Source organism: Hippoglossus stenolepis, chromosome 11 (genome assembly GCF_022539355.2).
Source record: "Hippoglossus stenolepis isolate QCI-W04-F060 chromosome 11, HSTE1.2, whole genome shotgun sequence".
Lineage (NCBI taxonomy): Eukaryota > Metazoa > Chordata > Actinopteri > Pleuronectiformes > Pleuronectidae > Hippoglossus > Hippoglossus stenolepis.
The window spans coordinates 18,639,177-18,710,602 of record NC_061493.1 but is presented as its reverse complement, the minus strand read 5'-3'; the positions used below and the strand labels follow the sequence as shown (position 1 = coordinate 18,710,602).

The 71,426-nt window shown below is 41.6% G+C and overlaps 3 protein-coding genes across 5 annotated transcripts; 2 read left to right on the top strand and 1 right to left on the bottom strand.

Annotated features, from left to right (window-relative positions):
• Positions 1–677: 677 nt before the first annotated feature.
• Positions 678–7,963, bottom strand: LOC118118357. Its single transcript, XM_035171526.2, has 3 exons — positions 6,024–7,963; positions 4,214–4,846; positions 678–1,323 (listed from the first exon to the last, which is right to left on the bottom strand). The coding sequence occupies exons 1-2, from the start codon at positions 7,029–7,031 to the stop codon at positions 4,325–4,327; spliced, it is 1,530 nt and encodes a 509-aa protein (XP_035027417.2). The 5' UTR covers positions 7,032–7,963; the 3' UTR covers positions 678–1,323; positions 4,214–4,324.
• A 19,801-nt stretch (positions 7,964–27,764) lies between these two features.
• Positions 27,765–54,874, top strand: myo9b (myosin IXb). Of its 2 annotated transcripts, XM_035169934.2 has the most exons (41): positions 27,765–28,113; positions 29,137–29,973; positions 36,087–36,181; positions 36,391–36,453; positions 37,022–37,121; positions 38,250–38,353; positions 39,589–39,712; positions 39,922–40,011; positions 40,152–40,268; positions 40,351–40,485; positions 40,866–40,987; positions 41,566–41,707; positions 41,997–42,186; positions 42,444–42,507; positions 42,933–43,025; positions 43,145–43,184; positions 43,267–43,389; positions 43,559–43,639; positions 43,735–43,845; positions 43,960–44,082; positions 44,374–44,523; positions 44,758–44,891; positions 45,251–45,616; positions 45,745–45,826; positions 46,042–46,239; positions 47,192–47,298; positions 47,428–47,507; positions 47,814–47,998; positions 48,146–48,253; positions 48,474–48,644; positions 48,726–48,767; positions 48,872–48,983; positions 49,082–49,155; positions 49,245–49,437; positions 49,876–50,004; positions 50,173–50,278; positions 50,363–50,494; positions 50,624–50,747; positions 51,497–51,597; positions 51,688–51,812; positions 52,885–54,874. In XM_035169934.2, exons 2-41 carry the CDS (start codon positions 29,197–29,199, stop codon positions 53,133–53,135), a joined length of 5,664 nt encoding a protein of 1,887 aa, XP_035025825.2. In that variant the 5' UTR covers positions 27,765–28,113; positions 29,137–29,196; the 3' UTR covers positions 53,136–54,874. The 2 variants fall into 2 exon arrangements, with proteins under 2 accessions (XP_035025825.2, XP_035025826.2); XM_035169935.2 differs by lacking the exon at positions 46,042–46,239 and having other exon boundaries at positions 27,766–28,113.
• Positions 54,875–55,468: 594 nt separating this feature from the next.
• mfsd14a2 (major facilitator superfamily domain containing 14A2) lies at positions 55,469–70,542 on the top strand. Of its 2 annotated transcripts, none has more exons than XM_035169938.2 (12): positions 55,469–55,746; positions 58,883–58,972; positions 61,446–61,508; positions 62,265–62,392; positions 62,635–62,749; positions 62,933–63,151; positions 63,293–63,406; positions 64,455–64,526; positions 65,054–65,166; positions 66,477–66,574; positions 66,920–67,077; positions 67,186–70,542. In XM_035169938.2, exons 1-12 carry the CDS (start codon positions 55,663–55,665, stop codon positions 67,396–67,398), a joined length of 1,467 nt encoding a protein of 488 aa, XP_035025829.1. In that variant the 5' UTR covers positions 55,469–55,662; the 3' UTR covers positions 67,399–70,542. The 2 variants fall into 2 exon arrangements, with proteins under 2 accessions (XP_035025829.1, XP_035025828.1); XM_035169937.2 differs by having other exon boundaries at positions 58,877–58,972.
• Positions 70,543–71,426: the final 884 nt, after the last annotated feature.

The window sequence follows — 71,426 nt, the reverse complement described above, 5'->3', positions numbered from 1 at the left end:
AATGAGTGACTAAGTGGCTTTGGACAGTTCGCATGTGTCATCCTTCATCTGAACATCTCCATCAGTGAGGCAGACACGAAGAAAGACACAGTTGCCAGATGGGGAAATGGTGAAGTATCGTACCAGAAGTTTTAAATTATCGTAGTTTGAGGGAAATTATCGTACGAGATCAGAGAAGGGATGAGACGATTGGCTGGAAAGACGTCACATGAGAAAAGATGCGTAAACACAGACGTGATCCATATTTTACTATCAAGCTGATAATACGAAGTGTTACAAAATGATCAGATTATCGTACATCATGGAAATTTTGGCATTATTGATCGCACCGAGGGCAAAATTATCGCACGGATACTATAATTATCATAGATCTACTGGCGAGGGATGCATTTTTGTCTTGTTTAATGGTGGATGAATTGTAGTGGTTCTCAGAGGGAGGCGGTGCACTCTGATGGCAGCAGGGCCCTTTGAGAGCAGAGTGGTGAAAGTCTCAGACAAGATTTAAACAAACACTGACACAGACGCTGGCTCGCCCGGCCCGGGCTGCGAGCAGCGAGCGGCCCCTGACAGAATAAGGCCACAAGAGATCACACACTGCCATCTCCAGACCGGCCCGAGAAGTATTCCTGCTTCCACTTTAACTTCTGTTCCACACAAAAGGATGCACGAATCATTTGTCAGAGTCAGGGGGTGATAAAATGCTGGCGTCATTTCCTTTATTTCTCATTAAAATGTGGGACATTCAGCAGCCAATACAACATCTCTGGAGTTAGATAATTGAGATGTCAGATTGATTTTGTATGAGAAAAGTGCAGAGGAATCTATTATATTGCAGTTTATTTCCAGCTTTCTTGTCTTGTCACTGTTTTTCCTCTTATGTCCTGTGACAACCATGGGAAAAACCGTCTAGATTATTTTAATTGTAAAATATCTGTACAACAGTTTAGATGGTATACATCTTAACACAGCATACATTAGTATCACTAGCATCCAGACTGGTGTAAGCTGCCTGACCACAGATGTTTCTTTCTTCAATTTAACAAAAATAGTAAAAAATAAATTAACACTGGCATGAAAAGATACCTTTATGTTTCTATGGGCGGTTGCAGCAGTTCACAGTTTATCTTTATTACTCTCCACTACGTCTCCAGTTCAAAGTAAAAGCATGAATCGTCAGAGAGGTCCGAGCGCCACTCGTCCGTGCTGCTGCACTCACACACTCACAGGTCGACTCCTGGGAGAGTTTTCCCTTTGGAAATATCTCCACCTTCAGGCCGTGCTCTGTTTCCATCGGCTGACAGCTCGTCTCAGTGGCATCAGCTCCTGCCGAAAACATCATAACAAAAGAAAAACAGAGAGGGGGGGTGAAAAAATAAGAATTTAAATTCAGAACTCGGCTGAACCTCCACGAGCTCAGAGTCAGGGCTGCTCCCCCGATCAAATACTGTGCACACAACTTCTGCTTTTTCTTTTACACTTTCTACTGTACTGAAAGTAAGACATTGTGTGTGTGTGTTATAATTTTGTCTGAATTAACGTGGTATCAGGGAGGAAACTTAGCCGAGGGCAGGATAAAGCACATAAACACCACACGAAGAAGGACAACTGAAGATGAGAGGACAATTAAACAATCGAAAACCAATTCTTAAAAACCCAAGTTGGCCCAAATATAAGATGATATTTAGAGTACCAGTATAACTATGGTGTTCTGCAGAGTGTTGCATTATGGGTTATAGTTGAAGGCTTACTGTTGCATGCCAAGTGTTTTCATGTCCGTCTGTAGTGAGTCTGTCAGAGGTAGTAAACTTTATTTTACTGTCACATCATGATTTCAGTTGATATCGCAATTTAGTCCTGCATATTCACAAATTGCCACAGAGTACTCACACCACATCTGTGGCTCTCGGGCCCCTGCAGGTCTAAGAATTCAGGGCCCAGGTTCCAGCATGGTGGCTGATGTAAATATATCTGTCCTAGTGTTTTTCTCCCTCCCCTGTGTCACTATTGAGTTTGCCTCCTGCCATCCATCACCTGTCCATCAGCTCATCGACACAGCAGTGCTTAAACCCCAGATCTTCATCACCCCTGCATGTATTTTAAATCCCTGAAAAATAATTAATAGAATCAATATATATATATATAATATCTTTGTTTTGTGCAATCACGTGAATCAATAAGTAAATTCAACAGAGCATTTTTGTCAGTGCACTGTGTAGCTGTGCGTCTGCCTCTCCATCTGCAGTGCTCACTGCTCATCTCACCACCTCCCTCCAACTCCTTCTCCTCCATCTCTCCTCTCTGTCCTCCACCTTTCCCCTGCTGGAACCCTCACTTCCTGATTCATTGTCTGCTGTACCCACAATCATCATTCAAACGTCTTTATACTGATGTTCTGCATTTGGGCTCATTTATTCAACCTAACACCGACTTTATAAACTCTACTAACTCAACATTTTAAATTCCCTCTGTACATTTGTTCTTGTGCCAGTTTACTTTTCATGTAATCGTATATATAGCAACATAAAGTACGTTATATTAACTGTAAAGGGGTCATCAGTGTTTATTGATGGACTCATTATTAAGACTAAGATCTACCTTAGGGGGAGCTAATGGAATCCAAATAGTAAAAAAAAACATTTAAAAGGCTGTGTGTGTGTGTGTGTTTGTGTGTGTTTGTGTGTGTGTGTGTGTGTGTGTGTGTGTGTGTGTGTGTGTGTGTAGTACCCTTGGGTAATGGTTAAGCTACCTCCTGTGAAACTAATAAATAATAAACCAAACACAACAGTTACTCGACTCACAACAAAAAACAAGGGAGTGTTTGTGTGTCTGTGTTGCTTAGCACAAAATCTGTTGTGCCAGCCTTTCTAACACTGAACCTGCTCTGACTAATGCGGATGATTCAGGCCTTGTCGGCAGCATTGACGCTCTAAAAGACTCTGAAAGTGAAAAGAAACGACGTCGTCTCAGAGACATGCTCCATTGCACTTGCAGCCAATCAAACGCTTATCTCACTAAATGAATGAAAGCTGGAGATCAGGCACTTTTCTTCTGGCTGCCAGCCTCGACCCGGAGCTGCAGCGCCGCCGGTGCGTCTCTGCTGCAGCACGACGTGGCGGAGAGCTGCTCTGCTGTGCGGAGGTGCTCCTGTTTATATGGACGTCACAAATATACCAGGAGTTTGCCTCACTCCGTTCTGGCACGTGGCCAGGGGGATTTTATGATTAAAACCAGATTGTGCTTGCCCAACTCTGAGAGGCCAGAAAAATAGATTGCAGTAACGCATACTCTGCACAAGAGGGAAGTACAGAAACATGCAGCCTCTGCAGCATCTGCAAAGGTGGACTTTTTTTTTAAGGGGGAATACTACGTATCATGCATGTGCTGTTTAAATGTTCCTATTGTGCTGCAGGGAGTTTTTCACAGATGTCATCTTGTTATTAGTTCTGCTCCTAGTTCCGTCAGTAATGATACTTACTGAGTGTGGCATCAGAAGAGAGGTTGGATTTCTCATCATCGTCCCTCCAACAGTAAATTATTCCAATTGTGAGTCAGAGCTGTGATCATCCTGTAAACATAATGACTCCTCTTTTGTTTCACATAATTGGAGTCAAGTGGCTCGAGGGTCTCGCTGTGCCAAAAAACACTGAGCTTCTGCCAAAACGCTGAAGGTCCAAGATATGGTAAGATGACTAAGATACACTGTAAAAAAAAAGTCTGAATTATCTTCTTCTGAGTTTTAGGAGCTCGAATAAGACATGTCTCATAGATGTGTCTTAAAATATGCAATAAAGTATGTTTAGTCGTGGAATATTATCACCTCAAAATGTGTATTTCCCTTCAGCTGATCTGACCTTCCCGGCTGATTTTGAATGACGTCTAAAACAAACGGAACTACAAAAAAGGGCTTCCTTCTTCTTTCACTTGCCGAGACAGGCTCATTTTGCAGTGTAGTGAAGAAGTGGGAAATCATGTGACATCAACAAAAGCAGACGCATTACGCCCCCTTCTCCGCCGCCCACACACACGCATACATCAAACAGTCAATAAACCCTTTTTTGTAACAGGGAGGAACGCTGCAATTCATTTACTGACTTTGAAAACTACGCTGCCAGTAAACACGGCGAACGTCATCAGCTGCGAGCACCGACGGAAACATCAACACTGTAAAAGTAGTGAGAGAGAAAATAAACATCCTCTTGTTATCTGAGCTCACCATGAGTTGTTCCCCTGCCTGGTCCCTTCTGACCGCCACTCGCTGCAGCAGGGTCTCATGTTTCAGGCCCCCTTGGCACCGGGGCAGACCACCACCAACCCCCAACCCCCTTCACACCATGCTGGTGCTCTGGCGGCCTCTCCCGAGGTAGGCAGGGGTCCTCGCAGGTTTGGGAGGCGGGTACGGGCCCTTGCCGCACCGCCCGTTTTGAGGGTAAGGTGGAGGCTTCTGAGTTTTTGAACTGGAGGTGCTGTTCCCAATGATGACCTTGGGGTCCAGAGTCTGTGGGTGGGGCTGTGGGGGAGTATGGGGGTGCAGGTGAGGCGGGTGGCCGTTCACACGTGGCCTTTCGTGGTTGGCATCCTTACTGTGGCTGGGTCTGGTGAAGCGGCTGGTTTTAACCACAGCTGCCATGTGGACGGGGGAGGGAGAGTTAGTCCTTAAGATGATGCGCTCCTCGACGACGTTTGGCAACGCCAGGACCGCAGCGGGCCTGTGATTGGGCAGCAGGGCCGGCCTGGTGTCACCGGAATGAGCCGAGCTGTCAGAGTTATTGGACAGCCCCTGAATGCTGCAGGGCACCTCCTCGCTGAGGTCAATACTGGCGGTGAGACGATCAATCTGCTGGACCACCTGAATGATAATAAAGAAGGTCAATACGTGTCCAAACTGCAGTGATGGAAAATAACTAAGGACATTCTGTGCTGTATGAGTCTGTACTTGTGTGCAGTTCTCAAGTTAGTTACCTGAACTTTATGTGAATTTAGTGCCACTTTATTATCCACTATATTTCAGAAGGAAATTCTTATTTGACTGTTACTTTTCAGAAAAGGAGTTAACATGGAATAAAATGATAAAAAGCAGAATATTGTTGAGATTGAACCTGTGGTTCCAGCAGATTTGTGAAGCAGGACTTTCTTATCTCTTCCCTCCCTCATCCCATGACCTCTCATTTGTCAGGTGACACTTCGGGATGAAGCTGTTGGACTAAACTATCCACACAGTCACAGGGGCTGATTTCAAGATACAAGTCCTCTTCCTCTTGATACTTGAGGTACATTAAGCTCATAAATCCTCTCTTACTTTACTTAAGTATGATTTTACTGCAGTATTTTACCCGTAAATTGAGTTTTCTTTTTCCAACACCACTGCCAAACAGTATTTACAACCACAAGCTCAGACTGTGCTAAAACTGAAGTCACAATCAGCAACTCAACCAAACCTTTTCAGAATGAAGCTGTTTTCAGATTTGCTTTGTTTTGAAACTGTCTAAATGCACAATCACAGAGATGATTTTATTTTAAATGTATATTCCCCTCGCACAGATGCATTCAGCTGTGAATCGATGCTATTCCACAGCTGCATGCAAAATGGACACTGTAAGAGCAAGGCATAATTCAGTAATAGTCTCAAGCCAGGCTTTTTTAATGTGCTGGTCGGGAGACTGCCAACTTCAGGCAGTGTTGTGCAAAAGGTCAGAGCAAATCGTTCTCAATCGCTGCTTCGGTAAGAGACCATGAGTGAGTCACAAACAATGCAGTCAGCAAGTACACGCACACACACACACACACACACACACACACCCTGATTATGCTCTCATGCTCACACAGACACACAACCTGTGTCTAACTGATCTGCACTGTGACTCTTTTGTTAGCATCGCGGCTTAATCGCTTTAAACGTGACGATGTCCAGTGGAGCCTCTGTGAAAGGTTGGGACATCTGCACCTGACACCGGCCATCGAGGTTAAACACCTGATTTACATCTATTCAACGAACAGGATAATAGGATAACAACGGAGCCTCCTACCTCTCTCATCTCCACGTGAACTTGCTTCAAACCCCCCAACACATCCTCCAGATCTGTCACCACTTGTCGGATCTGATCCCTCACCAAGTCCTCCCTCCTCTTTGGCTTCACCACCTCAGAAGCCTGGTGCTGGTGGTCGACGGTGGGTGTCGGTTTTGAGGTTTCCGCACCGCTGATGCCAGAGGGAGGGATGCAGGGCCCCTTCCGTTTGCTTTGGTTCAAGTGTTTTTGCGGGACTTCAGTGGGGAAGAAACCTTTGTGGGAGCCACTGCGTCCGTTGTAACCTTCCTCTGATCCACCCCTCTGTTTGCCCCAGTCCTGATGGCTATCTCTTTCCTGCCCTCCCTCAAAAACCACTGGCCTCGGTCCACAGTGGCCATTTGGCACGGGCAAATGACCCGGAGGGGAACAGTGCGGCTCCGCGTGCTGGCTCTCCTGGGTGCATTCACATCCTTCCTCTTCCTCATCCACGCACACATACCTGACAGTCCTCCTGTGCCTGTATCCTTGACCTTTGACCTGAAGATGAGGAAGAGGATGTGGCGTCCCGGCCTTGAAGGCGTGCGCCCTGGTGTCAGCCTGCACCACACAGCCACACTGTTCTCTGACAGACGGGTAGTGTCTCACCCCAGACTCCAGCGCGTAGCTCCACTGGGCAGGGTTCAACTCCCAGGGGCACACTTGGCTCAAGTCGTCTGAATGAGTGCAAGGGCCGGGCCCCGCAAACACAGGCCTCCTCTGTGGGCTGCGATGACCGCTTCTCTCTACCCTGTCCACCAAGAAACCTCTGCCTCCTACGTTTTTAACCCGAGGAGCCTGGACGTCTTTCCTGCAGTCCAGAGATGGGTGGTCCGGCTGTCTGGCTGATGCTGGTTGGTATCCCGGCCCACCGTGATGTCCATACGGCTGCTCATGGTGGACACAGTGCTGGCAGGGGCAGGGTGCCGGGGTGCCCTTGTGCTGAAGAAATCGATGGTGTCCCGCTGTTTGTGCGTTTTCTGTGTACATGTCCAAAGAAGTCCAGAGGATTGCGTGGAAAAGGCGTCAGAAAACAACTGGTTTCCTCCGCTCCCTGCTCTCTCCAGCCCAGTCATTCACTCCCTCTGTTTTCCTCATCTGCGCCTTCCCACAAGAAAACTTTTTCTTCAGCTCTTTTTTCCTTTTTTCTTTCTCTCTACCCAAGACTTCTCCCTCCCCTTCCTTCCTGTCTGTTGTTTCCCTTCTCCTTCTCCTTCTCCTTCTCCTTCTCCTTCTCCTTCTCCTTCTTCTGCTGCTTCACCTCTCCTGCAGTTGTTAATCTCTGCTACAGTTCTTCTCCTTCCCTGGACACCCGCTCTCCTACTTCTCCCAACTTTTTCTTACTCCTTCTTCTTCCTTACCCTGTAGCCCTCTCTCCTACACTGGGCCCCTCTCCCTCCCTCCCTCTGTCTGTCTCTCTACCTCTCCCGCCTCGTTGTTCTATCTCATTTGCTGCTGCAGGCTTCTAGTCTCTCTCTCTCTCTCTCTCTCTCTCTCTCTCTTCTCTCTCTCTCTGGCTGTGTATTTCCCGTTTCCTCCCCTCCCCTCTCCTGCTCTCCTCTTTTCCTCCACCTCTTACTCCGTCTCCTGCCTCTGGTTTATTCTCTCACATACTCGGCAGTACCTGGATCTGTGAGCTCCTTCTGCCTCCACCACCTGAGATCCGGGCTCCTCCGGTAAGGGACTCCATGTGGGGCTTCAGTCTCTCAGATGGTGTGTGAAGTGGCTCCTCCGCTCATTAGTCCAACTAAAGCCTTTTGCACTCTGCAATTAAACACTGTCTGGGATTCCGTGGCCAGAGACCGAGAGAGGAGGGGAGGAGAGGGGAGGAGAGACGCACCGGGGGAGGTGGGGTTTCAAGCAGCCCTCTGAGTCAAGGAGACAGAGCCACTGCTTCTGTACGAGAGGAACACTTCCATGCTTCTGAGTCGCCTTCATTTTTCTACCTCTCTCTCCACCGATTCATCCCATCCCTGCCACTCCTGCCATTGTCTCGGATAAAGTGATGTCACATCAACAGTTGAGCAAAACTTGGTCAGCATAGTAGCTCTGATTATAGGGAAGTAAGCCTCCTGCCATATAATAGCTGTTTGTGTGCTGTCAGAAATGTCAAGCTATGCGTTAAAGCCATGTTGGACTGAGCATCCATTTCATTACAAATCTATCTCTGCTATACATAACTATAATCTCTACATAAATGGGACAAAAAACCCTCCCTCGCACAACAGTAAAGCAGGAAAAGCCCCCCCCCGTCTAAAATAGCATGAGGCATTTACGTTGCGGCACAGCGACGGAGGACATCCAGGCGTTTATTTTCAAAGAAAGCTTTGAAAACAATGTGTTGTAAAAAAAATTAAAAATAAACTACTGGGAATCACAAACATAGGAAGATAAAGAGGGTTTATGCATCCCAGCAGGAGGATGAGCAGCAGTCCAGTCACAGCTGCTGGGAAAGACTGCTGCTGTAGATGAAACGAAGCTGCAGCGACAACACCTAACACATATATAACAAACATTCTCACAGGAGAGGGATGTGAATCTATATAAAACAGGACTGATTATAAGGAGTTAGTTAGTAAGCAAAGTTCTCAGGCATCAAATCTCCAGTGACTCTTTGGCCTCTTTGAAGAAGTGAAAAATGAGCTGTGAAACTAACAAGTTGACCACATGCAAACACATGCAGCGGTTACATGGCAACATGATCGTTCATTTGCAGTTCTGCTTCTGCTCATCTGGCAAAAATCCAACCGATTTCGTCTCAACCAGCTCCTGCAGGAAATATCTGATCCACACCCTCAACCAATCCTGAGTCAGTCTCAGCTGTCAATCATGATGTTTCACCCTGTTTGAATAGCATCTCAAAAGTCATTACAACCAAACTTACTGGAAAAATGAACACATGCACATACATCAGTGTGATAAGAACTACCTGAAATGAAAGAAACAATCTAAGAGAAAAATGTATTTGACGTGTACCTTGACTTTTCAGATTGGTCCATGTCCCAGCTGCTAATATGGAGGAGGCAGGATTTATGACCTACACAGTCACCAGGTGGCGATCTAGTCGCTTTAGCTTCACTTTTGGTGAGTTTTCATGGCATCCATCTTTACTTTCTGTTTATGGATGGAACCTAAACTGTAAATTTCTGTGCCCTGGAATCAAAACAAGGAGCTGAAAGGTCGTAAAACATTCCACCGAAGTGCCGAGTCAGGTGATTTTTCTTTGTGGGCTCAAGAACAATCCCACAAGTCATTTGATCCAATGTTAATATAAAAATATTGATCATAGCAGCTTTAAAAATCAAGAGAGAGTCTGTTTTTCAGTTAATCGGTAAATTAAATACTTGAGAAATCTAATTACATCAAGGCATTGATGCAAAATTGTTAAAAAAATCCAGTTCTGCTCACACTGACATAATGAACCAAGAGAAAGAGGCAGATACCAAATAGAAAAACCTTCCTATCATCTCTCAGCACTTTGATAGTGTCCAACCCTAGAGTACAATAGTTTAATCGATCTTAGTACTCTGCTGTTATACATATTTCATAGTCTCTTAATAAACACAGAGGTGGAGCCACCCACAATAAAATATCATCACAGGCTCTTTTGAAATTGCATCATCGTTAACTCATGAAAACTTGCACTTGTCCTTGACTTTAGCAAAATATCAGCAAAGCAGTATTTCCACCTGAGTGCGACATTTCAGGATCTTTTCCACTCCTGAATTTAAGCACTGCACTCCGACGCTTTGTAACTCATCCATATGCACATGATCCAGACAGAAAGTCGATAAGAGGAGACACGGGAACACCTCAACCTGTCATCTTAATCTCAGTATTTCTTTAATAGCGCTTCCTCAGGCTCATTCTTTTGCTACACGCTCCAGTAGAAATATCAAAAGTTGTAGATGTCATACACCCATACATTCAGATGGGTGTAGCATGTGCGTGCGTGCGTGTGTGTGTGTGTGTGTGTTGCCTCAGAAAGTTCCCAGCTTGTGCAGCTCTTACATCACATTTCTTTGTGTCGGCCTGCCCACTTCCCGCTTCGCTGCATGACTGCGGGGCAACCACAAAGTAGAGAATGGGAGCCACACTTCAGCACTCGCAGCTCCGTGCTCTCACATCCTCGCCAGGGTCAAGATGACCTAATTAGAACATATGGATACTTCTAAATGAGACTATAACAGGAGCTCAGTATGGTGTCGGGGAGGTGTCATATGATTTGTGGCCTATTTACCCTCTGATGCAGCATCCCATGATATGTAAATTGTTCCTTATGTTACTGGATTCATGCAAGTTACATTGTAGGTGATATGATGGATGTTTTGTCTGTGACTTCCTCAGACTCTACAGGCACATTTTAGCCTCATTACCCCGGCTTCCAGTGGGTTATGTTGATTTTAAATTCATTTCAATGAGAGGTTTGCAATTTTAACTACTATCCCTCAGTGGGTCTGCAATCATGTTTAAATACCTTCAAGACGTAGCTTTTGCAGCTGTGGTCGACTTTAAATCATGTTTAAAAACCTCACTTGTATAGTTAGTCCTTTTATATCAATCTATAGTTACATTGCATTAGTCCTTATACGAATTGAGCCTGTGTTTCAGTTCTAGCTGAAGGTTTCTATATATTAAAAGAACTGAGAGTCCCAATGGGCTCATACACACATACATTAGCGTGCACGCAGCTGGCAGAGCCTTTGTTGCATGTCAGCCCCGCTGCTCTCTCTTTCCCTGCTGTGAACTTTGAAGTGAAGGTAAAATGCCAGAAATAAATAGCACATATTATTATTTACCTTGTGCTGTAAAAGGAAATGTTGTCAGATCTGATTGTGTTTATATATGACTCAGAGAGGAAAACCGGTAAAAATCACCTCGGTTTCCTGTGCTAAAAGAAGATATACAGTATGAGAGTGAGATCACAGGCTATTGTCACTATATTTGATTAGATGCAAGTTTTTGTATCAATAGCATGACCATTTGTTTTATTGACAGCATTAAGAAGAACTAAGACTTGAAACATCACTGTGTGTTTTTAAATCATCTCTCAAAACGTATTGTTACCCAATGGCTTTAGCTCACTTCTCTTTCTTACTTTATGCTTTTTGTTTTTGTTTGTCCTCATAATGAAACGTGTTGTAACGGCTGTTTTGAAAGGTAATTCATGAATTAAGTTGTACTATAGTAGTATTAGTATAAGCATTAGTATTATCTTCACCATCAGATGGAATTTGTTCAGCCAATATGATCAGGAAAACAATTAGAAATGTGTAAATTTCCACAAAAATGATATTTTCCTTTATTTTGCTTACAACACAAACATGTTCGTCAAAACCTTTTTCTTCCTTTAATTATCAAATATTTCCAAAACAAAAGCAGCTATAAACATGAACCTTATCTAAATACTAGAAAATTCTGAATTTAAATCTGAACTTTCTGATAAGTTAAACAGATTCATTTTCAGCTTTTGATATTTGACAGTTTTGGACACTCTGTTCTATGGATCCATTTTGATTGGTAGCAAAAGAGTGATCAGGTTCAATACCAGCTCCTGTTTATCACTATTCAATAAAAACCTAACAAGCTTCTTAATATCCCTCCACAACAGATTCAGCGGTGCACACTTTGCAGACACTTCACAGAAAGTTTTAAACATTTTCAGGGTCTCGTCTTGAATCGGAAACGTGAATCATTCATGCAGCGGCTCACGTCAATGCTTTAATGTACGCTGAATGTATAAAGAACAAGGAGCACCTGTGTGACACTGCAGCACTCCTCTGCCTCTCTCTCTGTACTTTCTCCTTAACCGCTGCTGCAACACTCTAATAGAGAAAATCTATGTCGTGAGTGTACGCCTGAAATTTTGCATATTCATTGCACACTGAGAGGTTTAATGAGGATGAATAGTTCCTGCGTCTGTAGATGAGGTCAATCTAATTTCACTCGCAAATTATCTCCTATTGTGTGTATTGCACTGCGATTTCCTCAGGAGCTCCCATCACCATGAAACAGACACAGCACAATGTCCGTCCTGCTGCCTTGAAATGAGATTATAGGGTTTGTGCTGAGAAATGACCAAAACAAAGTGGTTCCTGACAAAATGGAGAATAATATCAAATACTGGCACGATTCATGCTTAGTCACGGAGACTCCCCCTGCAGCCAAGAATGAAGTGTGACTAAGGTGTCTGACTGAGAGTATGGAGCAGATTGGATGTTAAACTGTTAGAAACACCTTTAACTCCCTGCTGGACAAGGAGTACGTCATCAGGGTGGACACATGGTCCATTCAGACTAAAGAGGGGACTGTGTTTGAGGGATTTGTGTGGTAAAATAAACTGGAGAAACCAGAGGGGCGTATTTGTTTTTCCACTTGTTTCAGAGATGCCATTTAAAGGAGACACATGAATGCAGGGAATCAAAATACTGAAATACACCATGCACCCGTGTCCTGTCCAATAACCAGAGCCTCTCTCAGAGAATATGGAGAAGGAGCAGAGTTTGACCAATTCTTGTGGGATTTCTTGTTGTTATTGTTAAAGTTAAGTTTTCCTTCTCTCTCTGTTGGATGTTCACATGTGATTCAGGTGTTTAAATGTCCAAAAACCATTGAGGCAGAACTGAGGTGACTGAGACAAGTAAGAGTGGCCAGAAAAAAACTGCAGTCAGAAGAGATTCTCCACCGTGAGATTTCCAGACTAGTGACAGCGCTGAGCCCATTTTACAGAAAACCCTGTGAGATCTAACACCCGGTGAGGTCACATCATATATCAGTGCACGTCCTGATTCTAGGGAACACAATGGTTGCGTTGTTCCAAAGAGGATTATAAAACAATTCCTATTTCCCAAGCCAGGAAACCCAATTGCATCATGCCACGAAAACTAAAAAAAACCTGCTGTGTCATGCAAATCCCAGGATACATTTTTTCGGTGAGTTTTTGTGAGAAAAGGTTTAAGTTGTGTTGTTGGAAAAGGGAAGTTGAGACTTGGATGTTCTAAGAGACACGAGGTTGGATATTAATCAAATCACTGCTGTCAACTCTTTGTGCAAGATTGGGTAATTATTGTCACAAGAGAAGATTTACTTCATACTTTTCATCTTCTCTGTTAGAATGAACGGTCCTTGAGACGATTCCACATAGTGAGTTATTAGAGGCAACTTGTCTCACAATGCATTGCACATACTGTGAACCTGCACAAAGCTTAAAAGACCTCAGGGTGCGGTAGCTAATTTGTCTTTATACGCTGAGCATCAAGGGCACCAAGCGGGAGCCTGCTGTTCAAAAAAAGAAAAAAGCCTGAAATCCAAATGACAATGGCAAAAAGCACTAATGGACAGGATAATGACGGAGTGGAGTGAGTGTTGCCTTGAGAAGCACAGCAGAGGTGGCTGGCAGGAAGCTGTTGCCATGGCTGAGAGTAAGAAAGTGGGGGAGAAAATGTGTTAATGTTCCCCCTGTTGGGGTGAGATGCACCGTAGGGATATGGTTAAAAAACACAGCAAAAAGCCGGTGTAAATAGGGTTTGATTTGTGAATGGCGACGAGGGAGAAGGGAGAGATTGACGGATACCGTCTAACATGGGATTTGCAGCTCTGCACAAAAGGACATACAGCAGTGGATGTTTGTGGCTAAAACTACCTTCAATGTGTGTTAAGTAATTCTGAGACCGGATCCACGTGAAATAGATAGTGTTGTTTACACCGAGACCCAAAGCTGTGCCAATGTCAGATTGACAGATTGTATTGTTTCAAGGATGAACAGTGACAGTGATGAATCTGGGAGATTCTCCACTGCACAGATGCTGATGGGAATGTCAATAGTTTTGCAGGTATTTGGCATCAGCTGTATATAAAGATGGACGACTTGATGGCTCCCAGAAAGTGAAGCCAAAGTGTCTCTATCAAACCCTCGAGGCTGGCTGCAGTATACGCCATAAGCCCTGCCTCCTCCATGTTAGCAGATGGGACAAGGAACAAGCTAAAAAGTCAAAGTAGACATTAAAAATGTTTTTCTCAAAGATTGTAGTTCTTATCGCAGATCTTCAAGTCCTATTTTTTCTGGTAAGTTTGGTTGTAATCAGTTATTTGATGTTATAAAAGTATGGTGAAACGTCATGATTGACAGCTGACACTGACACGTAACTGGTCAAGTGCATGTATCGTTATTGACTGTGGCTCCAAAATGATTTCTTCAGCGTTGGAAGTGGAGACGCATCATCCCTCTTTATAGAAAATCTCTGGTATTTGGTCAGGAACCAACGTATTGGACTAATTAACAGGAATAGTTAGTTACTGAAGGAAAATTGACGAGATCAACAAAGTTATTAAATAGTGAGGGGGGATGAGAATGTCTGTAGCAATGTTCACAGCGGTCGATCCAACAGATCAACATAAAGCAAATCACCTAACATGGATAAAAGTCATGTGATGATCCAGAAATATCCAGAGGTCAGGAAGACAGATAAAAGATTCAAAGGAAGTGTTTACAAGTTCAGACTCAACCACTAAAACCCCACCTGAGGCTTAAAATAAATAAAAATGAAAATACCCTATTGAAAGGTTTGGCTCCTAGCTTGTGTTTTATGTGGGAATAAACAGCGCAGCACCATGAACACGTCAGTCTGGTCCAGGCGTCGTCTCACAGCCCAGGACTCTGTGTCTAAGACAGTCAGTCTTCTATTCAGTCAGAACTGACCTGCAGCAGCAACAGACCCTGACCCAGATAAACCCACATTGTTCATTCAACAGCACCACACCAAGACCTTTGGTCCTTATTAGTATACAGACAATGGATAAATACTCCACTGCCAATGAAAAACTAAAAGAAAAATCAACTTTAAGTATTAAAACTATATTGTTGCTGTACAGGAAAATGAGCAAAGTATCATATTGTATTGTATTACAGAATATTTATTGTTCATAATTACTAATGCATTGATTTGCAAGTTGTAATTTATCATTAGACATTTAAATCTATAACAATGAGTCCTATTTTGAAAAGGTTTTGTATGTAAAACCTTCATCTGAAAAAATATAGTGGAGAATTAAGTGAAACATTTGCCTCTGAAATGTAGGAAAGTGTATATGAGAATAGAAATACTGAAGTACTGAATACAATTTGCTTAAAATTGCACTTCAGTAGTAGTATTCCACTCTAATAAACATACTTAGTGAAACTCTGAGAAGCTTTTCAAGGACTAAGCGTGGGTTCCATAAGACTTTATGTTCAATATCAAGATTATGTCACAGGTAATTTGAACATTTCTGCACAAAACGTTTTAGTTCATCTCTTATTTTAATGAAATGAGTGACAGGAGCAGATTGTTGCCCTTTGATATTTAGATATTTGCCTTTGAGGCACCAGAGTAAAGGTCGGCATCTAACAGAGAAACTTTCAAGGATTCAACCGTTTATCTTCAACAACTACAGAGTCGTAAAAGACCCTCGACAATATTACAGAAGAAAACTTCCATTTAAAGTAAGTGAAAGTAGTTTGTGATTTGCTCCTTGAGTGATTCCTGACGCGAACTGTGAAGAAGGAGAATAACAAACCTTTGACTCTTGATGTTCATGAATCCACAGGTGAATCTTAGTGTCTTTATCAAACTGTCCATAAAAAAGCTTGAGATATTACATGAAATCAAAATTACTCAAAATCACACTTAGCCTCATGGTGATGCTATGAAAAGTTACTATGATTGTTATCCTCTGGGAACCAACCCATCTTATAGATATTGAGATATTTCACAAAAAAAACTTTCTACTGCTGGTGGAGTCACCGGGGTTCATCCTCTGGGAACCATGAATATCTTTTCCTGCATGATGTTAACCAACCCATCTTTTTTTTTTAGATATTTCACAAGATAAACCTTGAGCTTGAAGAAAAGAAAAACCAAATGACTCATGATGATTAGTTGTTAACCAACAAAAATGTTAACCAACCCATGAAGTAGATGTTGAGATATTTAACAAGATCAAACTTGAAGACATTAAAATAAAATCTTCTACTGGTGGAGCTTGAAGAAAAGACTTACCATTAGAATTCATTAGGACTCATCCTCTGGGACCCATGAATATCTTTTCTTGAAAAGGTTAATTAGCCCATCCAGTATAATTTACAGGATAAAACTTTAAAAAACTTTAATCTTTAGAAAAATTAAAAGAATTACCAAAGGATTCATTAGGACAAGGAGTCATTAAGATGTATCCTCTAGGAAGCCAGATACGTACAAACACGGCCAACATGTTACCAACCCTGCTAACATCAGGAAATAAAAAGTTATCTAACTCAGAATCCCATTGATTTTCTTTGATCTTTCCTTTTCTTCTCGTGTATCACTGGAATATTTTCCTCTCAGCATCTTAAACTCATCTTTCTTTCTTCTGATCTGGTCACAACAGTCTTTTAAAACCCCTGAGAACAGGGCAGACACATTCTCTTCACTTTTAGACCATCACAGGCCAAAATCAGGGAACCACAGTGTATCTGTACGTTCACATGACAGTGTCGAGGATCCAGTTAATTAAAACTGATCACGTCACATCAGGGGAATCAGAGGCTCTGTAGAGACCCACCACATTAAGATTTGATAAACTCGTTCTCAGATGCCAGGGAGACATAATTACTGCACAAATCCTGCTGTAATTCACATTAAACAGAGGATTAAGGTCAGATCCCTTTTTTTAATTTGCAGCAACTTTCCAAACACATTACCCTGCCCTTCAAGATCAGGCTCGTTCCGTTTGTTCGGAGTAATTTCTCGTGTTTGCACCCCCACCCTGAAAGAACAACAGCTGAGTCATTTATTCATCACCATTCAAAGCTCTGCATGTCTTTCACGCAGCAAAGTCAGAGTTGATGGTGAAAGAGGGAAACTGTTGAAAGTGCTGCCGAGCCTCCAGCCTTCATATTCTGAGATGAATAGCAATGAACTCAACTTAAACTTGACAGCCGCTCACTATCTGTGGTGCTTGAATTCAGATAATGTGCGAAATACTCCAGGGAAACCAGTTAATGTCATAATCTTCATTTGCTCCTTAGTGTTTCACATCGGCTGCAAATGATGACTTTAAATCGGCCTCAGACAAAAACCTTTACTCTGGAAAAGATGAGCGTTTGTTTTGTGGATATTTCAAGTGGCGTTCAGTGTCTTTTATTGTAAGTAGAAATGTACAGCAGATGGCAAAGAAAATCATCTTCTGATTCACTGCAGAGCCACTTGAAACTGAGACCGCTACTCAAAAGTTCAGTGTGTAGAGTTTAGTGACATCTAGTGGTGGAGTTGCACGTTGCAGCTGAATGCCCCCTCACCTCACCCTTTCCTTCCAAACATGACAGAACCTGTGGCAGCGGTCAGTTGTCATCAAAACTCAAAAGGTGTTTGTCTAGTTTGGGCTACTGTAAAAAAAACATGGTGGCCTCTGTGGACCCACTCCTGATGTAGATATAACGTATTTAAATTTAAAGGACCCATTTTAGGGTGAAGAAAACAACAATTCGTACAATTTAGATGAAACACACCAGTGAAAACATCACTCGGATTATTTTATATTCAAATTCTGCCAATAGACACTACCTACACACTGGACCTTGAAGTCATGAAACATGCCAGCACAGATCGCGTGTCATTAAAAAGGCCGGTCACCTCACTTGGAGAAAGTTTGCGGACGTGTCCTCAAGCAGCCTCCGAGCCGGAGCTGTTACTGACGGTCGGTGAAGGCGTCAACAGGGTTTTTATGCTCGGTAAACAGCCATTAAAGAAAGATGGCAGTCCTGCAAGACCTCGGTTGAACCAAATCCAGGAACAGCCCGGCCTGGGAGTGTGGTTTTAACACACTGTGCTGACACCACGCTCAATCTTGGCTCCGGCTATGCGACGTCTCTTATTTTCCTAAGTGGCAGTATCTTATTTAGTGCCGCAGCTCTCATGGAGCATTGTCCTGTGAACGCTGGGGCTTTTTTTGGTCCTTTAAATCACTGTCAGATCTGTGGCGAAGATCACGCGAGAAACCTCTCAAGCTCAGGCCTCTGTGCACTCACTTGAGTCTCAGTTCACGACGGGACTGAGACTCAAGTGAGTCAGTTCAGGAAGAAAATATAAACTTCACAATACGAAAGAATAAGACACATTCATCATCTTGCTTTGTGTGAATGTTTCATAAATCAAATGCTTAATCAAACTAATTATCATTATTTGCGGCGCCATCGGGACACAGTTATGATCCACAGTATTTATGAGGATGTATTTATTCATAGCTGTCAATAAAACACGACCACATTAAACTCTAACAAAAAAGGGAGGTACCAGCTATCAACAAGGATGGTTGTTGTGTTTTCTTATTTGTTGTTCCGTTTTGTCATTTGTTGTTGTGTTTTGTGTGTTGATTTAAGTGATTTACTGTTGTGTTTTACGATTTGTTGCTGTGTTTTATGATTTGTTGTTGTGTTTTCGTATTGGCTTTTGTGTTTTCCCATTTATCGTTGTCATTTGCACTTCCGGGCTACCGCATTAAACACACAATTTTAACACCAGAATTTGTTTTACAAAAACTCAGCAGAGACTTGCATTCAAGCCTGAGACGTTCACCGTTTGAAAGCAGTGCAGAGTGTTTCCTCCTCTGAAGAGATCGTCCCTGGGTGATTATTTATCTACTTTTAAACTGAAACACGTCCTTTGAAGCTTCACTTCAGATTTACTGACTATAATTAACTCCCTTGCATTTCCTGTGTGACACCGCTTGTACCGCAGAGACGAGTGGCGCAGACAACCTCACAGCTTGGTCTGCACCAGTGTCACCGACTCACACTAACCACTGGGAGGGTCAAAGGTCGGACAGTCGTGTTCACAGATGTTGTTTTCCTGTCCTGCTGCAACTGGATCTCTACTGATCCTGATCTGATCCTGCAGCTGCTCACAAAGTCAATGCTCTTTGTTTGGTGTTTCCTCCGGCGTTTAAAACATGACATTGATTGAACTGATCTTTGCACCTCAGAAATAGATTCGAATTCTCATCCTGATCAATAGGTGGCAGTCTCGATCTTTGAGAGTTTTGCAAGGTCATACTTACAGGAAGAGATTAGAGCTGCAAACAGTGAGTCAGGTACAAATACATTTTACCAGCTAATTACCACACAGTACATCTCAAAACACGTGTCAATATGTCACATGGTATATAAAATATCCTTTATGATTAGAAAACAATGCAGTCCAACATAAAATAATGACGTTACCAAACTTCTTGATGGATGTTAGCGTGAAACAACCTTTTCTGACACAAAAGCGCTGTCCTTCATTTTCAATCTTGGCTGGCGAAAGTCTTATTCAGGCATTTATCACCTCCACGTTTGATTAATGCAACAGCACCCTCTACGGCACATCCTCCAAGATCCTGCAGCACATCCAAAAAGCCCTCCCGCCTGAGTGCTCTCTCTCTCTCTCTCTCTCTCTCTCTCTCTCTCTCTCTCTCTGCTGCTCTGTTATATAACTTCCTCCCTCCAAAATACCCATCGGCGTCTTTGCACGCAGCAAAGGTTGCATATCAAACCACTTCTCTCTGCATAAAGAGCGGTTCTTCACATGGCTCCGGCCCATCTCTGTGGCCTTTTTAACTATCACACACCTCCCTGCAGAGCTGTGCCAATGTCCTGCACCCCGGCGCAAGGACGGAAAAAGTCCTTCAATTATCCACCTTTAGTCAAACTGTTAACTGTCTCCTTTATCAGTGAAATAGTCTGAGATGTCGAGCCATTTCTGTGGATGTCAAATCACATAAAAGTGACAGATTGGATGGAGCTGGTTCATTGTGGGACTGCATGTCTGCTAGATAGATAGATAGATAGATAGATAGATAGATAGATAGATAGATAGATAGATAGATAGATAGATAGATAGATAGATAGATAGATAGATAGATAGATAGATAGATAGATAGACATTTTTCTCCCAAGAGCAATAATGTCCCTAGAATGGCTGAAAGCAGAAATTAACACAGATATAAAAGAAACATTACAGCTACGACTGCCCTGCAACAGAACCACAACAATCAATCTGCATAGCACTACACGACACAGCTTTAGAAATCAGCATCAAATAATTGAATGATCAGAGACTTGTTGGACATCTGCAGCCAAAGAGCAGTTTACCTCCAAACTCCTCCATCCACATAATGGACAATCAGGCCTGTCGGAGCCAGCTAGCCCATTAGCCTGGGCTAATGCATCCAGGACTCCCCGCCATGCCCATCACTCTCGACCGGATCCGGTTTCACACAGGAGCCGCCTCATCTCTTTGTGCCGGGGGAAACTCTTCCTCCAAAACAACAACCCCTGGGAAAAAACAGTTGTTGAGAAAAATTGGCGTTTTCTCTAATATATTTGCGTTTAGTAGTTGAGGTCATTTAAAGATCTGTGAGTATCTGGAAAAATAATTAACATTTCCAGGTTTTCACAAGACAGACATATTGTCAGAAGAACAAGCTACAACAACCTGTAAAATGTAGAACTTGTATAATGTGCGTGTACAGTAACACGTATCGGATTCCGGTTTCAAAGTGTAAAGTGGATATTGGCTCAATCAGAGGGTGAAATTGTTTTTGACCAGGCCTGTGATCTTGGGTTTCACAGCTCTGCCTTGCTAAATGGACCGGGTGCATTAGGGGCCAGAGACGAGCGGGCTGCAGAGTGCTCTTAAAAGGCGAGGAGGAAAAAAAACAACTCCAGAGACAGCCTCCCTGCTCCTTTCTCTCTTTTTCAGCTGCGGAGGGACAGTGACACGCACCAACCATGTATGGAAGTGCTGCGTGTCAGGTTTCAGCCGTCAAATCAAAACAAGCCTCCTGATGGAGAGAGGGGCCGAATGGATACGGAGGGTATGGTGACTGACATGAGGGTCGACCGATGTGATGGAGGGTGGAAGTTTTCCATTCGCTCTTCTTTGTTACAAGTGGATAGAGTTTACAAGTTTTTCTTCTAATGGGCTTAGAATACCAGGGGAGCGGTGCTTGGACACAGGAAACAAAAGGAGAGAGCAAGAGTCAATTTCTGTGATCGTTTTTTTCAGATTTAATCACCTGAATTATTTGGTGAAATATCTCATGAAGGAAAAAGGATTGTGAGATGTTTTAATCTGTTTTTGCATTTTGTAATATCGTTGCACCAGCTATAGCTAAGTTTGCGATAAGTTAACTTTCCTTCTCTCATTTGGTTAAAATAATTTTCGGTGATATTAAAAATCTACTTTTGAGGTTTCTTTGGCAAACTTCATAGCAAATAGTTGCTTATTTAAACATCCACAGATATGAAGCAACATTATCAATCATCTGGAGTTTTGATGACTGAAGGTGCAATGTTCCTTCCTTTCAGCTCTGTTTTTGGTCTCCACCAACGGTTGAGGGGACGATCCTGCTCTTTAGCTCGTCTGTGTTCACAAACAAGTTGCTAACTTTGTCTTTCTGCTGTTTGGTGCATACCAAGTGTTGCACAGTGGGTTTTTAGAGCTTTTTAAATGAAAGCAGCTGCCGGCTGCGGCAGAAAACTATGCAAAGAGCGGTGGGAGTGAACCAAAACAATAACGTTGTCGACCAAAACAAAGACTATTATGACATTTAAACGTCAAGTTGAGTTGAGAGAAACGCCAGAGACGGGTGATAATTTCAGTTTTATCGTTTCACTTTTCATATAGCCTGTATAAAGTATTAATTAAATGTATTATATACTTTTTCAGAAGTTCAAGAATGAACACCCACGGTCAGAATTTGAGTATTATTCCACCTTCTTGTCTTATTTGTCTGTTACAACTCATAACTTCTTTCACACAAGTCAAAAGGTATTAAAGTTGGGTACCACAGTATCAGTGCAGTGTATAGTTGTGCTTGACGGTGTATTTACAATCCCCGCATCAGCACTTTGGAAACTTTGATCAAAGCTCTCACTTTGAAATAAAAATGAAACAAAAAGCTACAAGAGATAAGAAAACAAACGTTGAAGATGAGGTTACGTTTGATATTTTACCAACATATCTCCAGAATAATTGAGGGGATTGATCAGGTATTCAGGTTGCTTGGGTTTTGTCTCTTATGCTCAAATGTCTCTATTTAAACATTGTCCTCATTTCTCTGATTCACATCCCAGCGCTCTCCCTTAATCTCTTTCCATTTATGTTAGAAACTAGCTTTTCTCATGAATGTTTTAAATGCTGTTATTTTGCCGATGTGCTCTGTCATGCTCTGACATCTACTGCACTTCTGTCAGTCCCCAGGTTTCCGTCAGGTTTCTGCAGTTGTTCCCACTCGTTAAAATAGTTTTTTCCTCAATCTCGTCGAGGGTCATAGGGACGGAGCACGTCACAACTTGTTAAACCCTATGAGGCAAATTATGTGATAATAAATTGGACTGAATGATTGAAAACCTTTATCACTTTGTATTTCCTCACACCCTGAAACAAAGACACATCCTGTTCATTTCAACACAACCTTTTCATTCCTTTGCATTTCACTGTGTGTCTCCCCCACACCCCCCCTCCATAAGAACGATGACTCATCACGCCGAAGCAAACATGCCAACAGTGAACGCCACCAGCAGAGTGTGTAAATTCCACACCTGTCCGATTATCCTCCTCCCTTCTCCTCCCTCCCTTCCTCCCTCCCTTCCTCCCTCTCTCCCTCCCTCTTTTGTGCCTCCTCTCTTCTCCACACATGCTCACCCCCCCTCGTTCACTCACACCTCACACCGAGCAGCTTGAGGAGTGGAAGGCAGCGCTGGGAACATGCAACAGAGAACAGGGGGGAGCAGCAGGGACCGACGAGGGCTTGACAACACCGAGGGCCTCTTCTCTTCTGTCTCATTAACCACAGCTTGGGTTTACTCACAGGTAAGTGGAGATTCTCGTCCTTTTCTCAGGTGCTTTTACAACCAAATGAACGAAGGTGGATTTTTCCGCTCTTGGAGGAATTTGGGATGAGATGCAACAAACGTGAAAATCCTTTGCATGTGTCGGAATCATACTTTTATGTATTTAAGTGCATCTTTTCTTGTTAGGGGAATGTTTTTACTGAACATGACACCACTTGATTGCTTGTATCGACTATTTCCCACTGTACCCCTCTCTCCCTTCTGTTCCCTTCATTTTCTCAATCCTACTCTTCCAAACACTTTTCCCTCGTAAGAACTTCCCCATTTTCCCCCCGAGAAAGAGTCAGAACAGAACCTGACAAAAGTTGAATAAAGACAAGCACGAATGTGATAGCGGATCACTTTGTTGTCCTGCTCATTTCGTCCAAAGATGGATCATCATCACACTTCTTCTCTGCAGGAGAGGAGGAGTTAGCCGGATGACAAAGGCTGCAGCTGCCTTTTCTTCTCAAGAAACGGGGTGAAAAATGACATAATGGCAGCTGAGCTCAGGTAACTTCACTCGGACATTGATACCCTTGAAACTAATCCAACCCCTGGGTCGTGTTTACAGGGTTTGTGCCGCTGCGAGTGTGAAATCGAAGCTATTTTGAGGGCAGAGTCTGAGAGGATGATTTATTTGGGTAACAAGACTGAATGAGGTAAGAAGAAATTACCAAATGATCTCATTAATGCCTCCACTTAGTCCTGTGTTTGTTGTTTTGCTGTGATTAAACCAGTGCAACTTGCAGGAGTGAAGAGATGAACACATGAAGCCTAAACTCAGATTCTGTCATTTCAATTAACTTCAACGAGTGCTAGAATACACAGACAGAATTGATGCATGTGCATGTTATGTAAGGCTCCAGGTCGTGGAGGCACAAATGGCGTGAGTGAGTTGTTTTTCAGCGGACGGTGATGTCATGACACCACTGTTCGGATGGACTAACAGTTTGTAACAGAAAACTGAGCCTGTGTCCTGAGGCTCAGGCAAATTATCTGAGTACAAACGACGAACGTTTAGACTCCTGATGTGAAAAGAGAAAACTGATATCTGCGTCTAAAGCTCGTCGAAATGTGCAGTGAGCTGAACTTTCTAGGGATGTGCTGCCCAGCGCTGGACGCAGCATCCAGGAGAGGTTTGACCCTACACTCTTTAATTTTTCCTCCATTTCAGGGAGTTTCATTTATCATTTTCATGTTCTGCTACTTAAGATTTCAATTCACCACATTTCACATTTAAATATTTAACTTTTACTTCACTAAATGTATTTGTTGAAAGCTAATTCTAATAAAGTTGCAACGTCAAATTCCAAATGGACCTTGAACATCTGCATCATTAAATGCTGTTTACATGTTTATACATCATTATTAATAAACCACTTATACCTAATGTAATAATCTAACTCCGACATGAACCCTCTGCTGCGTGGATAAATATACTTCTACATACTTTATGTACATTTTACTGTTAATCTGTGATTTTACCTTTTTTCTTCCTGGTTTTACTTCAGAAAAGGTTTTGAAAACTTCTTCCACCACTCGATCAGAGGACGGATGTGAGGCCATTTCATTTTTACAATGGTCATTAACATGCAGGTCATGAAAAGAGCTTTTCAGCTCTTGCATTTCAAAGTAATAAACTGTGGTCTGACTCTTCGGCCGACCACTTCTCTTACGTCTCCATTCATTATAAGTGGTCAGTATATATTAGACTAATACACTTTGTTTTTATGAGCAAATTACCTGTTTACTCTCCCTTTAATGACGTCTGTGCCTGCAGTGGAGCTGGAATCTCATTTGGATAAACATTATCACTTTTACTGGGCTGCACGTGACTGCAACTCCATTTAAATCTGTGATCTCCATTAAACATCTGTATAATTTTGTTGTACAAAGTTGTTTTTTTTCTTGCAGAATGAGACGCACCAAGCTCCGATTTCCTTCTCTGCGATGACTTTTCTGAAGATGCAGAACTTAGCTCATTAGTGAGCATTAAACTTGACAGGAATTGTTCACAGTGGCTAAGTTCAGTGTCTGACATGAAAGAAGGAGCTCCGTGCACACCTGAGCCGCCCGGGACATCCAAACACGGAGCGCTGAGGGAAGTGAAAGGAGGAAAAAGCACGACCACATGCACTGTACGACAAAGAGAAAATGCTGTAAAGGGATTTGCGTGTCCAGACACACAGTGTAATACCTGGATTCTTCTGATTTATGGGAGGTTTATGAAGATGGACAAGAAAAGACCACAATGAATGACAGAGGATCTAGTTCCATGTGGGTTCATCGCCAACACTTTTATTATGAAATGATTATCATCCACATTTATACATTTTCTGAGATAAGATGATTTCAGTATTGTGTTACTCTGTGTGTGTCAGATCTGCACTTTCCTTGCTGTGCAGAGTTAAAAATAGAAGCATAACTCGCTCGATTCTGTGCTTTCAATCATTTTGGGGAATGTTGCAACGAGGCATTTTTTCCGGCTGTGTACTCGTGTGCCTACTGAACTGGTTTCAGTGTGTCTTTGCAAAACTGGCTCAGTCCAGCAGGAACAAGAGTGACATCCAAAAGACACCATTGGTGCTAACAAGGCCTCCATCATCGTCCCCCATTTAAATAATCAGAATAACCAGAGATGTGTTTATTAAACCACTCAGTGGCAGGTATATGTCAGGAGTGATGAATTTTTTTGTGATGATGATTGTGACACATAGATTGATGATTGTGACACATAGAAACCATGTGTGTGTGTCTATCTGTGTGTGTGTGTGTGTGTGTGTGTGTGTGTGTGTGTGTGTGTGTGTGTGTGCTATCTGTGTGTGTGTGTGTGCCTCCTAATTTGTCTTCCTGTGTGGGTGAATATGGCTGCGTCTGCAGGCAGTCGTTATCAGCCGCAGCTGATTTGTGCTGAGTAACACTTTACCCCCTCTTCATTCCTCACACTATAATAAGCTGTCAGTGTGTCGGCAAACTTCTTCTCCAAACTGAGGTACAGTTTGATACGGGCTCAACACCTCTGCTCTCATTATGCACCTGAGTGGGCAGAGGCTGCATTAGCATAAAGCTAAACTGGTCATCACAAGACAAACTATTGATTTTGTACATGTCCTCTGTTTTCAGGGTGTCATTTAAACAAGAACTTTCCACCATGGGCCACGTTCGTTAAAAAACTTGCAGACATGGACAAAAATGTTGCTCAAAAAATGACCTGGTGTCGATTTTCATGTTGATTTTCAATGATTTCACTGAGTAAAACTTGTCAGAATACAAACAGTAGATTGGACTTTTTATTTATTTGTCATGCATGGTGATTTCTGCTGTTTCACACCCATAACTGTGCAGTTCACATTATTATAATTTTACAGCTGAAGGTGGAGAATGTACCTAAATAGTCAAGACACTTTTCTGTCTGTGCCTTGCTGAGGATTAAAATGTTTCCAATGCGATAAAAATCTGTTCTCTGGCATCATTTGTGGGACTAAGATAAATTTAGGACTGGGGTTAATTTCAGTCATAAAAGTACAATGGTTGAAAATACTGAAAAAAGAAAAATGTGGCGATAATGGTGATAAAATAGACTTAATTTCTTTGTGTCCCTAAGTCATTTTTGTGTCTTGTTGTTTGTTGTATCGTGGTTTTATGTCTCTTTGTGGTCATGTTGTGTCTCTAAGTGTTCGATATTTGTCTTTTCACAATCATTTTCACCTTCCTGTAGTCATTTTCGTTTTTGTTTTTAAGTTGTCATTAGTATATAGAACTTTTAAATGAAAGAAGTAGTTCTTCTTTGTATAGTTTTTATATTATTTTTGTGTATTCCTGGGTGTATTTTCATTTTAATTTACACGCAAAAGTGGGGAAATCACAACCAAATTAAAGGTTTGAGAATTTTTAAACATAAAAAACATCATATGTGTCTGTGTGTGACATCACAGCATGTTAACGTGTTTATGAATATAAATCTATATTTATAGCTTTAACAAATATGTATGAAGTCACTTGTTTACAACTACCTGTGTGTAACAAATACAGACAGTTGCTGTGCTCTGGGTTTGTTGTAATACCTCAAACATCCAGTAGGAGGCGCCCCAGATCACCCTGATCAAGCCTGGTCTGTAAACACGTTCAAGTAAACAGTGGTGGAAAATAATGAATTTTCGTGAAATTATAAAAGTCCACATTTAATCAAACCTGAATTTCGTCCATTTTCATTATTTATTACATGAGTATACGTCTCTGTATTTAAGACTTTTATATATAAAATGTGAAAGAAGGTTTTTATCTTATAGCTTCTTCTGTCCACACCCCCCTTAATTTAATAACTTTTCCTGAGCTCCAGGTAAAAGCACAACTCGTCCACTTTGAAATGATCTGAAACAAACTAGAAAATCTAAATATTGGATCCTTAAGTATTCATATTTAATACTTTTTTGAAATCAACAGGTTTCATGTCATGTGACCCACTGACTCCAAACCAAAGCTGAGTTGTGTTATTACCCTGAATAAAGAGGACACGTCTTATTGTATGTTAGTGCTTCTGGTATTTTATATGAATATTAATGATTAAAAGAGTAATACAAAATTGAAAATACAGTAATTCAAATACAGAATTGTATTATCTTTGGTTTCCATTATCCTACAATATTTTAAAATCCCGTCTTGAACACTTTAATAAACATTTAGATATTTTTGAGCAATAAAAATGCTTGAGTGCGACGTTCACTGCCAATGGGACGTTTACGTACCTGTATTGCGTAAAACCCTCTGCACTTCTCAGTTGTACCTGCTGTGAGCGAAACATCTGTCAGGTCCGTGAAGGCATCACTTTATTTCCACCTCGTCAATGTGTGCGTGTGCGTGCGTGTGAGTGTAAATCTAGGAAGTGAGTTCTCGACCCGGGACAACAACGCGGCGGAGACATCAAATCCACGACATCTCAAATGAAACCGTGATTTCAAGGAAAAACTACTTCTCTCGAAATGTGCGTGTGAGCGACTGGGAGGTGATTTGAAACTGAGCGAGGAACAGTTTCCTGTCTCACCTTTTTTCTCTGGAGGCTCAGGTGAGGGAAGTTTCAGTTTTTCTCTGACTTGGTTTCACTGGAGCTGCAGGAACTCGCCTCCTCTCCTCGCTGTCGTTGGGACTTTTCCAGCTTTTCAACATGAAATGAGCGGTTTGGTGAGTTTTGATTTGGACATTTGAATCCAGTTTGACACTTGTTGCTGTCCCTGTTTGACATTTGTCCCCTGGGTGGATGTGTGGGAACTTTCTGTGGTGATTAAGGGAAAAGTTGGTAATTCCTGATAGAGCAGGTTGATACTGTGGAAATGAGGGAAGCAAAGTGTTTCAATGTATCTTGTCGTTTTTTGTGCCAAATGATTGTACTTTTAAAGTATGTTCACTGATTTTTCAACTACAAGAACACTTGTAAATATCAGAGGACACACAAGAAAAGAGAAAAAAGACTAAGACACCAAGACAGAAAAAAGTACAGTACACACTACTGTACCTCAAGACCATGTAGACCCCTTCAAAGAGCTGATCTGGGACCTGTCATCCCCAATGTAGTCTGGAAAAACTGTCTTTCAGTCTTTAGGACATTCACAAAGAAAAAGAAAGACAAAAAAGAAACCAAGTCAGAGAAAAGGAAACTAGTGCATCAAGAGTCAGTTGTCGATGTCACGGCCGACTATCAGTGAATAGACCTCTATGTCTTCGACCACCTTCTCTAGCTGGACCCCGTCATCCCCTATTTACTCCAGAAAGGGTCCCAGATCTTGTAAAAACTGGAACTGAGCCAGTAGCGTATTGCTTCCAGAGAGATAAATTCCATAAATCTCCAGATCCAAAAACCATATGCGGACATTGTCCAATATCCAAAGAGGCAGAACACATCTCCTGACCGGTGCAAGACAGTAGCACCTCAGTGTGGATTGAGTGATTGTAAAAACTGGTCCCAACCAGACATCATTTACAAGAGGACAGTCGAAAATACAGTGAAAATATAATATAATGTAACAGTTTTACACTTATTACAGTATTTTGAAAGCAAAGGTTTGAACTTGAATTAAATAATAATCTGCATTTTACTGTAAAAAGGAAGTTTTAGATGGTCATACTTGGATTTAGTTGTTTTGATTTCAGTTTGATTTTCATCATCTCACTATTTCATTTAATCTCACTATGTGTGTGTTTCCACAGTGGAAGCTGGCAGAGAGTTGGCGCAGTGAGTTATGCTGAAGCCTGCCTCCGTGTATCAGGATGAGCACTACAGATCGAGCCGGGGCCCCTGAGCAGGATGGAAGGGCCCGAGTTGTGCAGATCTACCCCCGGGTGTCCCAGGAAACGGCCGTCTACTGTCCCCTGCAGGTGAACAGCGGGGACAATGCGAGGTCCGTCATCCACAACGCTATCGTCACTCTGGGGTTGGACTCCAGCCAGAGGTACGCCCTGCTGGAGGTCCGGGAGAGCGATGGAGAAGAGATGCCTCTAGAAGATGACGACTGTCCTCTGGAGCGAGTCCTGCTGTGGCCAACAGAGGCGCAGAGGTGGCATCCTCGGGGCCAGGGCCACTACTTCATCCTGCAGCAGCAGCAAGCCAACATTGCAGGCGACCAAGAGAGCAGCACCGAGGACTATGACGACCTCTGCAACCTCCCAGCTGTGACTGAGGAGAATATTCTGGAGGCTTTACGCCAACGCTTCTACAAGTTAAAAATCTACACCTATGCCAGCAACATCCTCATCGCCATCAATCCCAATAAGCTCCTTCCTGTTTACTACAACCCCAAGTATATCAAGATGTATGAGAAGCAGCCACTGGGCAAACTAAGCCCTCATATATTTGCAGTAGCAGACGTGGCCTTCCGCACCATGCTCAACAGGCAGGTCAACCAGTGCATTGTCATATCTGGAGCGAGCGGCTCCGGGAAGACGGAGAGCAGCAGTTATCTCATCCACTGCCTGACCGCGCTGGGCCAGAAGACGTACTCCACCGGGCTGGAGCGGACCATCCTCGGGGCGGGACCACTGCTGGAGGTAGGTGACTCCGGAATCCACTGACACCTGCGTCTGTAGTTGAAGAATGACTTTCTCGCTGTCTGACACGGATATCAAACACACAGTTATCGCAGTTTCAGATTTCTCAGCTACGGGGTCACAGCAATCAATCAATACAGTGACTTTTGATTGGGAAAAACAAATTATTTGAAGACACTGTGATGGCTCTGGGAAATGTAGGAACATTTTTATGACAATCTCGAGCTTTAAACCCTCAAAACTTGAGCTCTAACTAACGATTATGCTCATTTTTAAAGATAAAATTTCTCGATTAATCATGTGATCTTTTCAAAAATGGTGCGAGTCTTGATCTTGTTGGATTAACTAGCTGATCATCTGACTATGTTGTGGCCTGAAGAGAGTGAAACTAACTGAACCTACACCCTGACCTCATTCAGTCATGGTGGTATGAGTTTGTGGGACACCACTTCGATGTGGGTGGGGATTTTTTGCTGTAGGTCAGGGGCCACATTAAACTGAAACAACCTATTTCATGAATAAAGTTCATGCTTTAGTGTCAAAGCCTTTTCCGTACATGTTAATCACTGCTATTCTGGTTAAAAATAAACAGAATCCACTCCTGTAATACAGGAAATATAATCCAGACACTTGTGTTTTCCACTTCCTGCAGTAAAAAAACATGATTGTGTTCAAGAATACCCACAAAAAGCTGCCATGTGCACCATGGTGAGAGATAAACGGCCACAAGTGATGGATGATCATAAAGAGCCATAGACATGAACCAGATCGACAACATTTTAATTTCATAGTTTCCTCAAATGAACCTAAATCAAAATACAACATCTTGTTGTTTCTGTGGCTCTCTTCCACAGTAGCAGTGTCAGGAACTTGAAGCCACAGTTCCCTCAGATCTCTGCTTTCTGTTTGAGATGTCGGTTAAATTACACAACATGTTCAAATAACTGACATGAAACTAGGCCAGATGGTTTTGAGTTTTTTTTAAAGGGAACTTCTAAACTCTTCGGAACTTGTGTTTTACAGGAAAAACACAATTTCTTTCTCAGTTTCCCTGTTCTCAGTCTGTTTTCAATGCTCAAGGAACAGATCAACGAGTGGGAACTAGAAACATCAACTGGTTTCACTTCATTCCAAAAACGGAAACATTTGGTTCATACTTTAAAAGTTCAGCATGTGACTCTTTGCTTTATACCTTTTTTAAATCCACTGTATCTGCCAGTAAATGTGAACCGTGTTGGAGCAGAAGGTGTGGAGACGTGTCGAGCCTGGTTTTTTCAGATTTGTGCTGTAATCCATTCTCTGTCTCTTCATCAATACACCAGCTAACCTTTCACATAAAAGATCCTGTTCCTCTTGGTACTGTTCACAACCCTACACACACAATCCCAGGGGGCCTGCCTCTTATTGGACAGAGAAACTAAATATGGATTCCTCCCCTTTCTGAACAAGACGGACAAGCATTTCCTTGTATTAGGTATTTTTCTGCCGAATGATCTCACTGGCATTTTGCTGTTTTGAGCTCATCTCCTAAAAGTCAGAGGTTTGACCTGAGCAGAGAGTGGTTTGTTGTGTTAATGGCAAATTGAAAATGCAGAACAAGCGTTCCGATGAAGAAATATTAAGGAAGAATATAATAAGAATAGAGGAATCGATCCAAGGCCTTTTTCCATTTGCAGGTTTTTTGGTCGTTGTGTTTCTGTAAATGTTCTGTTTTGAACGTCTATGGATTTCCTTTGCATTCGTGAGTCATACCCTGTGAAACTTGTTCCTTATCTTAAAACTAAGAAGTGCAGCTTCCTTATCTTTCCCTCTGATGTGTCATTAAATGTTCTCTCGCTAAATTAGATTTTCGATCTCCCCGGTGACAGACAAACTGCCAGTGTACTCAGGGTTTCTTTTTAGAATGCAAGTAATGAATAATACAACGTTTGTTGTATGTTGTTTGATATTAAAACCAGGAGGAAAATTGCAGTTAATAGCCAGGAAGTGATGACACCTTGCGGTGGTTGCTGGAGGTTTGTAGCTGCGCTCCACAGGGGGAATGTGCAGGGCGTTGTCCTGGAGGAAGCACCGGAGAGAGAAAAGAAACGGGAACGTGTCGGAACAGGCTCAGCCAGTTTGCTGGAAATCCTACAAAACAAAGCAGAAATCACCTCCTCGCTCTCAACCTAAACCCCGTTCTCACACAAGCACCTTTTCTCCCCCCCATTCTCCCTTTAGTCCAGCTGTGTGTCAATCCAGGGATCTCAAATTCATCCTAGCTTTTCCTTTCAAGAGCACAGTCATCCCCCTTTTCCCATTTTGACAAGCATATTCTGTCACATTTTAGAGGCCTCCACATATTCCAGCTAGAAATGCAGCTTTTATTTTAGTCTCAATTTGTTGGACAACACCGGTGGATCCTTTGCAGCCTCCTGTATCCCATAATCCACTTTGCAGCATTTGCATCAGGTTATGTTTTTATCTCCATTGTTTGTGAGTTAGCAGGATTATGCAAAAACAACTGAACCGCTCTCCATGAAACTTGGTGGAATGATGCAGTATGACTCAAGGACTGTGCAGGACTTTGTTTTCACTTTCTTCAACGTTGCGAAATGGTGAATTTAAATGTGGTTTCATAAGGGTTTTATTGGGCCTTGGCAGAGTAATGATCTTTAATCTGTGCCAGAGTCTTCCATTGTGTTGAGGAGATCCTTGTTAATTCACAAAGTCAGGAAATAATCACATGATCACAGGGAAATATTCCCACACCTTAAGTTTCGGACCCCAATATCTTCCACAGTAAATATGTGAAGTATCACAAGACTTCATGGGAGTGTTTACACTTCCCAATATCAACTCCCCAAAGGTCTGAGCTGTGGAAGCATTGGTGTTTATTGCTGTTAAACTAGTAAATCAGTTATATCCAGTGAGCCCCTGCTTTTCCATGTGAGCCTGTTGTACTTCTGTCGATAAATATAATATGACATGTTTTAGATAGTCTCGCTTTCTGCCTGGTGCGTTGCTTTTACCATCATTTCTCATCTGCCACCTTTACTGGTGATGTAGGCTTTCCCAGTTCGGAATCAACCACTCCCATTGGCTCTGGTGGGTGTCGTCACAGCCAAGTGTCGGATTCAGAGGACGAGAGCTCTCCTTTGTTAGTTAATGCAAACAGGAATAACACTGGATTATTCTGAGCTCAAAGCAAAGAGGAGTCGGGCTCAGTTTGTTGTAGTGACGGAAATAAAGACAAATAGATGACGCGAGTAAGATATTTAGTTCAGCTGAGGCTTTACAGCTGAATACTTTGAGGAGAAACCGACCTACAGTAAAATGATGTAACTGCCTTTTATTGTGTAGTAGCGTATGGTGGAAGTTAACAGTTTCTGAAATGAACCAAATACTATTGAAAACTATTTTGGTCATTTCAATGAATCCTGTGCGTGATTGTGGACAGGAACTGCTCCCATGTGTTTCGTGTTTAGGGACATTTGGAAAAAGGCCTTAAACTGGCAAGAAGACACAAGAATATAAGAGCTTCAATCACTTCAAACATAAACCAAAGTGTAGGTGTGAAACCTTTTATGTTCAGTTGTGGTTTTGATATAATGGGTTACAGTGCTTTTTGATTTTTAATGAAATTATCTTTTTGGCTAATACTTTAGAATAATGACACATAATAGGTGAGTCAGTGCTTATTCTGGAACGTGCAGACTTGATGACATTGTAATTATTCAAACCACAAACGGTCTAAATGCGGATCTCAGAGAACGGGAAAGAAAAAGCAGGAAAAACATGTTGTCTATAAAACCTTAATGCCTCTGAAAGTTCTGGATAAATCTGTGGTTTAACTGGTAATCACCTTGCTCCTGTGAAACCAGTGCTGATCGTTCACAGCTAAAAGTCTGGGACCAAACTAGATGAATGAAAAACTGTGTGAATACTGAAGTGGATGCAGGGTTTGAATTCTATCATTTGTTTTTAGTAATCCTCTTGTTTTTTTGTTAGTCAGAGCATTACAGGTAAATGGATGTGGTAACGATTAGGGCTTAATATAACGATTACCTTTTATTATAAGATTATAGATGATTTCTTCTGTCCATGAATTAATCATTTAAGATATAAAGCATCAGGAAATTGTGAAAAATTATCATTTGCTCTACAGCAGTTAAAAACTCTTAAGGTATTTAATTCATATTGATATGGAACAGAGACTTGTCACAGTTGAGGAGCTGGACTCAGCTTCATGTTGGGCACCTCAACTTACTAAATCAGTTTGAAAAACGATTAGTTATCACAGCTCATTCTGTAAACTCAAGTATTGTGGAACCGTTTTACCCCTGGTGGTTTTCCCCTTGTTTCCTGAAGGTGAATTTCTGGTGACAAATATGCAAATCTTTGACTCTTTGAATGATCTGTTGTCTGTGTTTCTGTAAATTCCCCTAAGCCTGTACGTCCTCTCTTTTAAGATCATGTCCTTCAGAGGATCCAGTCCCTAAACTGGGACCTGACAAACACCTGTTTCTCTCTCTCTCTCTCTCTCTCTCCCACCACCTTTACTTTTTTTCCCCTCCACATTCCTTTCATTCTTATCTCGCTACATCTACCATCTTTTATCGAGCTGGTTGAAAATGAAATCCTTCACCTCGGTGCGTTTGCAAAAGCTTCACGGGAACATTCCAGCGAAGTGTGTGATCAGTGCGGTTTGCAGACCTGTCTCACCCTCTGTGGAGACATTACTCTGGCGGGTTGAGACACGACTCTCGGCACAGCTCTCACAGGAATGAAGAACAAGGATATGCTTTGGAGACTGACCTGGGCTCAGTTGGGATTTTTCTTTTCCTTTTGGGAAAGGTTCACACTTGGGAAGTAGAAGCTGATCCAGAGTCAGCAGAGGCCGATGTGTCATTTTACCCACTGACGTTACCTGGGTGGAGTCTCCTGTGCTTTTCATAGTGAACCTTAGATACTGTCTCCAGTGTGTTGTACAATAACACACTATGTAATGTTTGTGGGAGGGCTTCACTTATTGATTACATCATTATTGATTCTCAAAGGCTCAGAAAACAATCACAAGGTTTTAAAAATAGACATGATGAAATATCTTAGTTTGTCTGAACCACAGTTAAGGAGTTTGATTTAAAATGATTGAGCTGAAACGATCAGATAATAAATGGATTAGTTATCATGGTAATTTCAGATTGACTGTTGTTATAATAATTTTAAAATGAATACGAGGGAAATTCAGGATTATTTTTTCATTTATTTATTTATTGCTTTTTTAATTTTAATTTTATTTAAACTAAAGGGTGTAAATTGGACAAAACAAGCACATTTTTAGACAAACAGATGTTTTAACTACATTTCCTCACTTTTTACACTGAAATGTTAATGGAGTAGTTGAGAAAATAAGATAAAAGAAGTTATTATTTTAAGCTCTGCACATAAGAAACAGAACAAAGAGAATATTCCTCACATTTCAGATGTGGGAACAAGCTTAAGTTGTGCACTCATCCACTGCACGGAAAATAAATGTTTATTTATTTATAAGTTCTTTGAGGCTTCAAGGATTTAATGCTCGTCATCACTTAGTTATGTGCCTGATGTGATTCTCCTGGTTTGACTGCATTGTTTAAACACATTGCAGTCTATGAAGGCAAATCAGGCGGACTGAAATATGACGTAGTGAAGCAGGTGAAGTGAAAGTGGTGATGTTGTAAAATCATGTGATTCAATTGTAAGTTCTTGGGAAATCGTTAAAATCAGACAAGCAGCTTTAAAAAATATTTTATATAATTTCAGATTTATGCTTTTACATCCTTATTACAACATTTTTCTATTTCCCACAATTCTCGTACTCATTGTATTATCTTAATACTTAATTAGTATGTAGTGATTCGTCACTTTTTGTTTAGTTTCGCAGGCTACAGTCATGAAGAGAGTTTTGCCCAACTCCATCTTTGCTCTTTTGCTCGTGGAACGCACGCTCCACCATCCACACACCAAACTGATTTAGTTTATAGCTCCTCTGAGCAGCCGACATTTGCAGTGTTTAGGCTTTGGTGCCAGTGTCTGTGACAAATGTGTCTGTTCATTTCAGTGGAAACTTATACTCTCTATATTTCAAACAGGCTTTTGGCAACGCCAGGACTGCAGAGAATAACAACTCCAGTCGCTTCGGGAAGTTCATCCAGCTCCACTACCTGGAGAGCGGCGTCATCAGAGGGTGAGTTTTATTTCCCTCCACAACCTCCTGTGCTCCTTTTTTTAATGAATCCTCCAGGCATCTGCGCTACTGTTTATTTTTGGAGGATGTCTTTGTTAAGCAAATTTTTCTTCTCATGTCATAATTGGTCAATGTTGGCAACCTCTGCGAAGCGTCACAGGCTTTGTTGACACTCTCCTCTTGTCTTTGTGTGTGTGTGTTTCTTGCAGGGCAGTTATTGAGAAGTACCTACTTGAAAAGTGCCGCCTGGTGTCCAGAGATAAGACGGAGAGGTAAGATGAAGACAGGGGACATTTCAAATCCTCAGGGAAAAACTCACATTTTAACGAATCTCTACTGAGACCAACCTTGCTCAGACTAACACACTGTGGCACAATACATGCGTGGGCAAGCGACTGAACCCCACGTTGCCCCTGACGGCTGTGACGACGGTGTGTGATAGTGCTGCGAATAGAAGCCTTGTATGAATGTGTGTCTGAATGGACGAATGTACTGTAAAGGGCTTGGAATTGTCGATAACACTTGTGGACGGCTGTGGCTCAGGAGATCAAACCGGTCGTCCACTAACCAGAAGGTTGTTGATTCTCTCCCCGGCTCGTCCATACCGTGTGCTGAAGTGATGCTAGAGAAAGGGCTGCGTATAAAAGCGCTATATGAATATGAATGCACTGTAAAGCCTTTTATAAATACAGTCCATTCACCATCGTACCTGCACCCTGATCCGTGGAAGAGGTCAGGAACAGCAGACCTCACTCAAAACACACGCCTGCAGTGCCATCTTGAGTGAATAACACGAGCCCTGACTGACTGTATCTGCGCTCTGTGACCTCTGACCTGCAGGAACTACCACGTGTTCTACTATCTGCTGGTGGGAGCGTCCAAAGACGAGCGGGAGGAGTTTCATCTGCTGAAGCCGCAGGACTATCTCTACCTCAAGCAGGTAACTTTGATCCACAATCTTTACAGCGTCATGACACAGTGATGTGTCATTTAATGCTGTCAGGGGGAATCAGTGGTTGATGTTTTATAGACGGAGAACAATAATATCTTGAAACTCTCACATAAAACTGTAAAACACTTCACCTAGGCTCAATGTGCCCCTGTTTTCCTTCAAAACCATTTTATTACATTTTCAGTTTAGGAACACATCGACCTCCAACATGTTTATTTAGGTTTTAGTGAACATACTTTACTTTAGTAGCACTTAAATTCATTCACTCATATTTATTTTTTACTGTGGTGTGATTGAGGTCTGTGTGTAGACTAAACAACACAATGGGTCAACCTGGAAACATTGATCTCTGTGGTTTATGGTGTTTTTAATTTAATTTATTGTGAAAAATGCAACTTGGAAGAACAAACAGCTTTTACCTCGATCATGTTCCAGTTAAAAACATATTTTGTTTTTTTGTTTTTAGTAGCTTTTCCTTATATGTGGCTGCAGTTCAGTTGCAGCCATGAGTCATGGATGATGCTCATGAACAATACAGAAAACCTTTAAGTTCAGTGTTGAGAAGCATCATTTTGCTTAAGTCAGTGTCACTGAATCAGATTTTTAGGTTCATGCATTACTGATGATAAAGAATGACTCTAAATTAAACTAAATTACAGGTGTCAACCCAACCTGGGAAATACAAAATACCTTTTTAGACATGGGCCCATGGAGTTTTTCTTACATGGACTCACTCTGACATTTCCTGGACATTTTCCCAGGGGCCTGGCAGGAAAAAATCTGGAAAATGTCGGGAGCACATAGCTCTGACATTTGCATTCTCACATGCAGCCCCTCTGGAATACTTCAGGAAAATGTCTGAGTTCAGTGCAAGTCTGAAAGCAGCTTTATAAACCACAAAAGTGAACCAAAGTGGATTATAGAGAAACGGAAACGAGATTAAAAAAAAATTCACAAATGTACATGAAAGTCAATAAATAGTGTGAGAATAAAAAAAGCTGAAGAAAATGGAGGATTCTGATCTTGTTTGAAATAATGTTTCCTTGCATAAACCTCTGTGGCGATATGCCTAATATTCCCGTGTCTCTCTTCACACCCCCTCTGTTTATTCTGCAGGTCTTCCTCAGTCTTATAGATGATGAGGAGAAGCTTGGGCAGGAGTACAAAAGACTCCAGCAAGCCATGGAAATGGTCGGCTTCCTGGCCTCCACCAAGAAACAGTATGTACGGTTTTTACAAGACAGCTGAGGCAAATTGCACAAGCAATATAAGAAAATACAGAAAATATGACTTTAAAAAGAAAATATAGGTTAAAAATTAGTTAAATACAGAATAAATAAATGAATGAAAAGAGTGCAGTTTACAAAATGTGTAATTGAATGATTTAATAAAAGGACCGTGGCAAACAGGACAGTTTTCAGAGTTGATTTAAAAAATAATTAAGATTTGCAGTTGACCTGCACTTCTCTGGAACAGGTTCCACAGTTTAACGTCAGCTGCACCAACCTGGAATATAAAAACTTTGCATGAAGGTGAATTCTTGTGCAATTCTAACCGAACCTTCTCTGAGAGCCTCTGCTTTCTTTGCTCATGTAACAGGTCAGAGCTTGTCAAGTGAAGCAGGAGAAAAATGCGGCAAAAGTGTTGGCAAGTGCCTGACAGCCTTGGGACACAGTGCACACATGAAAGCAGCAGCAGCATAGTTTTCAATCCTTCCTTAGAAGACACCTGTAGTGCTGAGGAACTGCTCGTGCACATAGTAAATCAAGTAAATCTCATTAATTTGCCACGTTGGTTATCAACTATCCTCTAGATTTTACAATTCTAGATGTGCTTGCTCAAAGTCAACATCAACACAGCAAAGTTTACTGTTTACACCACTGGCTCCAAATGCAGCAGTTTCACATCAGCTTTGTGTTAATACTGATGTGCTGATGAACCATCAACGAGGCTGTAAAAACAGGAAAAGAGATAAAAACGAGATACCAAAAGTCGGTCTACAGTACATGTCAGAGTCTGAGAACATGATCAGTTGATAATCTGAATATGAAGCAAGTCACTCAGTTTCTAGAAAATTAAAAGTTCTATATATGTATTCCAGGCAGAAATTATTTAATATTTTAATGCCTCTGTCCTTGATCCTCGTTACTGCTGTAAGTAGCAAATAAATTGAAATACTTTGGCACAGAATCAGTCCGGCTGGATTCTCCTGATCAGAAGTGAATGGGTTCTATCCTGACCCATTTTGTATCCTTCTACCATTCGAAATTATTCGTCAAGTAATTTTTTGCATAATCTTGCTGACAAACAAACAAACCAACCAATTAATAAACAGGCTTAACCTCCTTATCAAACCATGGTTTTACCCAATATGCCACAACTAAATCCCCCCAGTGTGTCTGCCAGATGTGCACCAAAAAAACACTGACCCCGTGTGTGTGTTTGTTCCACGCAGAATATTTTCCACGCTCTCTGCCATCCTCCACCTGGGCAATGTGACGTACGCCCTGTCAGAGGACACTCAGGTGCTGGAGGTTGGACCTGCTGAGGTCCTGTCGACACTGTCTGACCTGCTCAAGGTGCGTTCTTAAAGCAAGACCCACATCACTAAATCATCATCTGGATTTATTGGTGTGTTACTTCAAAAGAGAGTCACTGAGCTAAACAACCCCACAATATGTTTTGGTTTAAAAACATGTTAAAACAGTTGTTTTACGGTGGATTAAATATATAAAGTATATTTATCAAAATTTGTCTCAACTTTTTTCTGTTTTCAATTTATTTCCAGGTGAAAAAATGGCTGCTGGTGAAGACTTTGACCAAGAGGAGAGTCGTGACCACCAACACCACCATAGATTATCCGTACACACTAGAAGAGGTATAGTGTTTAAATGTAGTATTAGGGCTGCTTGTTTACCTTTGAATTATTATACAAATTTAGGCTTTTTCATTTGATTTTCAACATTGTTTTTGTTATTTTGATCTTTTTGTGCATTAAATATAAGATTTTCTGTGCAGGCCTCCAAAGTGCGGGACTCCATGGCCAAGTCTCTGTACAGCGCTCTGTTTGACTGGATCGTCCTTCACATCAACCACGCAATGCTCAACAGACGAGACATGGAGGAGTCCGTCTCTGTAAGTCTCTAACACTCACCACGGGAGGACAACGTGTTTAATGTTCCCCAAAGAACAAGTATTCATGTTTTCATTGTTTCAGTGTTTGTCCATCGGTGTGTTGGACTTGTTCGGATTCGAGAACCTCCACACAAACGGTTTTGAGCAGCTGTGCATCAACTACACGAATGAAAAGCTGCAGCATTACATCAACCAGAACATCTTCAGGCTTAAGCAAGTAGGTGTATTTACATATATACACACACACATATATATATATTTCAGCTGAAACTTTTTTTCCAGTTTCATTTGTCTTTAGGTTTGTATGGACTATGTGCTCTGCTATCTCAGTGCCTGCAAATCCCACAATATCAATAACTTTGTTGACACATTTCACTTATATGGTCTTACAGGTAGATAAATTGCAGATTTATCAATTTCTTGATATTTCCAGTTTCTATTTTCTTGGTTTTCTACATTATTTTAAAAAGGAGTTGGCATTAAAGAGTCAGAAAACTTGCAGTCTTTATTCCAGTATGTTCTGTTTGACCATTGCTACTGTTTCATTTAATTTACATATAATCTGATCATGTGATTGTGAATACAATTTGATTCCAGGAGGATTATGTGTCGGAAGGCCTCACTTGGCAGAACATCGACTACAGCGACAACAGTGGCTGCATCGAACTGATCAGCCAGAAATCAACTGGAATCTTCGACCTGCTGCACAACCAGGATGAGTGAGTGAACTTCACCTGTCACATTTCCACTAACTTCATCTCTCAGATTACAACATTTGATGGGTTAAGGATTGTGTATTAGTACAGATGTGTTTTATTTTATTGTCAATCATCGGTTGTTTAAACACCAATTAACCTCCACTTACAGATATCAACAGAAGGAGGAAAAGCTGTTGACAAATGCCTGAAACTATATTATTGTGTGTTATATGTTAAAATAATTTAATTATAGTTAGTTTTCCAAACAAAACAACCAGAGAAGATAAAGCAAGAGTAATCATGAACAAATTTCTGTGGTGTAAATATGACTGGGTGAGCAATATTTAATGATAATCTAAATATATGTACATATATGTAGATATGATCTTAAAATGTTTTTGTAAAGCTTTAGAATTGGCTGTAATATCATCATGTCACCACCTTGTTCTATCAATGAAAGCAAATAATCAGTCAATATCCTTAATTGAACAATGCAGCAGATTCCTTTGCTGTTCACATGCTCCTTTGTTTGAGTCTCATTTTCTTTCCCATGTATCACATGTGTAACTGGATGTGTTGTCCTCTGTGTGTTCCTTCAGCCTCCCCGAGGCCACAGATGAAACCCTGATGCACCAGCTGAAGCAGCAGCATCACAACAACTCCCTTTTTGTACCTTCTCCAAACGCAAAGCTGACTTTTGCCATCCGACACTTTGCTTGGACTGTTGAATATCACATCCAGGTGGAGTATTGTTCCCACTTTGCAAACGTCCGTATTCATCCGTGTGAATTACGATTTCTCCGGCCACATTTGAAACTCAGTACTTTCCATCATTCCCCTGTAAAGGGTGTTGATCTGCTGTGGCCTTGTCAGATAAAGCAGTGTGAGAAAAACCTGAAAATATGTGAACTGAAGTAAATGATTAACGCGGCTCCCTCCTCGCATGTAGCGAATGTGAAGCCTCACAGATTCTCGGACTTCTAGAGCAGAAGTTTCCAGAGTGTGAATCCTGATTGTTTTTATTTTCCAGGACTTCAGAGAGAAGAACTCGGAGCACATGCGTCCTGAAGTCGTGTCTCTGCTACGCAGCAGTGAGCGGTCGTTCCTGCATCAGCTGGTTGCATCCAGCCCAGAGGCGCTGTTCCGATGGGGGGTCCTCCGAGCCACCATCCGAATCCTCTCCGTGTTCAAAAACCTGGGACGTCAGCGGGCAGACAAGAGTAGGTGGCTTGAGCTGCTAGTTGAGTCACATATTTACCTGGAAACCAGCAGCTGCATACCTCACTCTGTGTTCGTCAGAGAAATGTTGACTTGACAGTGGATTTGTTTTTGCTTGAAAAGCTGGTTCCAGTTCCTCGGTCATGACATGTTTGTTCAGATGACTTTTTACGAGCGACACCATCAACGTGTTTTTCTTTTTCTTCCTGTGATCAATGTTCTGATGATTTTTATAAACTGACTTCTATTGTCACCACAGCCACCAAACGGATATCCCTCAAGGAAATCAAACAGCGCAACAGTGCCGTGGACCGACTCTCCAGGTGAATACACAACACTGAACACAACACTTTTATTGAATCAGGCAGGAACTTTCTGTTATAGAGATAGCAACTATAGCCATCAACCATCCAGGTCTGATTACAAAACAGGCAAAGATACTGAATTTAAATAGAATTCATTAATTTTCTTGTGTTTTTCTGTTTTGTCGCTCAGCTGTATTTGTTGAGGAAAGACTAAGTTGCAAGTGCATTTTCCTCCCTCTCAGAGTCTGTATCAGGAAACTCACTCTTTTCAGTGACCTGAAATCCTGGTTATTCGCTCTGAACTCAACTGAGGATGTTTTAATTATTCAATTTATATATATGTATTGTTCTTTTCAAGAGTGCTCCAGAGGAAACAACATGTTGTTCACTATAAATAAAAATCCTGTACAAATATATATATATACGTTTTTTTTCATTTACAGCAACAGCCTCACTCTGGATTTCTCCTTCGATCGCTCTGACGAACATCCTCTCGATGTATTTGAAGACATCTTCACCAGTTATGAAATGAGAAAGTAAGTCAGCCATATTCATGTAGTTTAAACTAAAGTTGATCTACTTTTTAAATTCTGTTAACGGCTACAATCTGTACTGTTAATTGTTTGGAGACTCATTTCATGTGTGTTGTCTGCAGGACGAGCAAAGGAGGTCGACAGAAACAGCTCATTCCAAAGGTAAAGTGTTTGTCAAGTGTTTGCCGTCTCAAGAGTTTGTTAGTAGCTGTAAGATGTACATTAATTATGTCTCATCAAACAGAAACTCATGGATTTTCGGTCACTCCAACATATTGTTGGTCTCACTGCGCACGACCGAACCAGCAAATCCGTCTTCCACCCTCACCCGAGAGCGAGGCCTCTCACAGTCAGTGCTCAGCTGCAGGTTCGTCATCTTCTTCTCTTCTTCTCTATATGTAACTTTGCTGTGTTGCTCATGTGTGGTTAGGATCAGCTAAAGAATTATCCCCAAATGATCAGAACCATGTATCAGCTGATTCCTGATAAGCAAAGGCTGCACCTCCACACTCACTGCATCTAATGAATCTCTTCAGGCTTCGCTCCGAAAGCTGATGGAGACGATTGAAAAAGCTGAGCCTTTTTTCATTTTCTGTCTTCGCTCCAACGCTGAAAAGGTAAAACGTCATTTATGAATCTACAAAATCATCCTGATGAATTTAGTCTCACGTTTTGTTATCAGACTGATGGTTCACTTTATTGTTTTTCACAGAAGGAGCTGCACTTTGATGAAGAACTTGTGCTGAAGCAAATCCGGTACACAGACATGCTGCAGATGGTTCACATCCAGAAGTCTGGCTACAGCGCTAGATACACATTCATGGTAAGAAGAAAAGTACACAAATATACAGATATACACTAGAGATTTACAAAGCATTAAAGGAACATAAAAAACACAAATATTATAATGATAATATTGTTTTTCTGTTGATAACAGGAGTTTGTGGAGAAGTTCAGGATGTTATTCCCAAAAGGAGCACGTGGAGCTCCTGAGCACATAACGGAGCTGTTTGAGAAGATGAAGCTCGACACGTCCACCTACCAAATAGGAAAAACCAAGGTTAATCAAAATCATTACTATTTTATTACGAGTATTAACTCTGCATGATCCTGCGTATTACTGTGACCAGAAGGTAAAAGTAGCCTTTCTACGGTAACTGTAAATGAGACGCCATCCAGGAAATTCATGAACATATGTCTCCTCATGTAAACTGCTTCACTTGATGGTTTATACAAATTCATAAAAACAATAATGAATGAACTTAGATGTTAAACTGACTGCGCAGTACAACTATTCTTTGTGCTTTGCTCTTGCCTCACACTTTTCTATGCCTCCCTTGTATCTGCTCAGGTTTTCCTCAAGGAAAAGGAGAGGCAGCTGCTCCAAGACACTCATAACAAAGAGGTGATGCGTCGCCTCGTCATTCTGCAGCGCTGGTTCCGGGCCTCTCTCATACGACAGCACTTTCTGCAAAAGAAAGATGCCACGCTTCTCATTCAGGTGCAGTTTGTGTAAAAACATGCTTGAGAATAAAACAGTACTTTCAGAAATCTCCTTATGTGGACTGCTGGAAAATGAAAACGCAGCTCCCATCACATTTTACAAGGACGTTGTTGATATTGTGACACAGTAACTATTCACCCATACATGTACATGACTGATGTACGTGAATAAAGAACAAATTAGATGTTCTGACATCGGACTGAGGTTGACAGAGGATTTCTGTTGTTTCAGAGGAGCTGGCGTGAGTTTTATGAGAATCAAAACCAAGCTGCGACCGTGATCCAGACAGCGTGGAGGACTTCCCTGAAGAGGTCGAATCAGCAGCACGGGAAGGACGAGGGGACGACTCGGCATGGCAGGGACAGGTACACAGACCACTGTATGATTCCATAGATTTCCAGTCTCTCTTCAGATCAACACTGTGTTCAGAGGCATGTGTGCAACAGGTAGAATAGTGTTCAAGGACAATATGAGCCAATAACGTTCAGGTCAGTGGTTCGATGCCCCATTCCGTGTGCCAAATTTCCCATGGGCAAGACACTGAACCCCAAATTGCTCCTGACAGTTGTGCTGGAAGTGTTTGGAGGATTGTGAGAGAAAGTGCTGCACATGCTGCACTGTAAAGAGCTTTGAGACTGAAAAGCACCATAAAAACACAAAACAATTTGTATTATGAATACAGTTACTGCAATGCCAGTCTAATATAATGGTTCTTACTCAACAGCATGACAAAAAAAGAGTTCAAGAGGCAGCAGAAAGTGGAGCAGAGCCCCAACAGGACCCGGAAGCTCGACCCCGTCAGCAACCAGTCTGCACAGAGGGACCAGAGCCAGGAGAAACGCGACGGCAGAGGATCCCCGCCGCCGCTCAACAGGCCCCTCTCCTTCCCTCTGGACCCTAAAGTCGTCAATGAGGATCGCTCCCCCAGCCCCTCCAACAGCAGCTCGCTTCAGCGCTACACAGACAGGGAGGGCTTCAAGGAAAAGGCCGAGAAGTGGAAGGAAAGAAAGAGTGAGGGCGAACCCACGGATGAGTCGAGTCCAGAACTATTCAGGCGAAATGCACAGGCGAATAGGAAAGATGAATTTCAGTAAGTAAAAGCTCTATTATTCTGTTATTATTCTGCATATCTTGATGCTTTTACCAGCAAATGGAAAGTGTCTAATATTAGTTCCACAGTAATCCACAGCTTTGCTCTGGTTTCCTTCTGTAAAACAGCCGAAAAGGGATATCCATGTCTGTCGATGAACTGTCAAAGATCAGCTCATCGGGCTCTGATAGTTCACCGTCTGCCAATGAGGTAACCTTTACTTTTCCTTGGTTTTCTTACACCATCTAAATATGATTTAAAGCATGGTTGTTGTTGGTTTTTTTCCATTCACAACAATAGATGTTGACGAGCTGTAGTTGTGTGCACTGTAAACGTATGTTAAGATCACAAAGCCGTGGAGGCTCCGTTCGCATGAGTCCGAGCCCTCCCAGTCTCTGCCTTACCACCTTTCCTGACCCAATTAGGTCAGGGTACGCCTCCGAAAGCAGCCCAAACGCAAACGGCGCTTAGCCTACGCCCGCAGCGGTTTGATGGCTAACTTTGGGGGCTCCAAGGAGAGTGAGTACTGGAGCTTTCCGCTGCCTCCCCTCAGCCCCCACATAAACACCATGAAGAGCTCGGTCAGTAGCGTGGATGTCCGGGGCCACAAATCCCAGGTCAAGGTACTGACCAAAGGGACGCTGATCCAAGATGATGCTTCTCTGCATGCAGGCCTCGCATGTCTATGTCCTGAACAGAACGACGGTTTCGTTCTTGTGGAACTTTGCATTTTCTTCTCTGCAAACCAGCGCAATGATAAATGAGCGGTTGCTTCCAAAGTGAGGAATTATGAAAACCCATTTCCACAGCTCGTTGCTCATCTTTTTTTGGACTCCTTACCCAAATGAGTCGTGCATCAGTAGATTCAATTTACAACAGAAGATAGTGACTTGTTTCAGTGTCGGTTTGTATTTGTTCGCTTCATAGTTAAATCCGGGGTTTGTTCATGGTGGCCTCAGGAATCCCAGGTTATTGCTTCATATAGGCTCATTGTGATTGTGTTTAATGTACATGCTCACTAAAACTTAACCATGGCAGCTTGTGTTGATCTTAATCTATAAATGGACCAAGTACTAAATGAACCAATGTTCAAAAATCCTTACTTTAAATAATGTAATCGGCACTGGAATATTTTTCTTTACTCCTATCTAATCCTACTATTTTGCACAGAGCGAATCACATCAAATACTTAACGCATTAACATGGGAAATATGAATCTGTAAATTGTTCTTTTAAGTCTTACTAACCTGGTGTTAATGAAAATAATAACATACACTTATTAACTACAAACTAATTTTGATGATACTAATTGAAAGGAACCAGGTTAAAGTTGAGGTGGCAGCAGGAGATCGTGTTCCCTTGCATGATAAATGAAAATGGTGAAGGAATAAAGCGGCTGTGCTAATATTTGATCTTGCTTACGGGTGTGTGATTTGGTGGTGGAGGAGCTGTGGGCGGAGTTTTGGAGGCATTGGGTGCGCTCTGTCGTTGCAGGTGAACATCGCGGGGGGGGAAAGTGGCTAACTCTGATACCAGTGGTATTTATTTTATGTTCACGTCTTAATACTTTTGCAGATTTCAGCAGAACCTGATGGGTCGAGGTTCAGCCTCCAGCCCAGGACCAGCGACGAGAACTCAGGACGACAGGGGTCGAACCAATCGCAGCTCACAACTCCTGAGAAGTAAAAATTCATAATACGGAAATTATTTAGGGGCTTGAGTTTCTAGAACCAGCCTTTTTGTTTATTAGAAATCGTGAATATCATCCCTGCATGGAATTAACTTCTTTTAACTTCCCGTCTTTTCTACAGAGCCTGGTTTCTCAGCAAATTCCTCAAGAGACGAGTACAGAAACTTTCCCCGAGCAGTGACTCTCCTTCAGATAAAACAGGTAATATAAAGCAGTAGTTTTATTCTTTTTACTTGTGCAGTGCAGATATTTGAAATACACTGTAGCAGTAGTACAAACATGTGAATATGATGATATACCCTGATATACCCACGCTCCTGTTTACTGCCACCTAGAGGTTAGTTGCCCATAAACAATTGATGGCAGACTTTTCATGTCATTTCTGTTTAATGTCTTTGAGATTGAAGAGATAATCTGTCCAGACAAAGATAAATTCAGTTTTTGATTGAAAATATCCTGATTCTCATGTCCGACTAATAACACCGTCTCTCCTCATGTCACCTCCAGTCGTCCTGCCCAGCTACACGCCACATCCCTACCACATGCCGAGCAACAACAGTGGGAGGCCCAAGCGAAACCCAACCATTAAAATCAGCCGCGCCACCCGGGCGATCGAGTGGAACACCTCTCTGGACCGAGAGATCAGCGACCCCAAGGAGCTACGACACCTGGACGAGTTCCTCGGAAACCAGGTGAGATCGGGAGGAAAAAGAGAAGAATGATAAATCAAGTCTTCACACTCATGGCTGTGCAGATAAATTGTCTGTGTCAGGGGACGGATGATTTATATATTTTGATTAACTCTCTGTTCTTCATCGTTTCCTCACCTCTGTCATCAGGTAAACGAGCTCCGAACAAGAATGAAAGAGCTGTCGCCAACAGAGAGCATCTTCCTCCTAGCCACCATGCAGTTCAGAGATACCATCAAAGGCATGTACTCTTTGGAGGTGAGTCCATTTCTTTCCTCCTTATGAACGAGAACCTTAAAGCTTCATCGAAGGGGAACAGTTATTTTCACCCCTTTTAGTTTTTAGCATGTCTCACTTTAGTTTATTTTACAATCACTGGTCAGAATCTGCCCCTAAATGTCTCACAAACGAACCAAATGAAGGGGATTGACGGTAAAATCGTGACTAACTGTTTCAATGGGCACTTTGTGACCAACAGAAGCCGCAGATTGCCTACAAAGATCTGATGAAAGGTTACCACAACAAGGTGAACACACTCGCTGGACCCAAGGAGAAGGCAGAAGTCTCCCTGGTGGTCAACCTGTTCCAGTCCGTGCTCGACGGCTTCATCAGGGGCGAAAGGAAACGAGTCGGGTCCGAACCGCCGAAGGTAAATGTGAGAATTTAAGACGATCATCACCCTCTGAACCATTGTGACAGTATAAACTAAATATATTCCTCACTCTCTCAGGCGCCTAAAGGGACAAAGAAGAGGCGGAAAAAGGACAAATGTGTAAGTTTAATATCCCTATCTGCACTGTTGGGTTCTCTCAATATGAATCTATTGAATAATGAATAATCCCAGTGTATATTCTCTGTGTGCCCCCACGTCTACAGCTCGACAGTCCTCTGGATCACCTGTTCAGCACCTACCAGGTGAACATTATGCAGTCATGTGACTTGTGTGGCTCCTACATCTGGGGGATGGAGAAAGCGTACATGTGCAGCGGTGAGTTGGAAAAAGCTTCACAATCAAATATTAACATACTAAAGAAACACAAATGGCCTTAAAAAAACTAATCTTTTGTTCTTCTGTTTTTATTTTAGCCTGCAAATTAATATGTCACAAGAAATGCTTGGACAAAATCATCACCGATTGCTCCACACGGTGCGCCAGACAGGTAAGAATGGAAGTTTTTAATATTTCCTAACATCGCTTTCTCATGACTGAACCCCTCACGTTAACTCATTCTGTCTTTCCGTACGACAGGATGACAATTTGCCAGGCTCCCTTCACTTTGGGGTGCAGGTGTGTGTCCTCACCAGTAAAGCCAACCCCGTGCCCAAGGTGGTGGAGATGCTGCTGTTGTATGTGGAGATAAACGGCCTCTACACCGAGGGCATTTACCGCAAGTCGGGCTCAGCCTCTCGAGCGAGGGAGCTTCACCAGATTCTGGAGACCAGTAAGAAATGTCAAGCTTTTGTCTCAGGAATCGAACAAATCCAGTCAGTTCTAGTCTTGCTGAGCATGTTCAAGTTCCACATGAAGCTGTGTGGAGCAACAGCAGCCTAAATAACTGGGGGTGGAAAAGTTGAGGAGAATCTGAATATCTATCTCCCTCTTAATCTCCCATATTCTGTTGTCTTTAGTTTTTTGTTAGTTTGATCTACTTTGTATGTTTGCTTACTTATATTTGTATTATTCAAGTTCGATTCAAAGACTTTCAGAGTAAATCACGTAAAACAGACAACAATTAAAATATATATAAACTCAATACTTGATGGTAAAACAAATCTACAATCACATCCTTTGCCACCCAACAACATTTACTGAGAAATAACTTTGGACAATAATAAAGTCATATTTTTTTAAACCTGTGTTTTCTGTCTTGTTCCATCAGATCCTGAGTCGGCATGTTTAGAGAACTACCCCATCCACACCATCACAGGTCTGGTTAAACGATGGCTCAGAGAGCTGCCTGACCCCCTCTTGACCTATTCCCTCTACAGTGACTTTCTCCATGCTGCAGGTGAGAAAATATTGATAGAATACATATTTTTATTTCACATATAAACCTTGAGGGGTCCCGTTACAACGTAGGCCCTTGTTTTTCATTTCCCTTAATACATTCCTGATCAGCTTCTTTAATACGATATGAAATGTAAAATGATGAATCTCCATTTTTTTCCACTTTCAGAGCTGCCTGAGAAAGATGACAGAATCAAGGCTGTGTACCAGAAGGCTGATGAACTTCCTCCTGCTAATTACAACACATTGGAGCGACTCATCTTTCACCTCGTCAGGTATGAGGATGATTATTTGTTTGTTTGGGTATTTTGTGTCAACCTGTGAGAGAAAAGTGAGATCTTGACCTTTGTGTCTTTTAGGGTTGCAAAGGAAGAAGAGCACAACAAAATGACACCGAGCTCTCTGGCTATTGTGTTTGCCCCCTGCATCCTGCGCTCTCCTGACTCTGACGACCCCTTCCTGGGTATGAAGGACGTGGCCAAGACAACACAGTGAGTCAACCTGCTGCACGTCCCTCTCCACAGTCATTTATTTTTCATGTCACAACACGGTATGTTCCAGATACTGTCTGTATTTCCAGAGATGGATTGTGATTTATGGAGGCGCTCTGTTGTCTGCAGGTGTGTGGAGACGCTGATCTCTGAGCAGTTCAGACGCTACAATGAGAAGATGCAGAATATCCAGGAGCTGGAATATGCCGAGGCCCTGGCTGTGAATCAGCTCAAACTGAGGAGGCAGAACACGGTGAGAGGACAACACAAGACCCGGTTTTAAGACCTGGCGTTAACATCCGTCCTGAGTGATCACAAGTGGTCAGTGCTGAGGTCTGAACGCAACCGAATGCGACTTCGGAGGTGGTTGTGGGATTTAGTGAGGCCGCATTGTCTTTTGTCCTTTGACCGTCTACATTCAAATATTCAATCCAACGTGATTCTATGCTTTTTTGTTTGTGGTCACAGTCACATTATAAAAACTGATCACCACATAATGATTGCTACTTTTTAAGATTCATTCAGCCCATCCCTTTCTCTAGGGAGACACACACACACACACACCGACACACACATGGACATCGGACTCATCTGTTTACTCAGACTGGGCTGAAACAACATCATTTGATCTTCACAAATGACATACGTGATTATTTGCATGTAGAGCTGGGAAGCAGGATCCGATCACGAGTGGTAACAGGAGACACATTCAGGAAGCATTTTAATTCTGTTCACTCTCCAAGGCTTTCCTGACTAAGAAGAGTCAGCCATTGTCACCAATTGTTAAAAGTAAATTTGAAACAAAAACTTGATTTGTATCTGAGTGATGAGACATATTGTAATATAAACCTAAGCTTAAAGATGAGAGCAACTATTCAGAATGTATCTATAGTTCCTAGAGCAGTTGGATGTTACTTGTTCTTGCTTGTGGAATGAATTTAATTGGAGCCAGCGTCTCCATTTAGCAGTTTACACCCAATCACTAATCTGATCCATGTGCAGGTTGTTGAAAAACCTTCGGAGCTGAATGTTCCAGAGGAGATCAACACTGATGAAACAGAGATGACTCTCATCGAAAGGATCAAGTCCATCAAGCAAGAAAAGTGAGATGAAGTTTTTTTTTTTTTCATTAAAGTTCATTAGAGATTCATCAGAGTTTGAATATTGATAATATCTTGTGTTGTTATCTCCAGGGTGGACCTGGCCTGCAGGTTACCTGATCTGGAGCAGGAGAACTCCGACAACGACAACCTGGACTCATCGTCATCAATGAGCTCCGAGAGCCTAGAGGACCGTCTGGGGAGCCTGGATTCGGAAGGTCAGTAGGGAGGTAAGGTCTTTTCACCTTCCCCTGGGTTTAAGAAAAAAACACACCAGTTTTTTTATCCTACCTCCTAAATACATAGTTATTTCATCGTGATAGCATATCCGGTCACTGTGCATGCAGACATGTGTTATAGGCACATATATGAAGCAAGTAGTTGCGTGGAGAATGGAAGAAAAGAGAAAAACTCCTGCCTCACTCTGCCAAAGAAATGGGCATGATTGTATAGTTGTCTTTCCCCTCAAACTCTCATTTTTCTCAGTTATTTCACTTACTGTACAAACCAGTGCAACAATATGAACCTGTCCAGGAAAGATTATCCAAAGAGTGTGCATCATAGGCTGTGTGTAAAGATGAGCAATATGAAAGCTCCCCAGACGTGAAGCCAAAACATCAACAAAACCTAACTGCAGATGGGCCAAACTAAAAAGTCTAAATATATTACATTTGATGAGTGGGGTGAAACATCATGACTTAAGATTGGTCCAGCATGTGTGGGCTATCTTCAGGACCTGAATACTGACCTCGAGATATCACATCTCTCTGGTCAGCCACCTTCGAACACGGCCGTTTAGAGAACCTATGAGCATTTGTGTTGCAAGAGAGCAGATGTTTGGCTGTTTCTCTTTATTCTCTTTATGGCTCCAGAATCCCTCTTATAATTAAAAAAAACTCCATTTCCATTTGATTTCTGATTCCATAAATAGGCTTCACAGTTAAGTCCGCACATGAACTTGTGGTTGTACACACTGTGTCGCTCCCACTGACAGAAAAGCTACAACGACACACCCACACTCTACATCAGTGTACACACCCACTGCCATTTAACACATAGTTATCATTCTCCACCAGTCACTCACCGCTCACAGCTGCACAGCTTGTACTTTGTGGTGAAAACATTCATCATGTATGTATATGTTTTTGTGCTATATTTCTTTTATATATTTTATACTTTTTATTAAAATTGCATGTATTTATTTATTTATAGTGTAAAAGTAGTTTTTTCTACTAAACTAAATTCCTTAGACCTAAACGATGCTGACTAATCTGATGTTGCTACCAACAGGAAAGGTGACCATGCGATTGAAAACGCAGAAACCGGACTGCCCGGCGAAACCTCCTGACCTGGCACAGAGAGTCAGGAGTCTGATGGCTCAGACAAACGAGTTCACATCGGGACAAGCGACAGGTGTTACTCAGTCCATGATATTCCTGCCGAGCCACGACAACAAGCCCCAGGTCCCCAGCAACACGTTCAACGGGAGCTATGACGACCTGGACATCCCTTACATTGATGAAGATGAGGATCTAACTTGAGCACAACACCACCAATATTTTAGATTTTCTCAAGTACGTGTAGACAGAAGATGTGCACTTTGTTGTATAGACTTTTCCATTTGTCAGTGCTGCTATGGAGACAAAGTGCTTTGAGAACTTATTTGTATTTAACGGAGAAAACAGTTCCTTCAGGGTTTTTAATCACAGATCTGAAGAAGAACCATCCGCAGGGACTCACTCTGTATCTATGTGTATCGCTGTAAGAGATTTTAAACATATTTCAGAATTGTACAGGACACACGTTTAAGAAAAGTTGGGTATTTTGGACGACTCCCTTGGCGCTCTGTATCATCTGTAGAGAAGAGTGGAGAAATGTGACGAGGAGCAATTTAGGATTCAAGTACCTCCTTTATTCACAGACCATATTCTGAGCTGACGACTGTGGTACCAATAGATGTGGAGGAGTTGTTTGTGAAAAGAACAAATAAGTGTACCAAAAAAAGTTCTAACATTGTACATAAAATGATTTTCCATTGTACAGACTGTAACATTGTATTTTGGGCTTTGCTGAATTATTTGAAACTGATCAGTTGAGTTTTTTTGGCTTTTCTTTATACTGACTGCAGTGAGCGATCACTGATTCAACGAACCTACAAAGAAAATGGTCATAATGCTGTTATCCAGACTGACTGAATATGTACCCCTCTGTCTTTTTTTATTTCTTTTTCCAAGGCTGTGCAGTTTTCACTAAGTAAACACTTTGTCAATACATGTAGGTAATTTTATTTTTTTTATATGCATGCATGTACATTTTATAAGGGTTTAGGAATTCTGTATGTTGTGGTGGATGTCTTCTAATTTTGACTCTTGATTCCCCAAATTAAATTTACTGACCATTTTCCAAGTGTCACTACATGAACTGATAATAATAACTGCAACCAATAATTACTCCCTTGACATCAACAAGTGTTGTAAGAGTGTATGTCATATTCTGGTCGGACATTCGGATGCAAGTACATGGTATCCCCCTGACAAAAACATACTGCACAAATAAACATTGAATGGAAATTGAATTAAATAGCAGAGCTCTATTAATATATCTATTATTTAGAAAATTGACAAAACTATTTTGCAATATATTAATTGGAATTTATGCTGTAAATGTTGACAAGAGACACAGCAAATTAGTCCAAAGGGATGAAGTTAAATCAAAATATCAACAAAAACAAAACATAACATTTAGGAAAATAGGATTTATTGCAGTGCTGTTGACTGTTTAGACTGCACTAGTTTCACTCAGGTGCTCCTAATAAACTGACAACTGAGTGTATGTTATGGTGATTTTATGTTTTTAAGATTTATTTCAGAAATGGGCCAATGTCCTTTTTTTTTTACAATTCAAATCCAGAATGCATGACTTTTACATTTAGGGTACATTTGGGTTAAATATTTCTACAGTGTGGAATCACTACTTCAACTTGGATGACAGATCTGACTACCTCTCCCACCACTAATGAAAAGTAGATGAATTAAGCACAGTGAATACAGTATTATCGTTAATGTCTGTCAAGCAAAGTCCACCTCTAAATTCTTGGACCCTTTTTTTTTTATGTACAAAATATTCATGCTTTAACACTTTTGTTATGATAGTGGAGGTTGAGAAGGTTGTGTTAGATTTTAGTTCAGACGATCAAATATTAAGTGTCCATCTTGGAAGGTTTGTTTTTTTTATGTTTCTGATGTGCTTTTTCTCAAATAAAGTTTTCTTTTGTACTGAGTGTTTAGATGCAGGAACTGGACTTATTTTAACGGTGGGTTCTTGTATAGTTGACTTAATTATTGACATATTTAATTTGGGGGGCAGATTTGGGGTTTATATTTATTATATGGGCTTTTAGAAAGCATTCATTTTACATGTGCCGGGGGTGAATATCCCTTCCCTGATCAAATTTAACAAATCATCTCACCACATTCCTAGTGGGTGTTAGTGGAGGAGAACTTTGACTGATTATTCTAAGACATCCTCCCTCCATGTTTGTTTAGAATCTATCCATGTAGTTTAGTTATTTTCACACACACACACACGCACACGCACAAAGGGATGAAGACAACATTCCTCTTCAGTGTTGTTATTCTCGCAGATCAGTGTTGTGAAGGAACATATTTACAAAGTAGAACAACTTGTTCATTACTCGGGCGCATCAGGCGTTTCCTTCTTGTTACCCGCGGTGTGACGTTGACAAATCACCATTTGCGGATCCGTGGCGGTGACGTCCTGTCTCTGAGCCAATCAGCCGCGGGGTTTGGGTTTGCGCGTTTAGCGGACGACCAATCGCCGAGCGGCGTTGCACTGAAGAGGCGGGTGCTCCGTCTGGTTGCGGAAGTCGCGTTGAAGTGAGGCGGGGATGAGAAATCATCGTTGAGTTAGCGCGCTGCTAACCGCTAGCTGTTGCCCGGAGCCAGCTGCCGAGCTGTTGTCGGCTAAGTGGCCCAGTCGGTGTGTTCTTCTCTCTGTCAACAGGCGCGACGATGACCCGCTGACACCAAGAATGGACATAAGTTAACAATGACGGGGGAGAAAAAGAAGAAAAAGCGGCCGAACCGCAGCATTCTTCTTGCAAAGAAAATTATAATAAAAGATGGAGGAAGTGTGAGTTAAATATTTATTTATCTTCGTTGCCCGGGCTTGTCACTGAGCCGCGCCGGCCCCGCGGCCGCCGGAGTTAGTCCGCAGCGCTGTTTATGTCGAGAAAACGCAGAAGTAAGAGGCGGCGTTCGATGGTTAGTACCCGGCAGGTCCGTTAGCTGGGACCGCTAAGCTAACGCAGCTAGCTGTTAACTAGCACGGGCTAACGTTAGCGGCCTGCGCTTGTGCTGGTGGTTTACACGTCAGCTCGGCTAGCCGCTAGCTGTGTTTTCCTCCATCGGCCGCCCTCGTATACAATAATCCAACCGCCCTCAACCTCACGTTATCCAACTTAAACCAGCTCTTTAAATTGGGGACACGTTAGGTTTGTTAAGTTCTGGTTAAAAATGTCCGTGTGGCACGACGAGGCACAAACAGCAGCCTGGTCAACGTTAGCTCGCTAGCATCTGTGTTAAACGGTGATTGAGGTTATTTTTCTACCCTTTTTACAATAGACTGACCGTGTTCAGGGCAAGTGTTGTACAAATACTACAATGTGTGAGAGGCAACGCATCGGAATCCTGTCGGATAAAAGACCCTTAGTCTTTACTGGTGGATAGATGGTACTTTATCTGTGGAAATTACAGTGTTGCTGCAGTTAATTTGCATAACACTGGGAAATAGTGAGGTAGTAAACAAACAGTGCAAACAAAGGCCGCATTTAAACTGTAAGAATACACAAAGTAAAGTATTAAACCGGTTGTGGACTATGTGCTGAAAACACTGCACACACGTAAATGTGCTATAATTTGTTGTGGATGCATCCTGTTATTGTGAGCTATGCAAAACCTTGAGAGCTCAACTTTAAATAGAAATGTAAATACCAGTGCTACGGTGTGAGATGTATTAGTGGGCTGATGTGCAACGTTTCATTCAACACTGGGTTTCGCTTGGGAGAATAAGCAAACACGGGTTTTAAGTCAACAACCCGGGCGAGTGAAACACGGACTGTCTCTGCTGAAGCTAACATCAGCTGTGTAGTGTGACGTGCTGTTTAACTGCTGCATGTGCTGCGTTGTGCACAGCGTGATGGTGCTGATGTGTGATGTGTGGTTAATTATCAGCCTGGGCCCGTTGGTCCTGGCACATTTATAACCCCCCCCCCCCTTTCTTCTTCGGTTCAATGACACCTGTGACCCAGCCAGGATGACACCGTTGCATAATGTTGGTTAAATATCAAGGCAAAGGGATTGTAGTGACCTGGATCATTTTAGATGGTGGAAGCAAAGATTGTCCCAAATTAGGCAGTGGGCAGCGAGTGAGTATGATGGGATTGTTATAAATATAGTGAGGTGGCAGTGTTGCTTATGTAATCGGTTGGATAGATATATACCAAACATGCTGGATATATCCATATGAAGGCACACAAAGTTGTAAACATAATGAATGGAACAAGAAACTTCTTTTTTTTCCCCACACACTAATGATCCAGTCCCACTGATGATAGTCTGTCAGCATCTCCGTCCTGGCTCTACTCCAACGAGGTCCTTAGTTCAGATTATTGTTTTTGCTCGACTGTGTTACCGCAGCTTGGCCTGACCACTCAGCCATTAAGATTTCACTATCAACATCCAGCCAGTGCATCTAATAGGCTTAGACGCTCACTAGTCAATAACAAAATGCGATTTTGAAAAAAATTGTGGCTGGGTGTCCATTCACTAGAAAGGAAGTTGCAACATTCATACGATGGAACATTGTTCCTCATTTTCTCCATGAAGCCGGTGGTGTGACCATATTGTGAGTTCTCATGGAACAAAAGGGGCGGAGTTCCTGTAGACTGGTTTTCTGGTACTATTTCATTCTCCCCACCTGCGGAAACTACAAACCACACATGTGGTTAAACCAGTAGCTTGTGTCCTGGTTGTTAGTCTACAGTCTCCACAATTATTACACCTTGCTGTGTTTCTTGCTAAGCATCGTGCTCGCTCCAACAAACTTTATATCTAGAAAGGGAGATAAAAACCTATTGTAGTTTGTGTTTTGCTAATTACAGATATAGATCTGTGGTTAAAGTGACCTAGTAAAGTATAGCACCAAATATTCAGATGTTGTACCTTTTTTTTTTTTAAACGGTATGATTTCAAGGAATTAATGGTATAACATTTGTTTTGTATATTAGTTTAATGTCTAGACTGAATAATTTCTCTTCTCCCTGGTTTATATCCTGATATAAACCAGGTTTGCTGGAGAAAGGACTAATGGGATGAACAAATACGTGTTAGACCTGATCATCAACAGAAAACACCACATTTTCCATTAGCTCTTTGTGCTACAACAAAACTTAACCATCAAACTGGTTCCAGGCCTCTGAATTGCAGATCACGTGTCAAATGTATTCAGCCATTCAAATAGAATTGTATAATTATGTAAAATAAAGTATCTTATTATAGACTAAATTGAGTGAAATGGCAGCCAAGTCTGATTATCAGGCTATAATGTCTCAGAAATAAGGTTAATGTTAATCATTTAAATTTCCATGTCAAACATTTACCTTAAGCCTGTGTTAAGCAATGAGCAATTTCTATATGTGCATGTTAATGTACCGACCGCTGTGCTTTTTGAGTGAGTGACTGCGTTTGCATGGACAGTAATATGCATACTATTGGCCTTATTCTGAGTAAGACATTATTCATTCGATTATGGTGTTTTACATAAGTTGCTGATAGATCCATTAATTTTCCTGTTTACGTGTTACAGTTGAAAACTCTATTGGTTTAACTAGGTTCATATTGAATGTCCATGTAAACAGTAGTTTTTTTGTTGTCTGCTCAGCTATGTACTGTATGTAATAAAAATTTACAGTGTAATTTCTAATCAGCATTTCCTTCAGTACAGATACTTCTTCTGAAGGTCCAGAGTAAAAAAAAAATATATACATTTCACAACTTCTTTACACGCTCTTACCCAACTATAGGTTGTTCCATAGGATCAGCCACCATCATTAGTATCTATTTCAATGCTGCCTAAAAATAGATCCCCAGTTCGAGGTTAATGTGCCAACACTAACAGGCTCTTTGATGCATGTTTGTTTGTTTTGATCCTTGTCAGCTAAACTCCTTTCTATCTATGTGTGTGTGTGTCTGTCTCCACCCAGCCACAGGGAATCGGTGAGCCCAGTGTTTACCATGCCGTGGTGGTCATCTTCCTGGAGTTTTTTGCATGGGGTCTCCTCACCACCCCAATGCTCACGGTAAGTCCGGCTACACTCGCTTTCATGTAGACAAGCCGTTTCCTTAATTGACATCATAGTTTGTTGTATATTCATATCCAACGAGTGACATTTCCTATTAAATCACTCAAGGCCCATCAGTGTCTATGAATAATTGAATCCCCAATCAACTGAGCAAGGTCCTGGGTGACATGGTTTTGTTTTTTGGTTCCTGTGTGCTGGCAGATGTTTTGCCAAGCTCTAATGGACTGAGAAATATGAATAGGGCATCAAACAGTTTTATTGTCTGAGCACCAGTTCTTTGTTGAAAAGGCTTATCACGGGGGTCACTGGTTTGTGGTGTCAGGCCACTGCACAGATGCCAGGCAAACCACGCGACACATCCACCTCAGTGCACTGCAGATTGGTCGGGTTCAAGCATTTGCTACAGGAAACTCCAACTGTATTTTTCAGAGGGGTTTTTTTTTTTGTGGTCCAAAATGTGACCTGTTCTTAAAGAAACTGCTTCCATCAGATAATCATCAGTCAATATTTAAAAAAAGAGTGATTGCTTTCTCTAAACGAGATCTGATGACAAGTTTTATTTCAAACCAGCACGAATAGTATATTTGTAGTTTTCAGCTTTCCTGTTTTTTTCCAGCATTTATTTAATTTTTTATTTTTATTTTATCTTTAGTTTCTTTTATATGCATGCTTTTATAACCAAAAGCAAATTACTTTGTGGAAATTTATGACTCAAACAAATGATGAGCAAACATCTGTGAGCCACATGGTGTGGACCAGACAGGCTTTTGTAATGCATACTTTCCAGTCTGTTGTTTGAAGAGGAGGTGGTTGTGTGTGTTTGTAACTGTCGAGCATTAATTACTTGGGGTTTGTTGCCCTCGAGATCCCTGGGCGGAGGCAGGATTTGCATTTTGGACTAATCAGAAGGCGCCTGAAAATGAGAGGGACTGCTTCAATGCTCCCAGTGAGCACACGGCTTCATTAGTATCCAGCAGCAACAGTCTTCACTGAGCATTCACAGTCTGTGTGTGTAACTGACTCCCAGAGGAAAAGAGGGGATTCTCAGCCATGCCATGAGCTTTACCGCTAAACAATAACCAGACCCTGTTGTTGAGTCTCGGTCAAGCTCCGCACGTCATGAATTAAATTAAAGACATTGTGGACTTTGAACTGAACGTCTCATGGATTTTTAACTATCTAAACAACCCTTGTCCCCTATGTATTCCCACAAAGTTAAAATAATATAGGAATGGCATGTCTGGCTGTAAATATCCTGAAATACTTAACCGTTGAGGTCTTTGCTTGTGGAACAGCAGGAATAAACTTAACATGGTCGACTAGAAAACGTATCTATATATTTTTCTATCTTCCAATAAAGGCGTTTTAATTCCCTTTACTTTTCCAAATAAAAAAATCTGGATATTTAAAATAAATAAAATGTAAAGGACTGTGTGGCCCTGCTGATGTATATGTACGGCTCTCTGAGACATTTCGAGCCTGCAGTAATATATTCAATTATAACAGAAAATACAAAATTTAAATCAGTTAATGGATGTCAGTAAATCAGATGATGTAACATGAATTTATAACCTGACATTCCAGAAAGATGTGGTGTAATAATAATATTACCCAAGTCTTAGTCTTAGCATTCCAGTGTCTGGCTTTACTCATCTTGACTGTTTCGCAATTGTATTCACTAAAAGTATAAATACATCATCACAGCATTTGGTACACACCCAAACAGGTCATGTATCGAAGCTCACCTGTCCTGTCGGGTGTTATCAAAACCCGAAACTTATTCAATCTCCCAATAAATGACACATCACCAACGTGTAGTGCCTCAGAACAGAAAACGGGTTGAGCACGACTCCTGTGAGAATCCAGGCCCTGGGCTGAAAATATATTTTCAGTTCCAGCTGTGATTGGCTAGAGGAAGGCCACTGGAAAGAATGTAGGGAGTTCATCACATGTCACATTGCTGACCAAAGAGTATGAGATATGTTCAGGGAGTAACAACTCCAAAATAGAAACCTGCCGATCTGTGACACAACATTTAGGTCGGCAGTGTGGGAACATTTTTGGTTATTCTGTGAAATTAAAAGGATTTAACACTCATGAGGAATGTCTATCATGTTTATCTCCAGTGTGATTGTAGCATGTAACTCCGTTTACATGCCAGTTCTCAACATGTGGGTCAAAGCCCTGTGGGGAAAAAAAAAAAAAAAAAATCTACACTATTTGTGTTTCTTCATCTTAGTGAAAATTTGCACCGTCTAGTTTTCTGTCTCAGGCCTCAGTGATAGAATCTATTGTTTTATTTCTTAATTTCTACCCTCTGTCATTTGTTTGATTACTTGATTTTTGCTCAGCGCTGTCTTACTTGTTTAACCTTTGAAAGTAAACAACCAGTGTAGGTCACAGTTTGAAACCTGAGGCAGACTGTGTGGATAAAGGGTTTCATGTGGTTTTATCTGTGTTTGTTCTCCAGGTATTACACCAAACATTCCCCCAACACACATTCCTGATGAATGGGCTTATTCATGGAGTCAAGGTAAGAGACAACAGTAAATACCTGCTGTAGTTCTGTCTCTCATGACGCCATTATAACGTAAACATGTGCAGAATTGCAACAGTTATACTTATTTGTTATCTTGTGTTTTTCTACCTATCAAATCTTTTCTATCTACTGCAAGTAATAACTTTCTGTGGTATTGACGTAAACACTTTCATCCACTTTAGACTTGATGAGAAAGGAAAACATAAGCAATAATGTACTTTCTTTATACTTTTGTATACCTTAATATCTTTTGTGGATTATTAAAATATTAAATATCCTACATCATTTGGTGCATTTCATGTCAGTTGTCATCCTTCTTTAGCACAGGGATTTTGTCTTGTTTTTATTTGCCCATGGCAGATTTTCTGAGCATGTGTGCTCTTGTTTAGTGTCGTCCTGCTTGACACTAGCTTAGTTGCATGTTAAAACCAAGAAGCTGTAGAGTAACCACTGTTAGTCAGTCGGCTAGAAACAGAAAAGTTCATCTGAAACACATTTTCAAGCGTTAAGGACCCTGACAGATGGTTTTCAGGAAGGAGAGAGTGTCTAAAGAAATCTTGTAATTATTTTAGATTCACTATTTATTTCTGTTTGTGAGCACAACTGTTGCGGTGTCTACAGTGTAAGTGTGAGCTTCTCTCCAGTTATCAATTCACAGTTTTGGGTTCAACAAATACTCTCTTCTCTGAAACATTCTTTGTACAGTTAATTCCAAGTCCTCCCCCATCTCTCTCTCTCTATCCCTTCCAGGGCCTACTATCATTTCTGAGTGCTCCTCTGATTGGGGCATTGTCAGATGTATGGGGACGCAAGTCTTTCCTGCTGCTAACAGTCTTCTTCACATGTGCTCCCATTCCACTGATGAAGATCAGCCCATGGTGAGTGCAAACACCAACACTTTTCCTCTGTTTTCAGTTTAATAGAATCAGTCTATGTCCATACAATGTTACAAAATAAATAATTATAAAGGTTATATGTTAGTTATATTGGTAACTTGATATTAGAAGCTTTAACCCCAATGTAAGTCATCGTTAAATATCTGCTGCTTTTACTGAAGTACAGTAGAGGTTTGGCTTTAGTTATTTTGTTTGTGCTGATGAGCAAATTTCCTTTCTTTCAGGTGGTACTTTGCCGTCATCTCCATGTCCGGTGTCTTTGCCGTCACCTTCTCTGTGATCTTTGCCTACGTGGCCGACATCACGCAGGAGCATGAGCGGAGCACAGCATATGGTTTGGTAAGTCGATGGCTGAGAAACACTGATCACCATTCTGTTAAACATAACCACTGAATAATTAGATCAGTATTTGTAACACTTTCCAATAGAGACCAAAACAGTTAATAAAGAACCTACCAATGAAAGGAAACATTGATCCCCTCATGTTTTGCTCACATCAGCTCTGCTCTCCTCTCCCTCCAGGTATCGGCGACCTTTGCAGCCAGCCTGGTTACCAGTCCGGCCATTGGAGCCTACCTGTCTGTGACCTACGGAGACACCTTGGTGGTGATCCTCGCCACGGCCATCGCCCTGCTCGACATCTGCTTCATCCTAGTGGCGGTGCCAGAGTCGCTGCCAGAGAAGATGAGGCCAGCATCGTGGGGGGCACCGATCTCCTGGGAACAGGCAGACCCCTTTGCTGTGAGTAAAATACCTAACCTAACAGTTGCTGATGATGGTGTTGCTTTTTGTCTGATGAAATAAGGAAGCCTGGTTAAAAAAGCCAAAATATTCATGTTTTAAATTCTTGTGACTAATTGTTCTTGCTTTCCTCTTGTCCAGTCTCTGCGTAAAGTGGGCCAGGACTCCACGGTGCTGCTCATCTGTATCACAGTGTTTCTCTCCTACCTCCCAGAGGCCGGCCAATACTCCAGCTTCTTCCTCTATCTCCGACAGGTAATACTCTGCTCTCCCTGTTTACTGCTTCAAACCAGGAAGGCCACAGAAATGACTGGATTGCAAAGACAAACATTGTTCAGACATGTTGAGAACACCTGCTACCACATGTGTCTGTCCGTTTTATACTCCACCAACTGTTAATACCAAGGAAATGGTGTGATTTTTGGTATCTTGGATCAATGTACGGTGAAGTTATGGTTCCTTAAAGAGGACATTATAATGTGTGACTGTTGTATGTGACAGATGAATACTTTAACCTTTTTAATGTTTCTAATATAAAGCTTACATTGCAACTGATAAGCTCGGGGAATGGCCTCGCAACAACTTGCTGAAATTTGTCGAACACACACTTTCCCTTACGTCGCTTTAAGATTAGATCTGCAGGTTTGCTGAGCAGCCGCTTTCAGTGCTTCAATAAGTCAAGCAAATTCATTAAGTGTCTCAGCAAAATGTTACCACAAGAAAACCAGCACATCTGAAAACACAAGTAGCCAGAAATGGACCGATTCAGAAGCTTATTTATAGACTGGCAGCAGCTGGCCGCTCTGAGATAGACTGACGAGGTGTTATCTCCCCCTTTTTTCCCAAACTGCTTGAACTGAGGGCTTCTAAGTCTGTGTAAACAATGTCAGTTGAACCAGTCGGGCAAGTCTGATACACAGAGGTTTTAAAAACCATCTTGAAAAGGACGGATAAGTTGCTCTAGCGAACATTTCTCACCACACCCTCATGTTCTCTTTTTTGCCAAAATTCTTTATTGTACATCTCTCCCGGTTCCTGGTCATATTTTATATACACCTCGCACAAGCTGCTCTGTCCCTGCTGCTGCCTTTTATTGCAGGAAATGAAGGTCAACATATTTGACCTAAATACGCCACAGAAGAAGCAGAGGAAAAAGAGTCCTTGTTATTGTTAGATGCAGAAAGTGATCACAAAAGGCTGCAAACAAACCCCTTTCTTTAATTTTGTGTTGAGGATCCTCATTGTCTTTTACGTGCACAATCATGTCCTAACCTGTGTTATCTTAACACATTCTCCCCCTCAGGTTATTGGCTTCACATCCGAGACAGTGGCTGCCTTCATCGCTGTAGTGGGGATCCTCTCAATAATAGCTCAGGTACTGGAGAAAACCCTCCTCCTGTTGTTGTTGATTTTGTGATACTGAGTCATCCTCTTTCTCTCTTTTATTGTGCATTTCCTTTATTGAATTATCACCAATTATTTCCTGAATGAATTAAACAATCATCTGAAGCTGCTTCCAGACATGCACTGAACTCTGATCATTTTTGCGCGACAGATGCAGATAAAATAAAAACACAAATGTATCCGGTGGAACTTCCATGACAGACAATAGATAGTGTGTACATAGAAGACAAATTTCTTCTCTTTTTTTGCTCCAAACCCAAAGTTATTCACTTCACAACCACAGACGACAAAGAAAAGCAGCAACTCTTAACATTTGAGGGGGTGAACTAGTAAAACTGAGTATAAATAATGTTGTCGATCGTGTTTTGTTTCTATCAACTATAAATCCAGCTCTTTGTCAGAGTCTAGAATGACGTGAAAATTTGATAAAGACTATTTTCTACATTACTTCATACCTGTGTTGCTGTCTTCTATAACCTGTTCACTGTGTCTCCTCAGACGGTTGTGTTGGGGATCCTGATGCGTTCAATAGGAAATAAGAACACGATCCTGCTCGGCCTTGGCTTCCAGATCCTCCAGCTGGCGTGGTACGGCTTCGGCTCTCAGCCCTGGTCAGTAACACACACACACACACACACACACACACACACACACACATCTTTATATTACATAGGAAGTGGTTAATAATAAGGTTTAATCAAGGAATAGGTTTTTTGTACCTTAAATGTCCATCACTGGTCACTTATGTATCTGTGGAGCTCAGACTCACAGGCCTGGTTGAGCATCATAAAAGTCAGTAGAGAGACAGTGAGTCGGCGTCACAGAGCGGATATCATCTCAAATGATGGAGGAAGTTCATCTAAGACGACAAAGAACTTCCTGTAACATGAAGCAAAACCACAGTCCTGTGTTGCTTCATTCAACTCAAGTCGAACACTGCACATTTATTAGATTAGATTAGATTCAACTTTATTGTCATTGCACAGAGTACAGGTACTGAGACAACGAAATGCAGTTTAGCATCTAACCAGAAGTGCCAAAAAAACAGTAAAAGTGCAGAGTATGTGCATATGTAAAGTGGAATATGTAAATAAATAAGATATGTACAGTCTGATATTGCTCAGTAGTGTTTTCCTATATTATAACAAACCTGAAACAATCTACAACTGGAAAAATAATTTGACCTAATACTCAATAATTAACCTTAGGCCCCAGTAAACATGTACAGATTTGACAGTTATCAAAATACTGTGTTTTCATGCTGTTCTAGACTTGAACTCCTTTGCTCTTGCCTCACTGTTGTTATTATCCCTTAAAAGACCACTAGAGGGGAGCAAATAAGAGTTAATCAGTGTTGCTTCAACAAGTTGGTGATGCTAAAATCTGACAGACTCTTAAAAAGGCATCATTCTTGAAGTTTTTTGAATTTATGTATTTGTTAAGTTTTGAAATGTAGGTGGGCAAATAAACTAGTTCAGGCTATCCCACTATCCCAGTTTAAGTACTAAATGTATTAATTTTTTCTAACTTGTAAGTTATGTAACGTGACTGTCACGTCTGTCTTTTGACTAGAAAGGTATTTTAATTGCCAAAGACTTTCTGCCAGAGGCTTAATGAAGTCAGGTGAGGTCATTTAAAGAGCCTCAGAGTTGGCAGACAAAGGAGGTCGTGCTGGTTAAATGGGGGCAAGCACAGGATTGTTGAAGGTGCCAGAATCTCTTACTGCTGGATAGAATCCACAGAGAGAAGTGAAGGGACACTTAACGAGAAAGAGAGAGAGCTAGAAGCTGCTTGTATGCATTAACCATAATATGCCATCATTATATACTATAATTCCCCTTCAAGGATATGTATGATCAAAATTGAGGGTTAAAACTACCTTTTGTCTCTATCTTTAACAAAAGCATGTTGTTGGTTGTAGGATGATGTGGGCTGCAGGAGCCGTAGCAGCCATGTCCAGCATCACTTTCCCTGCCATCAGCGCCATCGTGTCCCGTAACGCAGATCCAGACCAACAAGGTGAGCTTCTAGCTGGTTGTTTGAATTTATGTTTTGGGCTGCCTATTTGAAACCAAAACTATACGTGTTCAAAAGTGTTTTCTCCTGGTTTATGTAATTGGCAAGGAATCATTTTAGATGGTAATAGATATTCAACAGGACAAACCCAACCTTTTTCAGGTCAAAATCAATCTTGACATACCGACAAACAGACGTGATACACACATGGCCGTGACTTACACTTCTTGAGGACATCAGAATGTCAGATTCCCATCGCGGACACATGTCCATTAATCCAAATTATAGAAAAATATCACTCCAGAACTCTTTCTTCATTATCTTGTGTTTGCATGTGTCTGTGTGTAGGTGTCGTCCAGGGTATGATCACAGGGATCCGAGGCCTCTGTAACGGTTTGGGTCCGGCGCTTTACGGTTTCGTCTTCTACTTGTTCCACGTGGAGCTGACTGACACAGACGGCAATGAGAAAGGGGCCAAACTCAACATGGCCAACCCCACTGATGAGGTGAATATCAATGGGGAAAAAATGGCATTTGGGTCATTTACACAATACAAAGAATATGTTGCAGATACTGTAGCTGTGCTTAACTAACTATTTTTGCCTCCTCTGCAGAGTTCCATCATCCCCGGGCCTCCCTTCCTCTTTGGTGCATGCTCAGTTCTGCTGTCTCTGCTGGTCGCCCTGTTTATCCCAGAGCACACGGGACCCGGCGCGAGACCCGGCGCCTACAAGAAGCACAGCAACGGTGCACAGAGTCACTCCCACAGCCCCCAGGGCAGCGGGGCAGAGGGCAAGGAGCCTCTGCTGGAGGACAGCAGCGTATAACCTCAGCTAAGGAGGGGCTGACACCCTCTCTCCACCCCCAAAACCCCTGCACAAATGAACAGACACACACATTTTACCACATGGACACGCTCACACCTCAGGCACGCATCAGACCTGAGTGCCGCTGAGAGGTGCAAGTGTCTGTGTTTGTGTCCACAGCACAAAAGTGGGCACTCGTTCCTTAGCAGCCCTTTTGTTTTTTAAAAGCGGGGGACTTTGAGGACTCTCTAACGACCCTGCACAGAGAGTGTGTTGAGTTTATTTTTTTTGGGGCTGCAGTGGAAAGGTGTGTGTGTGTGACTTGGTTGAGCTGGACTCTTTGGTTTCTATAAAACGTGTGGAGCATACAGCAGCTCGCTCCCTACTGGTGCAACACAGAAGGGAAGTGATTTGGTTTAGAGTGTACGTTACTAAATCCCCGTGTGATTCCTCATATTCCTCCTGTAGCCAGCGAAGCGCCAACTCTGTCTGTCTGTTCCGACAGAAGCGCAACAAACAGTTAGTTGGACGCTTCGCTCTCGGTTTCACACAAGTTAACTCCTGTTCTGATGTCACCACAGCTCCAAGAAGGGAACACGGTTCTTCCTCTGAGCGCACACAGCGGGGAAGCACAGTAACTGTACACCTGAGGGCGGAGCCTCTGCAGGGCAGCGTTTGGAGAGGCTCTGCCAAGTCTCAGATAGGACGAGTCAACCAGTTCACTTAGATAAAGCTTCGTAAGACCACACTTTGTTTAATTGTCACACTTCTTACAGACGGGGAGTGTGCAACTGAGACCACTTTATTAGCGGAAACTGTTTTTTCAATGTTTACTTGCCATTCTCTAGATTAGTAGTACAGTTTGGGTTGTATATTTTTCCGTTTGAACTGAAGGCTAGTTGTGCTTCACGTTTTTATTCAAGAAACAAATGTTGCCTTGAAGTGACTTAAGATATATAAATATATAGATATTACGTAACCTGTATGAAGACCGAGGTCTGAGGAGGCTCTGTAATCATACGCTATCGCTCCCATCGGAGCCGTTACACATTTTTAATTCCGTTTTGGTTTCACGTCCTTCCCGTTACTTAGTTTGCTGATGTTTTATTGCCGACAGGGTGAAGGTTTATTTATAAAGCTTCTGGACCATTAGGAGCTGGAGCGTCGCTATCAGCATGTCAGTGTTGGCACTGACTGTTAATACGGACAAATATCATTAGGTTAAACGATATCAGTAATGGAGTTTGTGACGTAATGGACAAAGATTTGGACCGAGGTGACCGGATAAGAACGCTTTCATATTATCCCCGACATTTTAGATCTCTTGACCTGTAACTAACGTGGTAGAAACTTAAACATGTGAAACTCTGAAACCCGCATTCAATAGACTGCAGATTCTCCACAAGGGGGCGCTGTTTGCTCACTGTCAACCTGCACCACCTGTAGGACATTCAGCAGCAGTTGAGATCAGTAGATGCAGGAACGCGGAGCGCCTCCTGCAGGCGAGGGAAAGAATAGCTGCTTCAGTATTGGCAGATGCATCAGCTGCAGAATTTTTTTTTTTTAACAGCGGATGTTTTTGAGTTATTTTTCATTTGAGGTTAAAAATTAAACATCCAGTTTCTCTTTTATATATTTTTATCTATACAAACACTTAAAATAACAGGGTTCCCATTCTAATAAACTAAAGCTAACTGCTAAAACATTAAATATAATTATTCATCAAATTAAACAACTCAGAAAAATAACACATTTCATTTAAATAACCACTTTAACAACAGATTAAAAATAAGATTAATTCGTCCTTTTCATCCTCCAATAGATACTAAACCTTTAGTTAAAATTAGTGAAAATCCTTTAAATTTAGAGTTTATAATTTACATGCTAGGCCTTGGATCATTTTAAACTCAGATTTTCCCATTAGTCTTCTATAGATATAACCCATCAAACAAAACAAATCAAAATTTTTAGAAACATGCAAGAAGAAACCTCTGCAACATTCGGTGTCTGATAGTTTTCATGATTAGAATTTGTTATCTTTCTGCTCTGAGTCACGGTGTCTGTTGCTGCTGCTGTCGTCACCTTCCTCGCCCCAGGTCGGGCTGCAGCTCTGTAACCGGCTGATCTCGGCTGCGTCTGGTTCTTTTCGGTGCTTTCACACCAGTGGCGCTGTGTTCCCTTTGTTCACAGACTGTTAACAAATCGTAAATTGTTCCCTTCACGGTTTTCAACAGTTAATTTGAAAATGCCCCAAGTGCATTTAAAACAACCAAATTACATCCTGATCTGGTGAAGTCGTAGCTAACGGTGGGTTTTCGCGCTGCTTAACATCTCTGAAGTGAAATGTGCATCATGTGTTTTGTGCCAAATTTGTTTTTGGTTTGCTTTTTTCATACTGTGTGTGTGTGTGACTGTTCTATCTTTTTTTCTTATGTCTTAATTTTCTTTGGCTGAAGATGAGTTTTAAATCTTTTTTTTTTTTTATACTTTTAAAACTTCATACAAATTTAGGAATATTTGTGGCTAGATGGTGAATAACCAAATGTCTCTGTCTGCGTTTCCAGTCTCGGTCTTCACTTAATAACTTTTCATCATGGTTAGTTACATTTGATCAGCTCCGAGTCACTGAATGTCCGAATCCAAGCTGTATGCGTTGACCACGCTGCGCCCTCGAAGTTTCCACTCACCTGTCGCATAGTTTTTATTCTTTCAGAGGGGGTGTTACCTAACCAGAAGCTGTTGCTCTTGATTTAATCTCTGAATATCATTGTTTTTTGTTTTTTTTTTAATGCATCATTTCTTGGACCAACACAGTAAATTCCGATCCTTCATAAATTGGTAAGATTCTGCACCAGCCCCACGCAGATGACTGCAAATGTACAAAACTCACCTGTACGTACAGTAAATGTATATATTTAATCGCTCAAGGAGACGGCCGCCTCTTGGTCTATTTGGTTGTATGGTGCAATTATGCTCTATTTCTCAAGACTTACCTGCTAGCCACTCCTGTTTTTAGTACGACGTGGTTTGTGGCCTGAACCCCCCTCTCTGTGTGCCTAAATTTAGCCAAGAAATGAGTATGGCAACATAAGTAAATGGTGGTTATTATGTAAATATGGGAAACTAATGACAAACTATTTATTAAAGGTTTATTGTACAATGAAATGTTTGCTTCTGCCTTTGTGGGTGTTGGGGGGTGCACCATATGTTGATGTGAGAGCTGAAGGGTGTGTCAGCAGTAACCCAATAATAATCCTCGCAGTGATTTATTTAAAACAAGGATTCTAATCCTAAACCTAACGGCTGCTAAACCCTCTTTTACGTCTCACTAAAGACAGAATCCTTTTAGCTTTTACTCACGGTTCATTACACCAGACTTTTAGTTTCATTCTCCAACTTCTTCCGTTGGTTGTCGAGTAATCCTCCACTTTCTGAGATCTATTGTGGCTCGAGTGCTTTCTACTACCTACACACTGTCAACAATACACTCAGCCGGTATTAATGCACAGACCTAAGCTCATTTACTTTCTGTGCTCTGAGCCTTTCTTTATTAAAACCACATGCGGGCGTCTGTCCAGGGAATCTGCAGGTCTTAAAGAAGTCTGGAAAAAAAGCATTGATTTCACTTACCTCAAAAAATTATAATAATTCTGAAATATTTTCTTTAGCCTGTCGGAGGCGGTGGACCTTACATGAAGTAGAGATTTTTAATCCATCTGCTGCAGCTCATGTTAAATAATCCATTAACTATACCATTAGGAAATATTATCTGCAGTGGAAAAGTACTGTTACATCCCAACTGGTTTTAAGTGATGTCTTTCATATACTTACTGATATAATGGTTAAATAAATGGTTACCACTGAACAAGTGTTTACAAGATGATGGTCATTAATCACATAAGACTGAAAATTCATATTCTTTAATGCAGCTGCTGTCATGTTGTGTAGCTCAGATTGTGTCATGATGATTTATGAGCTGTCAGTTATAGTTTACTTTTAAATATATTTAAACTTCTATTCTCTGTCTGCACAGAAGTGTTCACATGTTG

What these genes read in the sequence shown, in the direction of transcription:
- LOC118118357 (XM_035171526.2), bottom strand. Translation starts at nt 7,031, where the DNA reads ATGTACACAGAAAACGCACAAACAGCGGGACACCATCGATTTCTTCAG. An exon ending in TTCACGTGGAGATGAGAGAG is followed by an intron (nt 4,847 to 6,023) that starts GTAGGAGGCTCC and finishes ATTATCATTCAG; the next exon opens with GTGGTCCAGCAGATTGATCG.
- myo9b (XM_035169934.2), top strand. Translation starts at nt 29,197, where the DNA reads ATGAGCACTACAGATCGAGCCGGGGCCCCTGAGCAGGATGGAAGGGCC. An exon ending in CAGCTCACAACTCCTGAGAA is followed by an intron (nt 47,299 to 47,427) that starts GTAAAAATTCAT and finishes TCTTTTCTACAG; the next exon opens with AGCCTGGTTTCTCAGCAAAT. An exon ending in GAAAGCGTACATGTGCAGCG is followed by an intron (nt 48,984 to 49,081) that starts GTGAGTTGGAAA and finishes TTTTTATTTTAG; the next exon opens with CCTGCAAATTAATATGTCAC.
- mfsd14a2 (XM_035169937.2), top strand. Translation starts at nt 55,663, where the DNA reads ATGACGGGGGAGAAAAAGAAGAAAAAGCGGCCGAACCGCAGCATTCTT. An exon ending in GGCTTATTCATGGAGTCAAG is followed by an intron (nt 61,509 to 62,264) that starts GTAAGAGACAAC and finishes TATCCCTTCCAG; the next exon opens with GGCCTACTATCATTTCTGAG. An exon ending in GGCTTCGGCTCTCAGCCCTG is followed by an intron (nt 65,167 to 66,476) that starts GTCAGTAACACA and finishes TGTTGGTTGTAG; the next exon opens with GATGATGTGGGCTGCAGGAG.